Source organism: Neovison vison, chromosome 13 (assembly GCF_020171115.1).
Source record: "Neovison vison isolate M4711 chromosome 13, ASM_NN_V1, whole genome shotgun sequence".
NCBI classification, from domain to species: Eukaryota; Metazoa; Chordata; class Mammalia; order Carnivora; family Mustelidae; genus Neogale; species Neogale vison.
Genome location: NC_058103.1, coordinates 326,119 through 398,207, shown reverse-complemented (window position 1 = coordinate 398,207; position 72,089 = coordinate 326,119). Strand labels below are relative to the sequence as shown.

Below are 72,089 nucleotides of genomic sequence, written 5' to 3'. Positions count from 1 at the left end.
CTTCCTCACCCACGCTGAGAATTTATAACCACTCTCCCATCTTTTTCTTCCACCACTGTTTCTGAGTTGTTGTGTTTATCCTGATAGTATATAAATCTTACACTTGGTGTTCTTTTTTGATGAGGTTCTTCCTTTATTTGCACATATATATATTTTTTCTCTTGTCATATACTTTTATCAGTCTTTTTGTTTGTCTGTTTTTGTTTGTCTACTTCATAAATCCTACCTTGAGACCCATTTGGGCTGAATCTTCTCTTTCATCTTCACTTTATTTCCTGTCTCTCTCTCTCTCTCTCTCTCTTTTTCTTTTTCTTTTCTTTTGTCTCTTGTATGGGTGGGGAATCCTGATTGCTCAGAAGTGTTCCAGGGTGCACCTTTTCAGCACCACATTCGATACATCCAGCTACATCTGTTCAGTCATCTCTCACCAAAATGACTAGAGGGAGGAATGACCAACAGAAGAAAAATACAGAGGATAGACCTTCTGCAACAGAGCTAACAGCTATCAACATAGACAAAATGTCGAAAAGAGAATTCAGGCTAACAATTATCCATGACCAAACAGAATTGATTAGGGCTGAGCTGAAAGCGACCAGACAAAATGTTCACAATGTTAGGGATGAGCTAAAAGCTACCAGGGCTGAGGTTCACAATGCTCTCAATGATATCCAATCTAATCTAAATTCTCTCAAAGCTAGGGTAACTGAGACAGATTATAGAATTAGTGGTCTGAAGGACAAACAGATAGAGAGAAAGGATCAGGAGGAAGCCTGTAACAAACAGCTTAGAAACCGTGAAAACAGAATCAGGGAAATAAATGATGCCATAAAACGTTCCAACGTCAGAATTATTGGAATCTCTGAAGGGGAGGAGAAAGAAAGAAGTCTAGAAGATATAGTGGAACAAGTTCTTCAAGAAAATTTCCCAATCTCGTGAATGGAACCAGCGCTCATGTACTAGAGGCCAAATTGTATCCACCCAAGATTATAGATTCCAAAAAAACATCAAGGCACCTGATAGTCAAATTTAGGAATCATAATTGTAGGTATAATCTCTCTCTTTTTTTTCCAATTTATTTATTTTCAGAAAAACATTATTCATTATTTTTCACCACACCCAGTGCTCCATGCAAGCCGTGCCCTCTATAATACCCACCACCTGGCACACCAACCTCCCACACCCCCGCCACTTCAAACCCCTCAGACTGTTTTTCAGAGTCCATAGTCTTTCATGGTCCACCTCCCCTTCCAATTTACCCAAATTCCCTACTCCTCTCTAACGCCCCTTGTCCTCCATGCTATTTGTTATGCTCCACAAATAAGTGAAACCATATGATAATTGACTCTCTCTGCTTGACTTATTTCACTCAGCATAATCTCTTCCAGTCCCATCCATGTTGCTACAAAAGTTGGGTATTCATCCTTTCTGAGCGAGGCATAATACTCCATAGTGTATATGGACCACATCTTCCTTATCCATTCATCCCTTGAAGGGCATCTTGGTTCTTTCCATAGTTTGGCGACTGTGGCCATTGCTGCTTTAAACATTGGGGTACAGATGGCCCTTCTTTTCACGACATCTGTATCTTTGGGGTAAATACCCAAGAGTGCAATTGCAGGGTCATAGGGAAGCTCTATTTTTAATTTCTTGAGGAATCTCCACACTGTTCTCCAAAGAGGCTGCACCAACTTGCATTCCCACCAACAGTGTAAGAGGCAAGCATTCTTAAGCAAGGTGGTCTTGAGCTTCCAGGTGTTTGAGTTCCTTCTGAACTTTTCCTTGTGATTGAGCTCCAGTTTCAAAGCATTGTGATCTGAGAATATGCAGGGAAACATCTCAGTCTTTTGGTATCGGTTGAGTCCTGATTTGTGACCGAGTATGTGGTCTATTCTGGAGAAGGTTCCATGTGCACTTGAGAAGCATGAGTATTCTGCTGTTTTAGGGTGGAATGTTCTTTATATATCTATGAGGTCCATCTTGTCCAATGTGTCATTCAAGGCTCTTGTTTCTTTATTGATTTTCTGCTTCGATGATCTGTCTAATTCTGAAAGAGGCGTGTTAAGATCTCCTACGATTAGTGTATTCATATCAATATGACTCTTTATCTTGATTAACAGTTTTCTTAAGTAATTGGCTGCTCCCATATTGGGAGCATAGATATTTACAATTTTTAGATCATCTTGGTGGATAGTCCCTTTAAGGATTATGTAGTGTCCTTCTGTATCTCTGACTACAGTCTTTAGTTTGAAGTCTAATTTATCTGATATGAGAATCGCTACCCCCCTTCTTTTGAGGCCCATTGGCATGAAAGATGCTTCTCCACCCCTTCACTGTCAGTCTGCGTGTATCTTTAGGTTCAAAATGGGTCTCTTGTAGACAGCATATGGATGGGTCCTGTCGTTTTATCCAATCTGCAACCCTGTGCCGTTTTATGGGTGCATTTAGGCCATTCACATTGAGAGTGATTATTGATAGATACGTTTTTATTGACATCGAGTTACCTTTGAAGTCTTTCTTTCTGTAGACTGTCTCTATATTTCTGTTCAATGCTATTCTTGGGATTTTTTCCTCTTTTATAGAACCTCCCTTAATATTTCCTGCAGTGTCAGCTTGGTGGTTGCATAGTCTTTTAAGCCTTGCCGGTCTTAACTGTCTAACTGTCTTGTCACAGGAGCTTGATGTTGTATGTAGAAAGTTCTCGTGGTTCTTCTTCAGTGACAGCTATGCTTTTGGGTATGGGGAGGATTGTGGTGACTATAAGAGTGTCCCATCCTCAAGCCTGTACTCTGTGCTTTTACAGTTGGGCTGCACACTCCACACAGCAGGATCAGTGGTGTGTGTGCCTCAGATCTGGCTGGATACTGGGTTCATGCCCACCAAACAGGAGGTTTTGTTAATGAATGTACTCTGGAATATGCTTGGTCCTGCTGGACAATGTGAACACCAACATGTGTGAGGCTGGTTCTGGGACTGAGGACAGGCATGAGAAATCATCCCCTGACTATCTTGTACCTGCAACTGGGAGCCATGGTGACCCCATGACTCAGGAGAGATTATCAGGAGAGAAAATCCTGAGAACTGGGGTGGAAGAGAAGCAGCGCCAAGTTATCTGACTCAGCTGATGCTGCTCCATATCTCCAGGTGGGCGGGGATGTAGAGCGACAGGTGAGTGCGGTCTTTGCTCAAAGAGCTTCCCCAGATTCCAGACAATCACTCTTCACCAGATAGCTTTCTTTCTGTCCATTCATGGGGCTGCATTCTGCTGGTCATCCCCTCTCCCGACACCTTCCCCTTATACCTCAAGCAACACTTTCTCCTTTGATGCTCCCAGAAACCTCATAGATGTTCCTGGAAAATCCAATGAAGAATATAGAGAGGTACTGGTCAATACCGCAAGGACACAGGGAAAAATGAGTGAGGCCCACGATGGACTCTCCAGGATTTGGTCTGGAAAGTGTTGTAGGGTCCTTGTCCTCTACCTGGTATCACCATTGTCCCTGAGTGTCTCTTTCTTCTCCTCAGAAAGATCTGTATTCTGTAGTCCCTCAGTTTTAATCCCTTCCTGTGTCCGTGGTGTGGGTTTTCTTCTGTGAAGAGGGGCACTATTCCCAGAATGAGGCCTTCCCCTCCTGAGGCACCTTTCCCAAAGTCTCCACATCCTAGTCTCATCACATGTTAGGTTTCACATGGTGATGGTAAAGGACACACATGTCGAAATTATATCAGCAACCGAAGGTTCAGTTAGTCATTATGGAAGGCTTCTCCCATCCAGCACCTCAATCTGAGCATTTTCATGGAACCACTGGAAGCTTCTGGTCTCTGTGTGCACACAGCAAACACAAGACCTTCAGAACCAGCTGGTGACATTGGGAACTGGAGAAATTTTACCTGAGATCTTGGGTAAGCTCTCTTCCTACTTCTAATAGTTTTATTAGCATCATGTTCTTAGGTATTTCCATTCCCATTGTCCAGGGACTCTATTTATCCCTTACACCTATTGGCAACTTATTTTCTCTTTTGCTATTTTTTTTAAATTTTAATTTTAACTTTAATTTGTTTTTTTTTATTTTCAGCATAACAGTATTCCTTGTTTTTGCACCACACCCAGTGCTCCATGCAATCCGTGCCCTCTCTAATACCCACCACCTGGTTCCCCCAACCTCCCACCTTCCCGCCACTTCAAACCCCTCAGATTGTTTTTCATAGTCCATAGTCTCTCATGGTTCATCTCCCCTTCCAATTTCCCCCACTCCCTTCTCCTCTCTAACTCCCCATGTCCTCCAAGCTATTTGTTATGCTCCACAAATAAGTGAAACCATATGATAATTGACTCTCTCTACTTGACTTATTTCACTCAACATAATCTCTTGCTGTCTTGCTAATTTTGCCCATTCTAACTGGTGGAAGGTGGTATCTCAATGTGGTTTTGATTTGAATATTCCTGATGGCTATTGATGATGACATTTTTTCATGTGTCTGATAGTCATTTGTATGTCTTCTTTGGAGAAGTGTCTGTCGATGTCTTCTGCCCATTTTTTGACGTATTTATCTGCTTTGTGTGTGTTGAGTTTGAGGAGTTCTTTATATATGTTGGATATCAGTCCTTTGTCTAAGGTCATTTGTGAATATTTTCTCCCATTCTATGGCTTGTCTTTTTGTTTTGTTGACTGTTTCCTTTGAAGTACAGAACTTTTTTTTCCAATTTATTTATTTTTAGAAAAACAGTCTTCATTATTTTTTCACCACACCCAGTGCTCCATGCAATCTGTGCTCTCTATAATACCCACCACCTGGTACCCCAACCTCCCACCCCCCCCACTCAAACCCCTCAGATTGTTTTTCAGAGTCCATAGTCTCTCGTGGTTCACCTCCCTATCCAATTTACCCCAAATCCCTTCTCCTCTCTAACACCCCTTGTCCTCCATGCTATTTGTTATGCTCCACAAATAAGTGAAACCATATGATAATTGACTCTCTCTGCTTGACTTATTTCACTCAGCATAATCTCTTCCAGTCCCGTCCATGTTGCTACAAAAGTTGGGTATTCGTCCTTTCTGATGGAGTCATAGTACTCCATAGTGTATATGGACCACATCTTCCTTATCCATTCGACCATTGAAGAGCATCTTGGTTCTTTCCATAGTTTGGCGACCGTGGCCATTGCTGCTATAAACATTGGGGTACAGATGGCCCTTCTTTTCACGACATCTGTATCTTTGGGGTAAATACCCAGGAGTGCAATGGCAGGGTCATAGGGAAGCTCTATTACAGAACTTTTGATATTGACAATGTTCCAAGTGTTCACATTCACTTTTGTTTCCTTTGCCTTTTTAGACAAGTCCTGAAAGAAGTTGTGGTGGCTGATGTCAAAGACGTTACTGCCTATGTTCTCTTCTATAATTTTGAAAGATTCCTGCCTCACATTGAGGCCTATTATCCATTTCAAGTTTATATTTGTGTGCAGTGAAAGAGAATAGCCAAGTTTCATTCTTCTACATAGCTTTCCAATTTTCCTAGCACCATTTATTGAAGAGATTGTCTTTTTTCCCTTAGATATTTTTTCCTACTTTGTCGAAGATTATTTGATCATAGAGTTGCAGTTCCATTACTCAGGTCTCTGTTCCACTGGTCTATGTGACTGTGTTTGTGCCAGCACCATGCTGTCTTTGTGGCAATAGGTTTGTAGTATATCTTGAAATCAGAAAACGTGATGCCTCCAGTTTGGTTTTTCATTTTCAACATTTCCTTAGCAATTCAGGATGCTTTCTGGTTCCATACAAATTTAGGATTGTTTGTTCCATCACGAAATAATAAAAAAGCATTCCATGCTCATGGATTGGAAGAATAAACATTGTTAAAAGATCTATACTGCCCAGAACAATCTGTACTTTCAGTGCCATCCTGATGAAAATTCAGCCGACATTTTTCAAAACAAGGACTTTCTTTTTTTTTTTTTCCCAATTTATTTATTTTCAGAAAAACAGTATTCATTATTTTTTCACCACACCCAGTGCTCCATGCAAGCTGTGCCCTCTATAATACCCACCACCTGGTACCCCAACCTCCCACCCCCCCGCCACTTCAAACCCCTCAGACTGTTTTTCAGAGTCCATAGTCTCTCATGGTTCACCTCCCCTTCCAATTTACCCAAATTCCCTACTACTCTCTAACGCCCCTTGTCCTCCATGCTATTGGTTATGCTCCACAAAACAAGGACTTTCAATGACACACACTCAGACTGATTACTTATATTATGCTTTAAATTATTTTCATTTAAATTCAGTTCAGTTAACACAGAGTGCATTACTGGTTTCAGAGGTATATTTAGTGATTCATCAGTTGCCTATAAGAGCTAGTGCTCATTCCATGAATTGCCCTCCTTAATGCCCTTTGGCCAGTTACCTCATCCCCCACAGCCACTTTTTTTTTCCAATTTATTTATTTTCAGAAAAACAGTATTCATTATTTTTTCACCACACCCATTGCTCCATGCAAGCTGTGCCCTCTATAATACCCAACACCTGGTACCCCAACCTCCCACCACCCCACCACTTCAAACCCCTCAGATTGTTTTTCAGAGTGCATAGTCTCTCATGGTTCACCTCCCCTTCCAATTTACCCAAAAGCACATACCCTCCCCAATGTCCATAACCCTACCCACCTTCTCCCAAACCCCCTCCCCCCAGCAACCCACAGTTTGTTTCGTGAGATTAAGAGTCACTTATGGTTTGTCTCCCTCCCTATCCCATCTTGTTTCATGGATTCTTCTCCTACCCACTTAAGCCCCCATATTGCATCACCACTTCCTCATATCAGGGAGATCATATGATAGTTGTCTTTCTCCGCTTGACTTATTTCGCTAAGCATGATATGCTCTAGTTCCATCCATGTTGTTGCAAATGGCAAGATTTCGTTTCTTTTGATGGCTGCATAGTATTCCATTGTGTATATATACCACATCTTCTTTATCCATTCATCTGTTGATGGACATCTAGGTTCTTTCCATAGTTTGGCTATTGTGGACATTGTTGCTATAAACATTCGGGTGCACGTGCCCCTTTGGATCACTACGTTTGTATCTTTAGGGTAAATACCCAGTAGTGCAATTGCTGGGTCATAGGGCAGTTCTATTTTCAACATTTTAAGGAACCTCCATGCTGTTTTCCAGAGTGGTTGCACCAGCTTGCATTCTCACCAACAGTGTAGAAGGGTTCCCCTTTCTCCGCATCCTCACCAGCATCTGTCATTTCCTGACTTATTGATTTTAGCCATTCTGACTGGTGTGAGGTGATATCTCATTGTGGTTTTGATTTGTATTTCCCTGATGCCGAGTGATATGGAGCACTTTTTCATGTGTCTGTTGGCCATCTGGATGCCTTCTTTGCAGAAACATCTGTTCATGTCCTCTGCCCATTTCTTGATTGGATTATTTGTTCTTTGGGTGTTGAGTTTGTTAAGTTCTTTATGGATTTTGGACACTAGTCCTTTATCTGATATGTCGTTTGCAAATATCTTCTCCCAATCTGTCAGTTGTCTTTTCATTTTGTTAACTGTTTCCTTTGCTGTGCAAAAGCTTTTGATTTTGATGAAATCCCAAAAGTTCATTTTTGCCTTTGCTTCCCTTGCCTTTGGCGATGTTCCTAGGAAGATGTTGCTGCACCTGGGGTAGAAGAGGTTGCTGCCTGTGTTCTCCTCAAGGATTTTGATAGATTCCTTTCTCACATTGAGGTCCTTAATCCATTTTGAGTCTATTTTTGTCTGTGGTGTAAGGAAATGGTCCAATTTCATTTTTCTGCACGTGGCTGTCCAATTTTCCCAACACCATTTATTAAAGAGGCAGTCTTTTTTCCATTGGACATTCTTTCCTGCTTTGTCAAAGATTAGTTGACCATAGAGTTGAGAGTCTATTTCTGGGCTCTCTATTCTGTTCCATTGGTCTATGTGTCTGTTTTTGTGCCAGTACCATGCTGTCTTGATGATGACAGCTTTGTAATAAAGCTTGAAGTCCGGAATTGTGATGCCACCAACTTTGGCTTTCTTTTTCAATATCCCTTTGGCTATTCAAGGTCTTTTCTGGTTCCATATAAATTTTAAAATTATTTGCTCCATTTCTTTGAAAAAGATGGATGGTACTTTGATAGGAATTGCATTAAATGTGTAGATTGCCTTATATAGCATAGACATTTTCACAATATTTATTCTTCCAATCCAGGAGCATGGAACATTTTCCCATTTCTTTGTGTCTTCCTCAATTTCTTTCATGAGTACTTTATAGTTTTCTGAGTATAGATTCTTAGCCTCTTTGGTTAGCTTTATTCCTAGATATCTTATGGTTTGGGGTGCAATTGTAAATGGGATTGACTCCTTAATTTCTCTTTCTTCTGTCTTGTTGTTGGTGTAGAGAAATGCAACTGATTTCTGTGAATTGATTTTATATCCTGACACCTTACTGAATTCCTGTACAAGTTCTAGCAGTTTTGGAGTGGAGTCTTTTGGGTTTTCCACATAGAGTATCATATCATCTGCGAAGAGTGATAATTTGACTTCTTCTTTGCCGATTTGGATGCCTTTAATTTCCTTTTGTTGTCTGATTGCTGAGGCTAGGACTTCTAGTACTATGTTGAATAACAGTGGTGATAATGGACATCCCTGCTGTGTTCCTGACCTTATCGGAAAAGCTTTCAGCTTTTCTCCATTGAGAATGATATTTGCGGTGGGTTTTTCATAGATGGCTTTGATGATATTGAGGTATGTGCCTTCTATCCCTACACTTTGAAGAGTTTTGATCAGGAAGGGATGCTGTACTTTGTCAAATGCTTTTTCAGCATCTATTGAGAGTATCATATGGTTCTTGTTCTTTCTTTTATTGATGTGTTGTATCACATTGACTGATTTGCGGATGTTGAACCAACCTTGCAGCCCTGGGATTAATCCCACTTGGTCGTGGTGAATAATCCTTTTAATGTGCTGTTGAATCCTATTGGCTAGTATTTTGGTGAGAATTTTTGCATCTGTGTTCATCAAGGATATTGGTCTATAGTTCTCTTTTTTGATGGTATCCTTGTCTGGTTTTGGGATCAAGGTGATGCTGGCCTCATAAAATGAGTTTGGGAGTTTTCCTTACATTTCTATTTTTTGGAACAGTTTCAGGAGAATAGGAATTAGTTCTTCTTTAAATGTTTGGTAGAATTCCCCCAGGAAGCCGTCTGGCCCTGGGCTTTTGTTTGTTTGGAGATTTTTAATGACTGTTTCAATCTCCTTACTGGTTATGGGTCTGTTCAGGCTTTCTATTTATTCCTGGTTCAATTTTGGTAGTTTATGTTTCTAGGAATGCATCCATTTCTTCCAGATTGTCAAATTTGTTGGCGTAGAGTTGCTCATAGTATGTTCTTATAATAGTTTGTATTTCTTTGGTATTAGTCGTGATCTCTCCTCTTTCATTCATGATTTTATTTATTTGGGTCCTTTCTCTTTTCTTTTTGATAAGTCTGGCCAGGGGTTTATCAATTTTATTAATTCTTTCAAAGAACCAGCTCCTAGTTTCGTTGATTTGTTCTCTTGTTTTTTTTGGTTTCTATTTCATTGATTTCTGCTCTGATCTTTATGATTTCTCTTCTCCTGCTGGGCTTAGGGTTTCTTTCTTGTTCTTTCTCCAGCTCCTTTAGGTGTAGGGTTAGGTTGTGTACCTGAGACCTTTCTTGTTTCTTGAGAAAAGCTTGTACCGCTATATATTTTCCTCTCAGGACTGCCTTTGTTGTGTCCCACAGATTTTGAACCATTGTATTTTCATTATCGTTTGTTTCCATGATTTTTTTCAATTCTTCTTTAATTTCCCAGTTGACCCATTCATTCTTTAGAAGGATGCTATTTAGTCTCCATGTATTTGGGTTCTTTCCAAACTTCCTCTTGTGTTTGAGTTCTAGCTTCAGAGCATTGTGGTCTGAAAATATGCAGGGAATGATCCCAATCTTTTGATACTGGTTGAGTCCTGATTTAGGACCGAGGATGTGATCTATTCTGGAGAAAGTTTCATGTGCACTAAAGAAGAATGTGTATTCTGTTGCTTTGGGATGAAATGTTCTGAATATATCTGTGATGTCCATCTCATCCAGTGTATCGTTTAAGGCCTTTATTTCCCTGTTGATCTTTTGCTTGGATGATCTGTCCATTTCAGTGAGGGGAGTGTTAAAGCCCCCTACTATTATTGTATTATTGTTGATGTGTTTCTTTGATTTTGTTATAAATTGGTTTATATAGTTGGCTGCTCCCACATTGGGGGCATAGATAGTTAAAATTGTTAGATCTTCTTGTTGGACAGACCCTTTGAGTATGATATAGTGTCCTTCCTCATCTCTTATTATAGTCTTTGGCTTAAAATCTAATTGATCTGATATAAGGATTGCCACTCCTGCTTTTTTATGATGTCCATTAGCATGGTAAATTCTTTTCCACCCCCTCACTTTAAGTCTAGAGGTGTCTTCGGGTTTAAAATGAGTTTCTTGTAGGCAACATATACATGGGTTTTGTTTTTTTATCCATTCTGATATCCTGTGTCTTTTGATTGGGGCATTTAGCCCATTAACATTCAGGGTAACTATTGAGAGATATGATTTTAGTGCCATTGTATTGCTTGTAAGTTGACTGTTACTGTATATTGTCTCTGTTCCTTTCTGATCTATGACTTGTAGGCTCTCTCTTTGCTTAGAGGACCCCTTTCAGTATTCCCTGTAGAGCTGGTTTGGTGTTTGCAAATTCTTTCAGTTTTTGTTTGTCCTGGAAGCTTTTAATCTCTCCATTTTCAATGATAGCCTAGCTGGATATTGTCGGGGTGTCCGGGACCCCACAAGGCAGGCCGGACGGGATGGCGGCTGGCAATGAGCCAGTGCGGTCAGGCTTTAGAATAAACAAGCTTCATCCGGATGAGGAAGCAATCCTCATTGGACCGGGCGCCTGCATGCTCTCTGCGTGATCTCTGCATGCCCTGTATGCTTTAGTGCAGTGTCCACGCGCCTAACTCATGTACCCTGCTGTGATTGGCTGACCATGAACATATAGCTGGGAGGGGCCAGGAGGACCGGGGAGAGGGTGAGCGGCGGCCGCAGCTGCAGCAGGACGGCGGGCGGCTCCGGTTCGGGGCCACGTGCCAGGAACCTAGCGTGGCAGGCGGGCGCGGCACCCCCTGCCTGGCCGCCTGCACCGGGGGAAAGGCGGCCCACGCGCGACGGGACCAGCAGCATGAGCAGCGGCTACAGCAGCCTGGAGAAAGGAAAGCGCGAGGAGCCGCCACCGCCATCGCCGCCAGCGCCGCCGTGCCAGGGCCAAGGGGACTCGGGCCGCCGCCCCGCCACGCCTCCCGCTTGCCGCTGGCTCCCTGTCCTCGGAGAGCACCCCAGGGCAAGCCCCGTGCCGGCCAGCCGGGAAGAAGCATCCTCCGGAGTGTAAGAAGCTATCATGCAAGAATAAAAGAGCTCTCCTTAACTATGTGTCGTGTCTCTCTGCAGGCAGAGTGAACGCGATAGGATATAGTATTCTTGGCTGCATGTTTTTCTCATTTAGTGCTCTGAAAATATCATTCCAGCTCTTTCTGGCTTGCCAGGTCTCTGTGGATAAGTCAGCTGCCAATCTAATACTTTTACCATTGTATGTTACAGACTTCTTTTCCCGGGCTGCTTTCAGGATTTTCTCTTTGTCACTAAGGCTTGTAAATTTTACTATTAGGTGATGGGGTGTGGGCCTATTCTTATTGATTTTGAGGGGCGTTCTCTGAACCTCCTGAATTTTGAGGCTCGTTTCCTTTGCCATATTGGGGAAATTCTCCCCAATAATTCTCTCCAGTATACCTTCTGCTCCCCTCTCTCTTTCTTCTTCTTCTGGAATCCCAATTATTCTAATGTTGTTTCATTAGAATGGTGTCACTTATCTCTCGAATTCTCCCCTCATGGTCCAGTAGCTGTTTGTCCCTCTTTTGCTCAGCTTCTTTATTCTCTGTCATTTGGTCTTCTATATCGCTGATTCTTTCTTCTGCCTCATTTATCCTAGCAGTGAGAGCCTCCATTTTTGATTGAACTTCATTAATAGCTTTTTTGATTTCAACTTGGTTAGATTTTAGTTCTTTTATTTGTCCAGAAAGGGCTTTTATATCTCTGGAGAGGGTTTCTCTAATATCTTCCATGCCTTTTTCAAGCCTGGCTAGAACCTTGAGAATTGTCATTTTGAACTCTAGATCTGACATATTACCAATGTCTGTATTGATTAGGTCCCTAGCCTTCGGTACTGCCTCTTGTTCTTTTTTTTGTTGTTGTGAATTTTTCCACCTTGTCATTTTGTCCAGGTAAGAGTATATGAAGGAGCAAGTAAAATACTAAAAGGGTGGCAACAATCCCAGGAAAATATGCTTTAACCAAATCAGAAGAGATCCCAAATCGTGAGGGGGGAGAAATCCCCCCAATTGTGAGGCGATCTCCTCTGATTGGGATCTCCTCTGATTGAAATCCCCCCAATCATGGGTGAGCGATCTCCTCTGATTGGGATCTCCTCTGATTGGGATCTCCTCTCATTGGGATCTCTCAATCTCTTCTGATTGGGATCTCTTCTGATTTGGGGATAAAAAGAGGTTCAAAAAGAAAGAAAGAAAAAAAAGAAAAATAAAGAATTAAAAAAAGAGATTGAATTAAAAATTCAATCAAGAATTTAAAAAAGAAGGGCCATCTGTACCCCAATGTTTATAGCAGCAATGGCCACAGTCGCCAAACTATGGAAAGAACCAAGATGCCCTTCAACGGATGAATGGATAAGGAAGATGTGGTCCATATACACTATGGAGTATTATGCCTCCATCAGAAAGGACGAATGCCCAACTTTTGTAGCAACATGGACGGGACTGGAAGAGATTATGCTGAGTGAAATAAGTCAAGCAGAGAGAGCCAATTATCATATGGTTTCACTTATTTGTGGAGCATAACAAATAGCATGGAGGACAAGGGGCGTTAGAGAGGAGTAGGGAATTTGGGTAAATTGGAAGGGGATGTGAACCATGAGAGACTATGGACTCTGAAAAACAGTCTGAGGGGTTTGAAGTGGTGGGGGGGTGGGAGGTTGGGGTACCAGGTGGTGGGTATTATAGAGGGCACAGCTTGCATGGATCACTGGGTGTGGTGAAAAAATAATGAATACTGTTTTTCTGAAAATAAATAAATTGGAAAAAAAAGAATTTAAAAAATAATTAAAAAAAGATTGAAGAGATTGGGATCTCTTCTGATTTGGGGATAATAAGAGGTTCAAAAATAAAGACAAAAAAAAAGAATATAAAAAGAAAATGAATAAAGAAAAGTATAAAAAAGAAAAAAATATATATATTAGATAAACTAGTTAAAAAATGTTAAAAAAGAAAAGGGTAAAAGTTAAAAAAATTTTTAGCAGAAGGAGAGAAAAATAAAAATGAAAAAGAAAAAAATTAAATTAACCGCAAGACTAAAAAATCACAGGGAGAAAGCCATGAGTTCCCTGGTTTGTTTTCTCCTCCTCTGGAATTCTGCTGCTCTCCTTGGTATTGAAACTGTACTCCTTGGTAGGTGAACATGGTCTTGTCTGGATTTCTTGTTGATCTTCTGGGGGAGGGGCTTGTTGTAGTGATTCTCAAGTGTCTTTGCCCCAGGCAGAATTGCACCGCCCTTACCAGGGGCCGGGCTGAGTGATCCGCTCGGCTTTGCTTTCGGGAGCTTTTGTTCCCTGAGCGCTTCCCGTAGAGTTCTGGAGGACAGGAATACAAATGGCGGCTTCCTGGTCTCCAGCCCGGAGGAGCCGAGAGCCAGGGGCCCCGCTCCCCAGTGCGCCCTCAGCGAACAGCTCCTAGTAACTCGCGTCTGCCTAACCTCCGGCCACGCTCTGAGCTCACCGAGCCTGCGACCGGTTCAAGGCAACACCGACATGTGACCTTACTGTTGGCTCTGTCTCTGTAGCCGGCTTTCCCGTTCCAATATCCGCAAGCTCTGCAACACTCAGACACCCCCGATCCTTCTGTGACCCTGCGGGACCTGAGGCCACGCCGACCCCACGTGGGCTCCGCCCCGGTTTAGCCTCTGGAGTGATGTCCCTCAGCGGAACAGTCTTTTAAAAGTCCTGATTTTGTTCTCCGTTGCTCCGCCTCTTGCCAGGAGCCGGCCATTCCCCCGCGGTCTATCTTCCCATCGCTTTGGATTCACTTCTCCGCCAGTTTTACCTTTCAGAAAGTGGTTGTTTTTCTGTTTCTAGAATTGCTGTTCTTCTTCTCTTCCATCTGCCAATGGATTTGCAAGTGTTTGCAATCCTTAGATAAGCTCTCTAGCTGATCTCCTGCTACCTGAAGTAGTCTCAGCCTGCTACTTCTTCGCCATCTTGACTCCTCCTCTCCCCCCACAGCCACTTCTAGTTTAAACAGAAAATTTTTAATATACTTTCAGGATTTGGATTGGGGAATATTTATCTTAGAATTGTAGCTTTATTTATTTATTTATTTTTCTCCCAATTTATTTATTTTCAGAAAAACAGTATTCATTATTTTTTCACCACACCCAGTGCTCCATGCAAGCTGTGCCCTCTATAATACCCACCACCTGGTACCCCAACTTCCCACCCCCCCGCCACTTCAAACCCCTCAGACTGTTTTTCAGAGTCCATAGTCTCTCATGGTTCACCTCCCCTTCCAATTTACCCAAATTCCCTACTCCTCTCTAACGCCCCTTGTCCTCCATGCTATTGGTTATGCTCCACAAATAAGTGAAACCATATGATAATTGACTCTCTCTGCTTGACTGATTTCACTCAGCATAATCTCTTCCAGTCCCGTCCATGTTGCTACAAAAGTTGGATATTCGTCCTTTCTGATGGAGGCATAATACTCCATAGTGTATATGGACCACATCTTCCTTATCCATTCATCCGTTGAAGGGCATCTTGGTTCTTTCCATAGTTTGGCGACTGTGGCCATTGCTGCTATAAACATTGGGGTACAGATGGCCCTTCTTTTCACGACATCTGTGTCTTTGGGGTAAATACCCAGGAGTGCAATTGCAGGGTCATAGGGAAGCTCTATTTTTAATTTCTTGAGGAATCTCCAGACTGTTCTCCAAAGAGGCTGCACCAACTTGCATTCCCACCAACAGTGTAAGAGGGTTCCCCTTTCTCCACATCCTCTCCAACACATGTTGTTTCCTGTTTTGTTAATTTTGGCCATTCTAACTGGTGTAAGGTGATATATCAATGTGGTTTTAATTTGAATCTCCCTGAGGGCTAATGATGATGAGCATTTTTTCATGTGTCTGATAGCCATTTGTATGTCTTGATTGGAGAAGTGTCTGTTCATATCTTCTGCCCATTTTTTGATGTGTTTGTCTGTTTCGTGTGGGTTGAGTTTGAGGAGTTCATTATAGATCCTGGATATCAACCTTTTGTCTGTACTGTAATTTGCAAATATCTTCTCCCATGCCGTGGGTTGCCTCTTTGTTTTTTTTGACTGTTTCCTTTGCTGTGCAGAAGCTTTTGATTTTGATGAAGTCCCAGAAGTTCATTTTCGCTTTTGTTTCCTTTGCCTTTGGAGACGTATCTTGAAAGAAGTTGCTGTGGCTGATATCGAAGAGATTACTGCCTATGTTCTCCTCTAGGATTCTGATGGATTCCTGTCTCACGTTGAGGTCTTTTATCCATTTTGAGTTGATCTTTGTGTACGGTGTAAGAGAATGGTCGAGTTTCATTCTTCTACATATAGCTGTCCAGTTTTCCCAGCACCATTTATTGAAGGGACTGTCTTTTTTCCACTGTATATTTTTTCCTGTTTTGTCGAAGATTAATTGACCATAGAGTTGAGGGTCCATATCAGGGCTCTCTATCTGTTCCACTGGTCTATGTGTCTGTTTTTATGCCAGTACCATGCTGTCTTGGTGATCACAGCTTTGTAATAAAGCTTGAAATCAGGTAAGGTGATGCCGCCAGCTTTATTTTTGTTTTTCAACATTTCCTTAGCGATTCAGGGTCTCTTCTGATTCCATACAAATTTTAGGATTGTTTGCTCCATCTCTTTGAAGAATGCCCGTGGAATTTTGATCGGAATGGCATTAAAACTATAGATTGCTCTAGGCAGTATAGACATTTTAACAATGTTTATTCTTCCGATCCAAGAGCATGGAATGGTCGTCCACCTTTTTGTGTCTTCTTCAATTTCTACATCTGTTCAGTCTTCTCCCACCAAAATGACTAGGAGGAGGAATGCCCAACAGAAGAAAAATACAGAGGATGGACCTTCTGCAACAGAGGTAATGGCTATCAACATAGACAATGTGTCGGAAAGAGAATTCAGGCTAACAATTATCCAGGCAATAGCTAGGTTGGAGAAAGCCATGGATGACCAAACAGAATTGATTAGGGCTGAATTGAAAGCGACCAGACAGGATGTTCACAATGTTAGGGCGGAGCTTAAAGCTACCAGGGAGGAGGTCCACAATGGTCTCAATGAGTTCCAATCCTATCTAAACTCTCTCAAAGCTAGGGTAACTGAGACAGAAGATAGAATTAGTGATCTGGAAGACAAACAGATAGAGAGAAAGGATCAGGAGGAAGCCGGAAACAAACAGCTTAGATCCCACGAAAGCAGAATCAGGGAATTAAATCAAAACTTTTGCACAGCAAAGGAAACAGTCAAAAAAACAAAGTTGTGATATTTCATTCAGAGGAAAATCAATAGTCTTTTACGTCACTATTACAATTTAAATTTTATACTAGATAACTGTACAAATAATAAAATATTGGGAAGTTCATATTATAAAATCTTGAATAAAAATCCCAAGCATATTGTGACTTAAGTTTGTTTTTAATAAGTTATATTGCACAGTAAATTTATCTGTTAAATGTAATTATGTGAACTATTTTGGTTGTAAAATAAATTGTCAGTTATGCAAGTAATTCCAATAAGACTTCTAGAAGTTGCAGAATCTAAAAGTATCTGGATTTATATGTGTAATAATTCATCAGAGATTATCAGTTAATGAGTCATACCAAGGATATTACGGGAAGATGGATATTAATAGTAGACCATGCATGTAGCACATTTTCTGCCAACGCTTGTATATTAGAACAGAAAGAAATGTATATATAGTTTATAAGAAACACAGTCGAGGCCAGCCTGCTGATTATTCACAGAAAAAAACTGAGAGATGAGATTTGGGGAACAATGGAGAATACTGAAAGTCCACAATTGTTCAAGAGAACTCAGGGGTGACACAGGTAAGTGAGAGAGTCTGTGAGGTTCTGCACACCTGGGACTCCTTGTCCAGGTTCATCTGGACCAGTGCACCCAACAAAAGATGACTCACAGGGGGCAGGTACACTAGATTAGTAACTGTTCTTAACACTCCCAAAGTGTCTGAGATACACACACAGACTCCTGTCAACAGACAGCAGACCCCCTAATGAGTTTCCCTCTCCTTGGGGATGGCCATCCCAAGGAGCTTTATGCTGAGGAGAGGAGTGGGCTTGACCCTGCTCCAGCTACAGGCGAACAGATTCACCTCAGAAACAGAAGATGGATTCCATGCAGACCCCCCTCTGATGTTACAAAAATAGAAGGACTCTAAGTGTAAGGGTCATTCCCTTGATTCCTCTGATGTGTGGAGTTCAGTGCTGGTTTCATGGGAAATAAAGACAGCAAACATCCCAGAAGTTATGAAATCTCTAGGGGAAGTCCTGTTCAGTTGATGGGACAAAAACAGGGACATGACAGGAAATGATAGTGTTGTCTCATATAGTAACTGATGCATTATTTTGCTTCTGGATCATGTTTTGAGCCATATATCCCCACTTAGCCCCACTTTAGGGCTCTTCCATCATGGTAGACATTTATTATTGAGTCTCTTTCCATATGGCACTTGGTGAAAATCTGGGAAGAGTTACAGGGCTCCAGATTCATGGGGCTCAGGGACCAGGACATGTTGAGGGAGAAGTCAGAAGGAGAGAGTGAGTTTGGGGGTGGTTTCTGATGGATATTCAAGGGACAGCACAGGGTGGGCAGGGATCTTGGACCTGCCAGCTGGATCTCAGGATTCACATGGACTCCCTGTGTGGAAGCCAGGAAACATGTCTCAAACACAGTCACCAGGGATGCTGTCATGGACTCTCCCCAGAACAGGACCCAGCAGGACAGTGATGGGTTTTCCTCTCTGGATTGTCATCCCACCACTTTCTTGGGGAAATTTGAGAGGCCCTCATAGCAGGTTGGTGGCTTTTCCATCCAGGAAATGGAGCGGTGCCTACAGAGGGGCAGTTCCTGAGCAACTGTGTCTGCCGACATGTATAATGAGCCAGAGGATACACTGGAACCAGGAGGAGAAGAACCGAATTGGGCAGTAATCCTGGGGGAAGCTCATAAACATGGGGGACAGTGTGTGCTCCCTGAGGGCAGAGAACAGGCACTCAGCATGCAGAGAGCCTGGGCTGTGCAGGTGCTTCTCAAGGATGATGGGAATTCCCAGCATGTGGTTTTGTGGAGAACGAAAATGGAACTTAGAAGAGGTTGATGAAGGGAAGTTCCCCCAGAGACTGGTGGGATCTCAGCTATGTGGAGGCAAAATTATATTCTTGTGGTTGGCTGCACAGAGAACACGAGGTATTAGACATGCAAGAAAAAAAATATCCCTGTGGACAGCTGAAAGTCTGGAGAGGAAATCCCTGATCTCAAAAGGAAGCCCCACCCCACTGCACCTGCTCCTGGGCCCGATCTCTTCTGTGGATGCTGAGCACTCTCTGCTGCCCTGAGTGCCCCTGCAGCTCAGCACATCCTGTGTCAACAGGGAGGTTTGTGTCCTGGCTAAAAGTGATGGTCCCTCACTCTGTCACTCACACAGTAATACAGAGCTGTGTCCTCTGCTCTCAGGCTGTTCATCTGCAGATACAGCATGTTCTTGCCATTGTCTCTGGAGATGGTGAAATGGCCCTTCACAGAGTCTGCGTAGCTTGTGCTACTTCCATCACTGCTAATATCTGTGACCCACTTCAGCCCCTTCCCTGGAGCCTGGCAGACCCAGTACATGTAATAGCTACTGAAAGTGAGTCCAGAGGCTGCACAGGAGAGTCTGCAGTGTGTATACTTGGGTTTGTAAGGTGTCCATGAACATATATGGGTGAGATTGACCCCAGGATCTAGGTCAGTGCTCCCCACACAGGATCTGATGCCCCCCACCCCAAATCATCTGCTGGACAGAATGTCAGGCTATGAAGAATGTAGAACACATCCTGTAATGGGGATGGATTGATTTTGCTTATTTTATACTTTACTCTAAATACAGGGAAAATCAGCGTTGTGTAGGTGTATTTTCCTGTCTTTAACATTCACTCTGTCTGCGTCCCTCCAGAATCATCTTTGTTATTACCTATAATAAGTTGGACATGTATATTTGACACAAGATCAATGGCCCACATATGGAGTGTGTGATATATAAACGCAGGTATCACAATCAACATTATTGACAGTAAGTGCATCAATTCTTCCTAAAATTTCCAGCATTCCCCTCTGGAATTCCTTCTTCTCTTTCCCTTGTTCACCCTGTTCCCACATAACTATTGTTCTTTCTCAGGTCACCTTATACTAGCTTTAATTCTGTAGAATTCATAAATGGGTCATTGTACTCTATGTACTTACTCTGTAGGGCTTCTTTGTCCCAGAATCAATCCTTGTGGATACAGTCGTCTTGCTGTTTGTATCAGGAATCACTGGTTTTAATGACTGACAGCTCTGAAGGCAGCAGTTGGAAGCAGCAGCTGGAGGAAGATCTGAACGAGCAGAAAGAAGCCACTTGCTTCAGCCTCATCCACACACCCTCTTGACTCAGGAGTTCTTTGTTCCAAAAAAGAGAAGAACTCCCTTGTTGTTCAGGAACTTTTCTGCTGGCTGTGGAGATGAGAACTAAGGCAGCAAGAGGTGGACCAGAGAAGGTTGAGTTAGAAGTTCAGAAAGACCTGTCCATGGAAGATGTGAGTCACCAGGTGGAAGCACAGCATGGGAGGAACTGTCCTGCTGCAGAAGAAACTGGTGCCCGAACAAATCCAACACTCAGTCACCAGGTTGTGGATGTCATGTCAATTGGCCAGTCTCTGACTATGCCCATAACTCCCACATTCTCCACTCAGCTCCACTGCTAACCTCAGCTGTGAGGCACCGCCTGGGAACAACAGCTGCTCTTCGACTCAAAGCAGAAGACTTCATTCCTTGTCACCAGTGCACAGACAGGACCCATTTCTGCAGCCACACCTGCCCACAGGTAGTTCTTGGAATCAGTAGGACACACACGTGTGGAATCTCCGTTTGTTGAGAATAGTTTTCCTGCATTACTGAGGCTCATTAGGAGGCTCAACACACGTGTGTGTCCTACTGATTCCAAGAACTTACTTACTTTAAGCCATTGTGGACCTTGACTGTGGGTATTAACTGTGACTAGAATGTAGTCTCTGTCAAAACAGTGCAAATTTATTGCCACTCTGCCACCCTCCTGGTTTTCTATTTAATCAGAAAATAAGAACCATTATGCTTTCCTGAAAACATGATCTCTGCTTCAGATTCTGTCCATTTCTTTGTACAAAGTGTATTTAGAACAGAGGAGCGGTGGGGCGCCTGGGCGGCTCAGTGGGTTAAAGCCTCTGCCTTCGGCTCAGGTCATGATCCCAGGGTCCTGGGATCGAGCCCCACATTGGGCTCTCTGCTCAGCAAAGAGCCTGCTTCCCCCTCTCTCTCTGCCTGCCTCTCTGCCTACCTGTGATCTCTGTCTGTCAAATAAATAAATAAATAAAATCTTTAAAAAAAAAAAACAGAGGAGCAAAACTCCAATGGAAATGCCTCAGGATCTGCACAACCAGGAAGAAGACTGTGTTGCCCCAGTAGTTCATGCCATGAACATTATGAAGAGGCCACTGTAGTCTCAGGGGTGATTACAAAGAAAAAAAAAAAGACATGATTTCCAGACCCTGAACATTCTGAAGACCCACAAATGAATACAAAATGCAGATCCTTTATTCTTTACTCAGAAGTCTAGTGTACTGTTCTATAACTGTTTGTGTAATTCATTATTGAATATTCAGTTGGTTCTAACTGCATAAATGGTAGCCCTTTCTGGTCTCTGTGAATACAGAAATTAATAGAAATAGAAGAACTTGCCTTCATGGCACTTACCTTTGAGAAGGAAACACAGACCATAAGCCGGTAACAGTCCTCTCTTTCTCCACACGGTACAGAATTCTCTGACTGACTCTGGTGTGGAGAGTAGTTAGGAGTGGGATAGGGACATGGGAGATTGGAATCTGGAAGGTGAGAAGATTTCTTGCTGGTGTCCAAGTGAAAACTGATAGGAGCTCTGTCCAGGGTGGCAGCAGCGAAGGTGTGAGAAATGGTTGGATTCTGAGTGTGTCTTGAACTTGTAACTGGCAAGACTTGCTGAGGAATTGGCCATGGAGTGGGAGAAAGCATCAGTTAAGGAGAGCACCCAGCTATCAGTTCCAGAGTTTGATGACTCCATCCTTCATCCCATGAGAAGGCCAGTTCCACTCTGGTCCTCGTATCTCTTGTGGATTCCTGGAGGTTTTGTTCACTGTGTCTCATTATTGCTGGCTTTGCTCTTTCTCCTTCTGTCCATGATTTGGTCCCTTCTGTCTGCCTATCCTTTCAAACATTCTCGTCCCCACCCTGCACCTTGTATTAACAGTTCTCTGATTCATCACTATCATTCACGTATTTCCATCTGGTTTTAATGATTAGTACCTGTCCAAAGAATAGACATAGCATGATATATTTTAGTTTGGGGGTCGAATTGTTTCCAGTGTCTGATATTACAATAAGGTTGCTGCTCCCCCTAGATATGTAGTTGAGGAATTCAGAAAACATATTATTTATATGCTTTCCACAAGAACCATGAACCTGAAGAAGATGCAGAGGAATAATTTTGCATCATATGTGGGTTTCTCTGCCCTGTTCAGTTTCTACTTTACATAGCTGCTTTTGAAGCTCAGTTTCAATCATGGGAATATAAATAAAGCATAATTAAAATTAGGGTTAGGGTTGATGCCCATAACTATACTAGGGGCTAACCATGGAGTAGAAATCCAGAGTATCATTGGTAACAATGGATTAAAGACTCAGCATATAATTCAAACCCCTGTCCATTAAGAGTTGGTGAGTCTAATTTTATGTGGCAATGATATCAGCCTGTGGACATAATCTTATTTTTGATGTGGGATCTGTGTCTCTGTGGCAATGAGATGATTCTGGTCAGGGAGACAGGAGAAGGTCTGTTGGGACACTCCTTCTTCTCCAAAGTTACCTTCAGAAGTATCTATCCCTTCTTCCAGTCCCTGTTTGGGTCTGCCTGTCACCTTTGGGAATGCTGCCACTATGTCCACCCATGATGGGGATTACCTGGCATTTGGAAGTGCCATAAAATTGATTTTACATCAAGATACTGGAGGCAGTCTGGCTGTCACTTCCCTCAGATCTTCTGCAGTCTCTCACCTCTTTGGTCTTACCAGGTAATATCAAAGCCTGCTAGTTAAATGTTCTGTTGTAGCACAGTGCAATGTAGAGACAAACTGGTTACAACCTTGGTTCAGTACTTGGAAAGAAACTCAGAAAAAGAGTCAAAATATTTCCTTCCCATGCATCATCAGCAGCAACAAAGTCCTGGGGAACCTGGGAGGTGGTATGTTGTGAAACATCAGTCTTCAGGGGCCCATAGAACACATGTAGATGGACTTAATCCCATGTCCATCCTCCATGGCATGTGCATATGTGCATATGTATGTGTAGTTTCCAACGTTGTGAAGTCATTCCTGAAACAACACCTCCCTTCTTGCAGATGAAAGTCTTCTTGATTTGTGTTTCCATCCTGGGTTATACCAGCTTTTGTATCCAAAGGATGAAGTTCACACCTGTCAGCTGTCATGGTGGGACAATGGTGCACAGTGTGGTTCAGAGTCAGATACCACAATATCATCATATCCACAGTCTCCTGGAAAGGCTGAGAAAAAAAACATCTTTAAAGTAAATTTACACAATCTCTCAGAGATGGATGGACTCTGTTTTCCAAAGATACTCCCACTGGCACTGATGGTTAGTGGTCAATGGATTCAAGAGCACACGCCTGATCTCCCTGTGACATGGGACCTGGTGAGGCAACATATTTAGGAATAGTTCCTCCAATTCTAGTCTCTGCCCTATTGCATTCTGATGTGGGGACATTTAAAAAGGATTCATGGGGGGGGACAAGATGGCGGGGTAGTAGGAAGAGGCATCTTTTCAGCCAGTACCCCAAAGTGAGCTGATTACCTACCAAAGAACTCCGATCACCCATGAAATCAGCCTGAGATCAGAATTATACACGTCTGGATCTCTACAGGGGCAGAAGACGCCAGTGAGCAGGTAAAGCGGAATGGGAACTGCGGACTGATATCGGAAGATAAACAAAAGGGGGAGGGAGCCACCAGTGGCGACCAGTGGGAAAGTAATACCCCAATCCGAGCGAGAGTGCCCTGCGTCTGGGGACCAGCAGTAACTCGGAGACTGATTGAAAGCACTCCAAAAGAGCAAAGGATCGCGGGGGGAAATTGTGGGAATTGGGGCGGCTAGGGACAGGGGCTTAAGTCCCCGGTCCCAGACGGCCTCTCCGGCGCGGAGGCAGAGAGAGTGTGGCGGAGAAACCGCTCCTGGTCCCTAAGCCGCCAGCACACCCCAGACCCCAATGGGTTCCAGCTCCTGTGAGGGGACGGGAGCCGCGCCGGTCTGCAGAACGCGCGCTAGCCCTACCACAAAGCTTGAGATATGCGCGCAGGTCCCTCACTTTCCCCTGAATTACTGAGGCCCGGCGGGCGCTCCTTGACCCGCGCCATTATTTCAAAGCCTAAGCCGCGCGAGGGCGTGAAGATCTTCCCCGGACAGAGGCGCGCAAAAGCCCAGCCTGGGGCTCACGGACCCGCGCCCCGTTCTCAGTGCCCCAGACGCGCACCTGACCCATAGCCGCCTCTGAAAAGAGGTGCGCGCAAGCCGGGCACTCCCAGCCCGGGCCGGCGGCAAAATCTCAGTGTGCGATCACTGCTTGGAACCTCTCTGGCGGTTGGGAGCTCCCAGACAGCCACCACTGCCTTGGCTTTGGGGACGAGCAAAAGATCCTGCACCCCCAGGGTCTGCACCTTGGAACCTGCTCTGCCAGAGGCCAAGGGGGAATTTATTCAGCTTCTGCACCCAGACTGAGGCTTCTCTCTGAGACGGAAATCAGGGTGCGATTTGATTTCTTCTAATACTACAAAAACCATCAAAGGGGGTCAAGGTGAGAGGGACAAAAGTGAACAAGCAAAAAAACCGCCAGAGAACAAAAGCCTGAAAAAAACCAGTTTCCCCAGAGCCCACCCCCTTGAGGGGGGCGGGGGGACTCAACTCAGGAAACATCATTGACTGACAACCCACGTAACAGGCCCCTCCCCCAGAAAACAAACCAAGAAAGAAAGAAAAAAAAAGGACTACAAGAGAACCACCACTACTTCATAGGAAAACTTGTATTGTTCACTCGTTTCCACTATTCCTGTTCATATTTTTTTATTTTTTTATTTTTTATTTTTTTACACATAGGTAATTTTTTTAACCTATTTACCATCACAGGGAGCTGTACAGTACATCAAATTCCATAATACCTTTCTAACCTGAAATTTTTGATACATACACCTATGTTTTTCTTTTGCATTTTTATTTTTTGGAATTCCCTTTTTAAAAAAAATTAGTTTAGTTTAGTCTAGTATATTCCTTTTTATTTTTATCCTCTAATATTCATATAGAGTTAACTTCAAAGTAATCCCCTTTTCCCATTCAATACTACCCCTATAGGTAAACCAATTTTTAATCCCCTTTATCTTAGGAAAGTTGAGTCCTTTAACAAAGACATCAAGATACATCAGGAATAATCAAAACAACCTTCCTCGCACACACTGAGAATTTATAAGAACTCTCCCATCTTCTTCCACCAGTGTTTCTGTGTTTTTTGTGTTTGTCCTGAGAGCATATAAATTTTACACTTGTGGTTCTTTTTGACGAGGTTCTTTCTTTATTTGCATATATATTTTTTTTCTTTTTTTCTCCTGCCGTATAATTGTAACAGTCTTTTTATCTCTTTTTGTTTGTATACTTCATAAATCTTACCTTGGGACCCATCTGGGCTGAACCTTCTCTTTCATCTTCCTTTCTTTCCTGTCTCTCTCTCTCACTTTTTTCTTTTTTGTTTTTTTTTTTTCTTCTTTTCCTCTTTTTCTTTTCTTTTGTCTCTCGTTCGGGTGGGGAATCCTGATTGCTCAGAAGTGTTCCAGGGTGCGCCTTGACTGCACCAGAGTTGATACATCCAGCTACATCTGTTCAGTCTTCTCCCACCAAAATGACTAGGAGGAGGAATACCCAACAGAAGAAAAATACAGAGGATGGACCTTCTGCAACAGAGCTAACGGCTATCAACATAGACAATATGTCGGAAAGAGAATTCAGGCTAACAATTATCCAGGCAATAGCTAGGTTGGAGAAAGCCATGGATGACCAAACAGAATTGATTAGGGCCGAACTGAAAGCGACCAGACAGGATGTTCACAGTGTTAGGGTGGAGCTTAAAGCTACCAGGGAGGAGGTCCACAATGCTCTCAATGAGTTCCAATCTAATCTAAACTCTCTCAAAGCTAGGGTAACTGAGACAGAAGATAGAATTAGTGATCTGGAAGACAAACAGATAGAGAGAAAGGATCAGGAGGAAGCCGGGAACAAACAGCTTAGATCCCACGAAAGCAGAATCAGGGAAATAAATGATGCCATGAAGCGTTCCAACGTCAGAATTATTGGAATCCCTGAAGGGGAAGAGAAAGAAAGATGTCTAGAAGATATCATGGAACAAGTCCTTCATGAAAACTTTCCGAATCTCGCGAATGAAACCAGCGTTCATGTACTAGAGGCTGAACGGTCTCCACCCAAGATTATATTCCAAAAAAACACCACGACACCTGATAGTCAAATTGAGGAATTATAATTGTAGGTATAATCTCGTGAAAGCCGCCAGGGCAAAGAGGCTCCTTACTTACAGAGGGAATCCCATCAGAATAACGTCAGACCTGTCCACAGAGACCTGGCAAGCCAGAAGAGGCTGGCAAGATATATTCAGGGCACTAAATGAGAAGAACATGCAGCCAAGAATACTTTATCCAGCAAGACTGACATTCAAAATGGATGGAGAGATAAAGAGTTTCCAAGACCGGCAAGGCTTAAAAGACTATGCAACCACCAAGCCGACACTGCAGGAAATATTAAGGAGGGTTCTATAAAAGAGGAAAAATCCCAAGAATAGCATTGAACAGAAATATAGAGACAGTCTACAGAAAGAAAGACTTCAAAGGTAACTCGATGTCAATAAAAACGTATCTATCAATAATCACTCTCAATGTGAATGGCCTAAATGCACCCATAAAACGGCACAGGGTTGCAGATTGGATAAAACGACAGGACCCATCCATATGCTGTCTACAAGAGTCCCATTTTGAACCTAAAGATACACGCAGACTGACAGTGAAGGGGTGGAGAAGCATCTTTCATGCCAATGGGCCTCAAAAGAAGGCTGGGGTAGCAATTCTCATATCAGATAAATTAGACTTCAAACTAAAGACTGTAGTCAGAGATACAGAAGGACACTGCATAATCCTTAAAGGGACTATCCACCAAGATGATCTAACAATTGTAAATATCTATGCTCCCAATATGGGAGCAGCCAATTACTTAAGTAAACTGTTAATCAAGATAAAGAGTCATATTGATATGAATACACTAATCATAGGAGATCTTAACACGCCTCTCTCAGAATTAGACAGATCATCGAAGCAGAAAATCAATAAAGAAACAAGAGCATTGAATGACACATTGGACCAGATGGACCTCATAGATATATACAGAACATTCCACCCTAAAACAATAGAATACTCATTCTTCTCAAGTGCACATGGAACCTTCTCCAGAATAGACCACATACTGTGTCACAAATCAGGACTCAACCGATAACAAAAGACTGAGATGATTCCCTGCATATTCTCAGATCACAATGCTTTGAAACTGGAACTCAATCACAAGGAAAAGTTCCGAAGGAACTCAAACACCTGGAAGCTAAAGACCACCTTGCATAAGAATGCTTGGATCAACCAGGAGATCAAAGAAGAACTGAAACAATTCATGGAAACCAAGGAGAATGAAGACACTTCGGTCCAAAACCTATGGGATACAGCAAAGGCGGTCCTAAGGGGAAAATATATAGCCATCCTAGCCTCGCTCAAAAGAATTGAAAAATCCAGAACACACCGGCTGTCTCTACGCCTTAAAGAACTGGAGGATCACCAACAAATCAAACAAACTCCACACATAAGAAGGGAAATCATCAAGATTAGAGCTGAGATCAATGAGGGAGAAACCAGAGATACAGTTGAACGTATCAATGAAACTAGAAGCTGGTTTTTTGAAAGAATCAATAAGATCGATAAGCCACTGGCTACACTAATCCGAAAGAAAAGAGAGAAATCCCAAATTCATAAAATTATGAATGAAAAGGGAGAGATCATAACTAACACCAAGGAAGTAGAAACAATCATCAGAAGTTATTACGAACAGTTATATGCCAATAAGCTTAGCAACCTAGATGAAATGGATGCATTCCTGGAAAAATATAAACTACCAAAATTGAACCAGGAAGAAATCGACAACCTGAATAGACCGATATCTAATAACGAGATTGAAGCAGTGATCAAAAATCTCCCAAAAAACAAGAGCCCAGGACCTGACGGATTCCCTGGGGAATTCTACCAAACTTTCCAAGAAGAAATAACACCTATTCTCCTGAAGATGTTTCAAAAAATTGAAGCAGAAGGAAAACTTCCAGACTCTTTCTATGAAGCCAGCATTACCCTGATCCCCAAACCAGGCAAGGACCCTACCAAAAAGGAGAATTTCAGACCAATATCACTGATGAATATGGATGCTAAGATTCTCAACAAGATCCTAGCCAACAGGATCCAACAGCCCATTAAAAAGATTATCCACCATGATCAGGTGGGATTCATCCCTGGGCTACAAGGATGGTTCAACATTTGCAAATGAATCAATGTGATACAACAAATTAATATGAGAAGAGAGAAGAACCACATGGTCCTCTCAATTGATGCAGAAAAAGCATTTGACAAAATCCGCATCTGTTCCTGATTAAAACGCTTCAAAGTATAGGGATAGAGGGAACATTCCTGAACCTCATGCAATCAATCTATGAAAGACCCACAGCAAATATCATCCTCAATGGGAAAAATCTTGCAGCCTTCCCATTGAGATCAGGAACAAGACAAGGATGCCCACTTTCAACACTATTGTTCAACATAGTATTAGAAGTCCTAGCAACAGCAATCAGACAACAGAGAGAAATAAAAGGTATCCAAATTGGTAATGAAGAAGTCAAACTCTCTCTCTTCGCAGATGACATGATTCTTTATATGGAAAACCCAAAAGACCCCACCCCCAAACTACTAGAACTCATACAGCAATTCAGCAACGTGGCAGGATACAAAGTCAATGTGCAGAAATCAGTGACTTTATTATACACTAACAATGAAAATACAGAAAGGGAAATTAGAGAATCGATTCCATTTACTATAACACCAAGAACCATAAGATACCTGGGAATAAACCAAACTAAAGAGGTAAAGGATCTGTACTTGAGGAACTACAGAACACTCATGAAAGAAATAGAAGACACAAATAGATGGAAGACCATTCCATGCTCTTGGATCGGAAGAATAAACATTGTTAAAATGTCTATACTGCCTAGAGCAATCTATACTTTTAACGCCATTCCGATCAAAATTCCACCGGCATTCTTCAAAGAGCTGGAGCAAATAATCCTAAAATTTGTATGGAATCAGAAGAGACCCTGAATCACTAAGGAAATGTTGAAAAACACAAATAAAGCTGGCGGCATCACCTTACCTGATTTCAAGCTTTATTACAAAGCTGTGATCACCAAGACAGCATGGTACTGGCATAAAAACAGACACATAGACCAGTGGAACAGATAGAGAGCCCAGATATGGACCCTCAACTCTATGGTCAATTAATCTTTGACAAAACAGGAAAAAATATACAGTGGAAAAAAGACAGTCCCTTCAATAAATGGTGCTGGGAAAACTGGACAGCTATATGTAGAAGAATGAAACTCGACCATTCTCTTACACCGTACACAAAGATCAACTCAAAATGGATAAAAGACCTCAACGTGAGACAGGAATCCATCAGAATCTTAGAGGAGAACATAGGCAGAAATCTCTTTGATATCAGCCACAGCAACTTCTTTCAAGATACGTCTCCAAAGGCAAAGGAAACAAAAGCGAAAATAAACTTCTGGGACTTCATCAAAATCAAAAGCTTCTGCACAGCAAAGGAAACAGTCAAAAAAAACAAAGGCAACCCACGGAATGGGAGAAGATATTTGCAAATGACAGTACAGACAAAAGGTTGATATCCAGGATCTATAATGAACTCCTCAAACTCAACCCACATGAAACAGAAAAACACATCAAAAAATGGGCAGAAGATATGAACAGACACTTCTCCAATCAAGACATACAAATGGCTATCAGACACATGAAAAAATGCTCATCATCTTTAGCCCTCATCGAGATTCAAATTAAAACCACATTGAGATATCACCTTACACCAGTTAGAATGGCCAAAATTAACAAAACGGGAAACAACATGTGTTGGAGAGGATGTGGAGAAAGGGGAACCCTCTTACACTGTTGGTGGGAATGCAAGTTGGTGCAGCCTCTTTGGAGAACAGTGTGGAGATTCCTCAAGAAATTAAAAATAGAGCTTCCCTATGACCCTGCAATTGCACTCCTGGGTGTTCACCCCAAAGACACAGATGTCATGAAAAGAAGGGCCATCTGTACCCCAATGTTTATAGCAGCAATGGCCACAGTCGCCAAACTATGGAAAGAACCAAGATGCCCTTCAACGGATGAATGGATAAGGAAGATGTGGTCCATATACACTATGGAGTATTATGCCTCCATCAGAAAGGATGAATACCCACTTTTGTAGCAATATGGATGGGACTGGAAGAGATTATGCTGAGTGAAATAAGTCAAGCAGAGAGAGTCCATTATCATATGGTTTCACTTTTTGTGGAGCATAACAAATAGCATGGAGGAAAAGGGGCGTTAGAGAGGAGTAGGGAATTTGGGTAAATTGGAAGGGGAAGTGAACCATGAGAGACTATGTACTCTGAAAAACAATCTGAGGGGTTTGAAGTGGCTGGGGGGGTGGGAGGTTGGGGTACCAGGTGGTGGGTATTATAGAGGGCACGGCTTGCATGGATCACTGGGTGTGGTGAAAAAATAATGAATACTGTTTTTTCTGAAAATAAATAAATAAATAATATAAAAAAAATGGATTCATGGATCATATCCCTCCTAAACTAACAAAGTAAATCTGCCTGTGCACTATGAGTTTTGATGGATTCCTTTGAGTTTCATTTTTAAATTTAAAAAAAAAATTTCAGTGTTCCAAGTCCTTTGAAATTCAATTAGTAAATTCAACCTAATGGGAGAGCAGTAAATAAATAAATAAATAAATGCTACCCTTCAACTTCTTAGAAGGATTTACAGGGAGTTTTTTTTTTTTAAGATTTTATGTATTTATTTTTTTTCCAATTTATTTATTTTCAGAAAAACAGTATTCATTATTTTTTCACCACACCCAGTGCTCCATGCAAGCCGTGCCCTCTATAGTACCCACCACCTGGTACCCCTACCTCCCAACCCCCCCACCACTTCAAACCCCTCAGACTGTTTTAATGAGAGACTATGGACACTGAAATACTGGGAGTTTTGACAACAAACGCAGCAGGGAAATTCAATTCCAATTCAATTTCATGTCACAGCTCTGATCTATCTCTGTTTTTGTTTTCTCAGCTCAGACCTGTTGACCTTGCTAAATGAGTACAGGACCTTTGTTCTGACAGATTTGGTGACTTGAGCGCCTACATAACTTAGAGTGCCCTTTCCCTGTCACCTCACATGGGACCATGAGGCAAGGGTCATTCCCAGTCCTGGTGTGTAAAGGCCCTAATACCATCATGAGATTGCTGTCTCCTGACCTAAGTGCTTCCCTGAGACCCCTCTTCCTCATCATCATCCCATTACATTGTCGTTAGGATTCCCTGTGATGGTAGAGGTCACACACAGTGAGCTGACAGCAACAACTAAAGGATCAGTTAGTTATTCCCTGCAGGTGGAAGGCCCCTCCAATCCAGCATCTCAACCTGAGGATTCTCATGGATATAGTAGAAGCTTCTGGTCTATGTGTGCACACAGGGAACACAAGACCTTCAGAACCACCTGGTGACCTTGGGGAGTGGACACCTCCCCCTGCAGACACTGGGTAGAAAACAGTCTACTTCTATCATTATCTTTTTACTGTGGTGCTTCTATGGATTATTCTAATTTTCCAAGGATTCATACTATTTTATACTTAGAATGGTTAGTTTCCTCTTTTCTTCTTTTAGTTTCACACATGTTTAATGGAATTAGTGCCTTCTAGGTCCTTGACCTTCTTTCCTCTCTCTTTTCTTTCTGCCTCACAGATGAAAAATCTAATAAGAAATCACCTATTCTCCCTCCTTTCATGTAGATGGGAGTCTGACTCCACAAAAGCCCCTCTCATGAACAAGACCCCATCCCCACCACTGACCCACAGTACAAAAGTCCTTCACTGTCCTTCACTGACTCCTTCTATGGATTTATGTCTTGCTGAGATACAGCCCTTATCTCGAAAGACATGACCGTGAAGGTGATGATGGTTTTATACTCTTGTGTGAGTGTGTGTGTGTGTGTGTGTGTGTGTACACATGTGTGTGTGATCTTTGACTCTACATCCACACCATGTCCTGGTGGGAGTCCATCAGTTTCCCACGGTGCTATTAACATTGCTGTGAACATGGTTCAAAACAGTGAACCCCACCTGAGATATTTCATTTCTTGCTTTGGTTTGTTGATACCCTTGTAGCCTCCTGTCCGGCATTCATGTTATGCCACTTTTGGCAACCTTACACTTTGAGCTGGATGTTCCTATCATGCACAGTGTGTTCTGCTGGGTGATGTGCATGGAGACATTCATAATTCATTCCAGTTTAGGGCCAGGAACAAACAAGAGCAAGTGACACTAACTTCTGCACTTGTTACTATAGTAGTTCTTCAACTTTTCTTTTTTTATGTCTGAGAATGAATAGGTAAGCACATAACCATGTGTCCAGAGAGGTTCCCTGGGGGAAACAACTATAAAGAGAGAGGAAGCACCAAACTCTGAGAGGAAACCTGCTCATAACCACCATCTGTATCTGCTCCTGGGGCTAAAAATAGAATTGATGAGTAGCGTTCACCCCATGGTGGTCCATATCCCTTCCTACTGTGAGGTTTGTGTCTAGGATCACACTGATGTCCCATCACTGTATCTCTTGCACAGTAATACACAGTTGTGTCCTCGGCTCTCAGACTGTTCATCTGCAAATAGAGCGTGCTCTTGCCATTGTCTCTGGAGATGGTGAATCAACCCTTCACAGAGTCTGTATAGTGTGTGTAACTATCACCACTGCTAATAAATGCAACCCACTGCAAACCCTTCCCTGGAGGCTGTTGGACCCAGTACATGTCATTATTACTGAAGGTGAATCCAGAGGCTGCAAAAGAGAGGCTCAGGGACCCCCCCAGACTTCACCAGGTCTCCCCCAGACTCCACCAGCTGCACCTCACACTGGACACCTGCAGACACAAGACATCCTCATCAGGACACTGTCACACAGCTAGTGTTTCTCTCATTCATATCCACTCTCACACTCAAGGTCTCTTATTTTCTGTAAATTACCTTTTAAAAGAGTAATAAGGATAATCCAGCCAATCGCAAACTCCACGGTGAGTTTTCTCTATTCTATCCTGATTAGAATATCTAATGGAAACATCTGGAAATATGGTGCCTGGGGCTCCTCTCCCAGATGCAGGGATAGGTTTGGGCTGTTTTAATCAGCAGAGTGAAGGCTCTATTTTCATGCCCTCTGAGTATATATTCAGCTTGGAGTATGTGAACAGGAAGGACAGTTCCCAGAGCAAGTGTGATTGCATTTTAGATTTTCCCTAAAAATAGAGAGAATTAGTGTTTGTGCAGTTCTATTTTTAAGTCTCTAACATTTCACTATCTCTACGTTCCTCCCAAATCATCTCTGGGACTATCTGTAATAGCTGTGATGTGTGTACTTGACACAGGATGAAATGCACGTGTGTGGACTGTGTGATATGGTAAACCCTGCTGTCAGAATCAGCAATATCCAGAATGTCAAAATCAATTCTCCCTAAACCTTCCTGTACTTCCCTTAGAATTCCTCCTTCCTCTTTCCTTCTTCACCCTGTCCCCACCTAGCAATTGATCTTCCTTATGGTCCTTTAGACTAGCATTCATTTTCTACAGTATGTAATTGTGTTATATATAGTTTCATTTTAAGGGTTTCTGTTGCTGAACCAAATACTTGACATTACCACCATGGTTCTGTGTGTACCATGAACTGTAGCTGTCCCCCAGAAAAACATACTGCTTAAAATATAACCCATGAGAAATTTTACTAGCCTTTAAGCATGCTTAGATGCAGCTTTAAGGAAAACATATATTGGAGTGGGTCATACATTGCCTGCTACATTTTTCCATTATGTCCCCTACCCTAGAGAGTAATTGCAGTTAGTCAAACAATCCTTTTCTTTGGGCTTGGTCACTAAAGGTCATGTATTATGTGACCAGACATATTTCTCCTTTCTTCTGACTTACCTACAAGACTTATGGTCAATGTGTAACCTATTCCATCTTCTTTTTTGGTTGTTACCTACTTTCTAATAAATATGAGACTGAGGAGTTGTTCAAGGCGACAGTCATTTCTACTGTTGCTCCCTGGTACTATTCTCTTGCAGCTGACTTGCTTGTGACTCATTCTTCTCCTATGCACCATCAGGGAGCTGCAATAAACTATTCTTTTAATGATGGGCAACATTTCAAAGATAACATAGAGCACAATGTGTCCATTTTTAAGCTGGTGATTGGGCTTGGGATCGTTCCTAGGTTTTTTTTTTTTTTTCCCAATTTATTTATTTTCAGAAAAACAGTATTCATTATTTTTTCACCACACCCAGTGCTCCATGCAAGCTGTGCCCTCTATAATACCCACCACCTGGTACCCCAACCTCCCACCCCCCCGCCACTTCAAACCCCTCAGACTGTTTTTCAGAGTCCATAGTCTCTCATGGTTCACCTCCCCTTCCAATTTACCCAAATTCCCTACTCCTCTCTAACGCCCCTTGTCCTCCATGCTATTGGTTATGCTCCACAAATGAGTGAAACCATATGATAATTGACTCTCTCTGCTTGACTGATTTCACTCAGCATAATCTCTTCCAGTCCCGTCCATGTTGCTACAAAAGTTGGATATTCGTCCTTTCTGATGGAGGCATAATACTCCATAGTGTATATGGACCACATCTTCCTTATCCATTCATCCGTTGAAGGGCATCTTGGTTCTTTCCATAGTTTGGCGACTGTGGCCATTGCTGCTATAAACATTGGGGTACAGATGGCCCTTCATTTCACGACATCTGTATCTTTGGGGTAAATACCCAGGAGTGCAATTGCAGGGTCGTAGGGAAGCTCTATTTTTAATTTCTTGAGGAATCTCCACACTGTTCTCCAAAGAGGCTGCACCAACTTGCATTCCCACCAACAGTGTAAGACGGTTCCCCTTTCTCCACATCCTCTCCAACACATGTTGTTTCCTGTTTTGTTAATTTTGGCCATTCTAACTGGTGTAAGGTGATATCTCAATGTGGTTTTAATTTGAATCTCCCTGAGGGCTAATGATGATGAGCATTTTTTCATGTGTCTGATAGCCATTTGTATGTCTTTATTGGAGAAGTGTCTGTTCATATCTTCTGCCCATTTTTTGATGTGTTTGTCTGTTTTGTGTGGGTTGAGTTTGAGGAGTTCATTATAGATCCTGGATATCAACCTTTTGTTTGTACTGTCATTTGCAAATATCTTCTCCCATTCCGTGGGTTGCCTCTTTGTTTTTTTGACTGTTTCCTTTGCTGTGCAGAAGCTTTTGATTTTGATGAAGTCCCAGAAGTTTATTTTCGCTTTTGTTTCCTTTGCCTTTGGAGACGTATCTTGAAAGAAGTTGCTGTGGCTGATATCGAAGAGATTACTGCCTATGTTTTCCTCTAAGATTCTGATAGATTCCTGTCTCACGTTGAGGTCTTTTATCCATTTTGAGTTGATCTTTGTGTACGGTGTAAGAGAATGGTCGAGTTTCATTCTTCTACATATGGCTGTCCAGTTTTCCCAGCACCATTTATTGAAGAGATTGTCTTTTTTCCACTGTATATTTTTTCCTGTTTTGTCGAAGATTAATTGACCATAGAGTTGAGGGTCCATATCAGGGCTCTCTACTCTGTTCCACTGGTCTATGTGTCTGTTTTTATGCCAGTACCATGCTGTCTTGGTGATCACAGCTTTGTAATAAAGCTTGAAATCAGGTAAGGTGATGCCGCCAGCTTTATTTTTGTTTTTCAACATTTCCTTAGCGATTCGGGGTCTCTTCTGATTCCATACAAATTTTAGGATTATTTGCTCCAGCTCTTTGAAGAATGCCGGTGGAATTTTGATCGGAATGGCATTAAAAGTATAGATTGCTCTAGGCAGTATAGACATTTTAACAATGTTTATTCTTCCGATCCAAGAGCATGGAATGGTCTTCCATCTTTTTGTGTCTTCTTCAATTTCTTTCATGAGTGTTCTATAGTTCCTCAAGTATAGATCTTTTACCTCTTTAGTTAGGTTTATTCCCAGGTATCTTATGGTTCTTGGTGCTATAGTAAATGGAATCGATTCTCTAATTTCCCTTTCTGTATTTTCCTTGTTAGTGTATAAAAAAGCCACTGATTTCTGCACATTGACTTTGTATCCTGCCACGCTGCTGAATTGCTGTATGAGCTCTACACCTTAAAGAACTGGAGGATCAACAACAAATCAAACCAACTCCACACATAAGAAGGGAAATCATCAAGATTAGAGCTGAGATCAATGAGGGAGAAACCAGAGATACAGTAGAACGTATCAATGAAACTAGAAGCTGGTTTTTTGAAAGAATCAATAAGATCGATAAGCCACTGGCTACACTAATCCAAAAGAAAAGAGAGAAATCCCAAATTCATAAAATTATGAATGAAAAGGGAGAGATCACAACTAACACCAAGGAAGTAGAAACAATCATCAGAAGTTATTACGAACAGTTATATGCCAATAAGCTTAGCAACCTAGATGAAATGGATGCATTCCTGGAAAAATATAAACTACCAAAATTGAACCAGGAAGAAATCGACAACCTGAATAGACCGATATCTAATAACGAGATTGAAGCAGTGATCAAAAATCTCCCAAAAAACAAGAGCCCAGGACCTGACGGATTCCCTGGGGAATTCTACCAAACCTTCCAAGAAGAAATAACACCTATTCTCCTGAAGCTGTTTCAAAAAATTGAAGCAGAAGGAAAACTTCCAGACTCTTTCTATGAAGCCAGCATTACCCTGATCCCCAAACCAGGCAAGGACCATACCAAAAAGGAGAATTTCAGACCAATATCACTGATGAATATGGATGCTAAGATTCTCAACAAGATCCTAGCCAACAGGATCCAACAACACATTAAAAAGATTATCCACCATGATCAGGTGGGATTCATCCCTGGGCTACAAGGATGGTTCAACATTCGTAAATCAATCAATGTGATACAACAAATTAATATGAGAAGAGAGAAGAACCACATGGTCCTCTCAATTGATGCAGAAAAAGCATTTGACAAAATCCAACATCCGTTCCTGATTAAAACGCTTCAAAGTATAGGGATAGAGGGAACATTCCTGAACCTCATCCAATCTATCTATGAAAGACCCACAGCAAATATCATCCTCAATGGGAAAAAGCTTGCAGCCTTCCCGTTGAGATCAGGAACAAGACAAGGATGCCCACTTTCACCACTCTTATTCAACATAGTATTAGAAGTCCTAGCAACAGCAATCAGACAACAGAGAGAAATAAAAGGTATCCAAATTGGTAGTGAAGAAGTCAAACTCTCTCTCTTCGCAGATGACATGATTCTTTATATGGAAAACCCAAAAGACTCCACCCCCAAACTACTAGAACTCATACAGCAGTTCCTAGGTTTTTGTATTATGATAAGTCATGCCTCAGATTGGAGCTACAAAAGCTAAGAAAATAAATAGGACAATCTGTAGATCACCAAATTTTAATAAGTCTATCCAATAATTGTGGTCATGAGACAAATAATGAACTTCAACTCTGGGGAGAGACAAGTGCTTAGGGGGGATCGTGAACCACCATCTTAGCGTATTGTGGTCACAGACTGCTGATGGCAAATAAACTGTCACAAGATTTAGCTAGACTATGTAATGGCTTTCTTTTTTTCCAATTTATTTATTTTCAGAAAAACAGTATTCATTATTTTTTTCACCACACCCAGTGCTCCATGCAAGCCGTGCTTGCTATAATACCCACCACCTGGTTCCCCAACCTCCCACCCCCCCCGCCACGTCAAACCCCTCAGATTGTTTTTCAGAGTCCATAGTCTCTCATGGTTCACCTCCCCTTCCAATTTACCCAAAAGCACATACCGACCCCAATGTCCATAACCCTACCCACCTTCTCCCAACCCCCTCCCCCCAGCAACCCACAGTTTGTTTCGTGAGATTAAGAGTCACTTATGATTTGTCTCCCTCCCTATCCCATCTTGTTTCATGGATTCTTCTCCTACCCACTTAAGCCCCCATGTTGCATCACCACTTCCTCATATCAGGGAGATCATATGATAGTTGTCTTTCTCCGCTTGACTTATTTCGCTAAGCATGATATGCTCTAGTTCCATCCATGTTGTCGCAAATGGCAAGCTTTCGTTTCTTTTGATGGCTGCATAGTATTCCATTGTGTATATATGCCACATCTTCTTTATCCATTCATCTGTTGATGGACATCTAGGTTCTTTCCATAGTTTGGCTATTGTGGACATTGCTGCTATAAACATTCGGGTGCACATGCCCCTTTGGATCACTACGTTTGTATCTTTAGGGTAAATACCCAGTAGTGCAATTGCTGGGTCATAGGGCAGTTCTATTTTCAACATTTTAAGGAACCTCCATGCTGTTTTCCAGAGTGGTTGCACCAGCTTGCATTCCCACCAACAGTGTAGAAGGGTTCCCCTTTCTCCGCATCCTCGCCAGCATCTATCATTTCCTGACTTGTTAATTTTAGCCATTCTGACTGGTGTGAGGTGATATCTCATTGCGGTTTTGATTTGTATTTCCCTGATGCCGAGTGATATGGAGCACTTTTTCATGTGTCTGTTGGCCATCTGCATGTCTTCTTTGCAGAAACGTCTGTTCATGTCCTCTGCCCATTTCTTGATTGGATTATTTGTTCTTTGCGTGTTGAGTTTGTTAAGTTCTTTATGGATTTTGGACACTAGTCCTTTATCTGATATGTCGTTTGCAAATATCTTCTCCCATTCTGTCAGTTGTCTTTTGATTTTGTTAACAGTTTCCTTTGCTGTGCAAGAGCTTTTGATCTTGATGAAATCCCAATAGCTCATTTTTGCCTTTGCTTTCCTTGCCTTTATTCACCACGACCAAGTGGGATTTATCCCAGGGCTGCAAGGTTGGTTCAACATCCACAAATCAGTCAATGTGGTACAACACATCAATAAAAGAAAGAACAAGAACCATATGATACTCTCAATAGAGGCTGAAAAAGCATTTGACAAAGTACAGCATCCCTTCCTGATCAAAACTCTTCAAAGTGTAGGGATAGAGGGCACATACCTCAATATCATCATAGCCATCTATGAAAAACCCACCGCAAATATCATTCTCAATGGAGAAAAACTGAAAGCTTTTCCACTAAGGTCAGGAACACGGCAGGGATGTCCATTATCACCACTGCTATTCAACACAGTACTAGAAGTCCTAGCCTCAGCAATCAGACAACAAAAGGAAATTAAAGGCATCCAAATCAGCAAAGAAGAAGTCAAATTATCACTCTTCGCAGATGATATGATACTCTATGTGGAAAACCCAAAAGACTCCACTCCAAAACTGCTAGAACTTGTACAGGAATTCAGTATAGTGTCAGGATATAAGATCAATGCACAGTAATCAGTTGCATTTCTCTACACCAACAACAAGACAGAAGAAAGAGAAATTAAGGAGTCAATCCCATTTACAATTGCACCCAAAACCATAAGATACCTAGGAATAAACCTAACCAAAGAGGCAAAGAATCTATACTCAGAAAACTATAAAGTACTCATGAAAGAAATTGAGGAAGACACAAAGAAATGGAAAAAAGGTTCCATGCTCCTGGATTGGAAGAATGATTATTGTGAAAATGTCTATGCTACCTAAAGCAATCTACACATTTAATGCTATTCCTATCAAAGTACATCCATATTTTTCAAAGAAATGGAACAAATAATTTTAAAATTTATATGGAACCAGAAAAGACCTTGAATAGCCAAAGGAATATTGAAAAAGAAAGCCAAAGTTGGTGGCATCACAATTCCGGACTTCAAGCTCTATTACAAAGCTGTCATCATCAAGACAGCATGGCACTGGCACAAAAACAGACACATAGACCAATGGAACAGAATAGAGAGCCCAGAAATAGACCCTCAACTCTATGGTCAACTAATCTTTGACAAAGCAGGAAAGAATGTCCAATGGAAAAAAGACAGCCTCTTTAATAAACGGTGTTGGGAAAATTGGACAGCCACGTGCAAAAAAATGAAATTGGACCATTTCCTTACACCACACACAAAAATAGACTCAAAATGGATTAAGGACCTCAATGTGAGAAAGGAATCCATCAAAATCCTTGAGGAGAACACAGGCAGTAACCTCTTCGACCTCAGCTGCAGCAACATCTTCCTAGGAACATGTAATGGGTTTCTTGACATTGAGTGTGCTGTAGTGAGATATACTGTGAAGTTCTCAAGGACCACATCACTAATACATGCTTTTTTGTGTGCGATGGGGACAAATCCCCAAACACCTCCCAGTGGTTTGGCAGAATTGGAGGAAGATGACTCAGAGCAGGAATGCATGGAGACCCATGAGCCCTGTGTCCACCACAGAAATAAGACTTTATCTGTATGGAAAAACCTCAAAAGCGGCATCCTGGGGTCACAGGTGGAACCTCGTAGGGTCCTGGAGAGGAACTGGTGTCACCATGGGTGCTCAGTTGAGGACCAAACATGTTTTTTACCTTGAATGAAAGCCCTAGTCTTCAGGGGAGGGTAGTAAAACAAAGCTGAGGACACCCAGGGACAAGTGGAGTTGTGGGAGGGAACCAAGGGGAAGAACAGAAATGACTGTGTACCCGGAGACAGGCAAGAATACATGGACTTGGATCTCCTGTGGAGGTGCAGGGCATGTTCAAGCTTTTCCCAGGCCTGGATTCCTAGTGAACACTGGAAGCTAAGGTGGGGTCATCAAGTCAGAGCATCCTTGTGGTCCCAACCCTTCCACCACATTAACAATTGTCACCTGGAAAGAGCAGAAGTAGATTCTATATGGGAGAGCTCAAAGAGATCACAGTGCCAGTCAGGGAACCGAAATGGGATTTCTGGAGGAATCTGGACTCTCGTTTGGCCACAGCAGAAACACATTTCACCGCTACTACCCAGACAACTCCAGCTTGGCAATGGAGCCAGGAAGAGAGTCACACCCAATACAGCAAAGGCCTTTCAAAGAGAGGACATGATCATCTACAGGTGGAAACAAAACCATAAAACATAATAACAATCTAATACCAAGTGCCCTATGCAACTTCAGCATTTATGAAACCCCAGCACAAACTGGGAGCTCCACACTGTTGGGGAGCCTCTTTGTACTACTCTTTCCTCCATCCTTTCATGGTTCAAGTCCTGCATGTACAAGTTTGGGGAGAGCAGCTACGTGTACAAATCCTGTTGAAATTTGTCAACGCTGGTTATTCCACTGCATCTGGTAAGTCAGAGCTGCTCCACTGCTCCACTGACTCATGTATCATGAATGGACTTCACCCCTTTGAAGCAGCTTCACCACCAGGTGCGTTCATGTGTAGAGTAGCTAGTAGGATGGCAGGGCTGTTACATTTGTCATTGCTGCAATCAGTGTCACCTCTCTGTAGTTTTCTGGGTGAACCCTTGTCTCTGAGTGCCACATTTACACATGAACACCTTCTCTGGTTCTGCAATGACAATTCACACCTCTGTAACAGGGGTGGGTCAAACCCTTTAACCTGTGTACTCATCACTGCACTGAGTGATTTAAAAACCTCTCTGTGAAAGCCCTTATCACTGTGTCTTCATGAACAGAGCCATGGTTACAGCATCTTGTCTCCTGGCTCCCTGTAGATTGTTAGTGTATATTTAATAATAAATAATAAATAAAGTACCACATGATGAGTGGGGAGTGGATTGGAGACCGTGAAATGTTGGAATTTCCTATTATGATGACATATCTAGACCCTGTGCTAGGTCCTGGAAGACTGGGCTTACCTGCTGTGGGACTGCAGAGGGGAGGCGACCATCTTGACCTCCAGGTCCACAGGGGAGTCTCATACTCACTAGGTGTTCTCTGGGACCTTAATCTGCACAGACAGAGGTGAGTGTACACTCTGATTCCAGGGTGTCTGTGAACCTGCATGGAGAGCAGCTGACATCACGGCTCACAGAGAAGGAAATGTAACAGTTATTCTTATGTTTATGTTGGTGTGGGTGGTTTTCTAGGGGGTGCTCATCCCCAGGAACCAAACAACATGCATGTGTGGCTAATGGGAGTCTGTGATTTTTGTGCACATTTTCACAATGTCTGGTTTGAGCCTAGGACCATATTCCATGGTTAGTGCAGGAACCCATTAAAAAAAGGAGGTTGGGGTACCAGGTGGTGGGTATTATAGAGGGCACGGCTTGCATGGAGCACTGGGTGTGGTGAAAAAATAATGAATACTGTTTTTCTGAAAATAAATAAATTGGAAAAAAAATGTGAACCCTAGGGGAAAAAAAAAAAGGATTCCATACTAATAAAATGAGTAAATTTCAACAGGTAGTTGATGGCTTGCAGTAACGAACATGGTCAGTGGAATCTACCCTCTCAGTCTGAGGGAGAATCACAGTACAACACCACTCTGTAAGGAGATGCTCAGACTCAAATCCCATAGAATTATCATGTCCACATCTTCTGGAAAGTTTGGAAAAATCACATCCTTCAGTGAAGTTTCACACTCTCTCCAAAACTGTGATTCCCCTGTTTAAAGGTTCTTCTTCCGTGTGTGCACTGTGTCTTTTTCACAGAATCCTAGGATAGTCAATTGGATAGTTCTACATTCAGGAGGGAATATGTGAGAAATCTATCCTTGTCCCTATTGGAGGACCTTGTCATGTACTTTTCAGAACAAACACAGCAGAGAAACTCTAGAGCATCCGTGCTTAGGTTTACGTGTCACTTATGTCTTTGTCTGTTTAAGCTGCTATAACAATGTACATGAACTGGTTTGTTTTAAACAACAGACACTGATTTTCTACAGTTCTGGATTCTGGGAAGTCCCAGGTCAGGGACAGACAGATTTGGTGTCTGGAGAGCACCCACATCCTAAGCTGTCCTTTCACGGTCACCTCACATGGGTTCAGAGTTCAGGGAGGATTCCCAATATTGGTGTATAAGGACATCAATATCATAATGAGTCTGCACCCTCCTGATATAAGGTCTCACCTAGTTTCCCCATCATATTGGCATCTAGGTTTCTACCTAGAGATAGTAAGGTCACACACAATGAGCTGATGTCAGCAATCGAAGGATCAATTAGCTATTTCCTGCAGGTGGAAGGTCCCTTCCATCCTGTAGGTCTACTTAAAGATTCTCATGGATCCGGCAGAAACTGGTGTTTACATTCACATAGTGAACACATAATCTTCAGAACCATATGGTGACCTTATGGAGTGGACAGCTTCCACCTGAGAGACTGGATAAGACCTCTGTCCACTTCTACTTTGATTGTATAACTTGGGCTGCTTCCCTATGAAATTCTTCTCATTTTCCAAGGATTTGGCCCATTGTCTACTTAGAACAGCAATCTCTCTAGTTTATTCTCCTAGTTTTCATCCTCGTTTAGTGGAGTCAGTCATCACAAAGTATCCTTTGATTATTGCCTGCAAGCTCCTTGACCTTCATTCCTCACTCTTCTCCTCCCACCTCACATATGGGAAATCCAACAAAAACCCCCTGAGTTCTCCCTCCTTTGATGAAAGTGGGAGATTGGCTCTACAGAAGGGCCTCCAATGAGCATGACCCCATCTATGCCACTGACCCACATCACACACAGTGAAACAGTGTCCTTCCCTGACTCATGAAGAATTTATGGCTTGCTGATAGGCCTTCCTTGTTTTCAGAAGACATAATGGTGAAGGTGGTGAAGGTTTTATGTTCTCGTGCCTGTGCCATCTCTGTGTGTCTCTTTGTGGTCTTCAGACTCCACATCCACACCATGTCCTGGTGGGCTTCTCTCTGCTTTGCCAGTGTGTCAATAATATTGATGCTGTGAGAATGATTCTAGACAATGACACACAGGGATCTTACTTCCCTTCTTTGGATTGTTGATGCCTCTGTAGCCTCATATCCTGCATGCACTTTAGGCTGTTACTAGCAAGCTTGAATGTTTAGCTGGGTGCTCCCTTGATGCATAGTGATTGTACCTGGAATTCTGAAAATAGTCAGATGATGTGCATGGAGATGCTTGAAAATCATTGATATTTAGGGGGACAGGAACAAGCAAGTGCAAGTGACACAGACTTTTGTTCTTGTTAATACAGTTGTTCTCCAACTTTTATTTTTTTAAGTCAGAGAGGGAAGATGTAAGCATGGAATCACATGCCCAGGGATTCTCCCTGGGGGAAACGTTGTAAATAGAGAGGAAACACCGGACCCTGACAGGAAACCTGCCCATAACCTCCATCTGCAGCTGCTTCTGGTGCTTAAAACAAAAAGGGTGAGTAGTGTGCATCCCCTGGTGTGATCGGATCCCATCCTACCATGAGGTTTGTGTCTGGGCTCACATTGGAGTCCCTTCACAGTGCCTTTTGCACAGAAATACACGGCCGTGTCCTCGGTTCTCAGGCTGTTCATCTGCAGATACAGCGTGTTCTTTGCATTGTCTCTGGAGATGGTGAATCGGCCCTTCACAGAGTCTGTGTAGCTTGTGCTACCTCCACCAGCATCAATATTTGAGACCAACTCTAGCCCCTTTCCCGGTGCCTGGCGGACCCAGCTCATTCCATAGCCACTGAAGGTGAAACCAGAGGCTGCACAGGAGAGTCTCAGAGAACCCCCAGTCTTCACCAGGTCTCCCCCAGACTCCACCAACTGCATCTCACACTGGGCACCTGCAGGCACAAGACATCCTAGTCAGGAAATTGTCAAATACCACCATTCTCATACTCAATGTCTCTTGTTATCCATGAATTACCTTTTAAAACTGCAACAAGGAAAACCCAGCTGAGCACGAACTCCATAGTGAGTTTTCTGTGTTCTGTCCTTATCAGTGAATGGAACACCTGAGAATACCAGGGCTGGGGCTCCTCTCCCAGCTGCATGATCTGGCCATGGCTGGTTTAATTATCAGAGGGAGGGTCTTATTTGCATGACCTCTCACTATAAAGGAAATTTGGCAAGTAGCATCCTCAAGACGTCAGACACTCCAAGTAGGTGTGAGGATCCTGGCAGAATTTTATAGACATGATATCTTCCACAACATTGTTCTTTCTCATTATGCAATTTTGATATTGTCATTACATAGCAACCATTATATTTTTTTATTTCCACTTACATCCTCCAATCATGTGAGAAAGGTGCCAATTAATCACCATTTATACAGGTGGATCATTACACACTGGATAACAGGTGGGCTTTGAATATCCAAGAGCACACAACAGGTGAGAGTGAGCCTGTGTCTGGGCCTGTGCTCCCCACCACGGGACCTGCCATTTCCCCTGCACCATCTCCAGGTCAGGGTTGGCCATATGTAGTGAAGTTTGCAGTCTTCCTTAGATTCATGATTCCCAAATAGATGGGTCAATACCACCTTTTTCTGTCTCAGAAACATGGAGACACTGAGAATCCTAGACAGAGCATCAAAGAGATGATGGAAACACTGCAGGTTTTCAACAACCAAAAGGATAATTTACAATTGATCTTTCTATACTCATCCATGAAAGTCTCAATAAAAATAAAATGGTAGAATAATTAGTAAGCAATAAAACTCAGAATCACTGAGAAAATAATGGATGCTGTTATTTAGGGAAATTCATCTATAAAATGGAGATGATTGTGGTTCTTTTTTTAAAATTTTATTTGTTTATTTGACAGAGAGCTTGAGAGAGAGCACAAGTAAGCAGAGCAGCAAGGAGAGGGGGAGAGAGAAAAGCAGGCTCTCTGCTGAGCAGGGAGCCCAATGCGGGGCACGATCCCAGGACCCTGGAATCAATGACCCGAGCCGAAGGCAACCGCTTAACCAACTGAGCCACCCAGGTGCCCCGATGATTGTGTTTCTAATCTCAAAATTATTGTCAACATCATACAGTTAAAGTTTTCCAAATACTTCGCACTTTGCAAATTTTTGAATTTTCATATGATGATTGATTCCAAGAAAGGAAGACACTTCTGTGTTTCAACAACTTTTCCAAATTATTTACTGTGTTTGTGTCAGGAAAAAGTTCGCAGAGCATGGAGCTGAAAACTCTTGAGAGAAGACAGCCTTCAACCAATCATTGCCCTGGATCATGGGCTCCATGGTTGCTGAGAACCCCTGGTGTTTGGGAGGACCCCTAGATGGTCCTACTACACCAGTTGATTAGGGCATCAATTTCCTTGATGCTTTTGTATATTCAGCTTGTATGTTTCTTCCTATTTCAGTCTCGGTAGTTTGTAACTTTCAAGGAAGGCGTCCATTTTTCCAGGATGTTTGAATTGTTGACATTAGGTTGCTGGTAATAATTTCTCTTATTTATTTATTTTTTACTTACTTATTTGATTGTTTTTCCCACAATTTATTTATTTTCAGAAAAACAGTATTCATTATTTTTTCACCGCACCCAGTGCTCCATGCAAGCTGTGCCCTCTATAATACCCACCACCTGGTACCCCAACCTCCCACCCCCCCACCACTTCAAACCCCTCAGACTGTTTTTCAGAGTCCATAGTCTCTCATGGTTCAACTCGCCTTCCAATTTACCCAAATTCCCTACTCCTCTCTAACGCCCCTTGTCCTCCATGCTATTGGTTATGCTCCACAAATAAATGAAACCATATGATAATTGACTCTCTCTGCTTGACTTATTTCACTCAGCATAATCTCTTCCAGTCCCGTCCATGTTGCTACAAAAGTTGGATATTCGTCCTTTCTGATGGAGGCATAATACTCCATAGTGTATATGGACCACATCTTCCTTATCCATTCATCCGTTGAAGGGCATGTTGGTTCTTTCCATAGTTTGGCGACAGTATAGATATTTTAACAATGTTTATTCTTCCGATCCAAGAGCATGGAATGGTCTTCCATCTTTTTGTGTCTTCTTCAATTTCTTTCATGAGTGTTCTATAGTTCCTCAAGTACAGATCCTTTACCTCGTTAGTTAGGTTTATTCCAAGGTATTTTATGGTTCTTGGTGCTATAGTAAATGGAATCGATTCTCTAATTTCCCTTTCTGTATTTTCATTGTTAGTGTATAAGAAAGCCACTGATTTCTGCACAACAACCTGAATGGACCGATATTTAATAACGAGATTGAATCAGTGATCAAAAACCTCCCAAAAAACAAGAGCCCAGGACCTGACGGATTCCCTGGGGAATTCTACCAAACCTTCCAAGAAGAAATAACACCTATTCTCCTGAGGCTGTTTCAAAAAATTGAAGCAGAAGGAAAACTTCCAGACTCTTTCTATGAAGCCAGCATTACCCTGATCGCCAAACCAGGCAAGGACCCTACCAAAAAGGAGAATTTCAGACCAATATCACTGATGAATATGGATGCTAAGATTCTCAACAAGATCCTAGCCAACAGGATCCAACAGCCCATTAAAAAGATTATCCACCATGATCAGGTGGGATTCATCCCTGGGCTACAAGGATGGTTCAACATTCGTAAATCAATCAATGTGATACAACAAATTAATATGAGAAGAGAGAAGAACCACATGGTCCTCTCAATTGATGCAGAAAAAGCATTTGACAAAATCCAGCATCCGTTCCTGATTAAAACGCTTCAAAGTATAGGGATAGAGGGAACATTCCTGAACCTCATCAAATCTATGAAAGACCCACAGCAAATATCATCCTCAATGGGAAAAAGCTTGCAGCCTTCCCATTGAGATCAGGAACAAGACATGGATGCCCACTTTCACCCCTCTTGTTCAACATAGTATTAGAAGTCCTAGCAACAGCAATCAGACAACAGAGAGAAATAAAAGGTATCCAAATTGGTAATGAAGAAGTCAAACTCTCTCCGCAGATGACATGATTCTTTATATGGAAAACCCAAAAGACTCCACCCCCAAACTACTAGAACTCATACAGCAATTCAGCAACGTGGCAGGACACAAAGTCAATGTGCAGAAATATCCAAGCATTCTTAAGCAAGGTGGTCTTTAGCTTCCAGGTGTTTGAGTTCCTTCCAATCTTTCCCTTGTGGTTGAGCTCCAGTTTCAAACCATTGTGATCTGAGAATATCGAGGAATTGTCTCAATCTTTTGGTATCAGTTGAGTCATTATTTGTGACCCAATATGTGGTCTATTCTGGAGAAGTTTCCATGTGCACTCGAGAAGAATGAGTATTCTGTTGTTTTAGGGAGGAATGATCTGAATATATCTATGAGGTCCTTCTTGTCCAATGTGTCATTCAATGCTCTTATTTCTTTATTGATTTTCTACTTCGATGATCTATTACTGAGAGTTTTAAGATGCCTTACTATTAATGTATTCATATCAATATGACTCTTTCTCTTCATTAGAAGTTGTCTGTTGTCGGCTATTCCCAATATTGGGACATAAATACTTAAAATTGTTAGATCTTCTTGGTGAATAGACCCTTTTTTCCCCAATTTATTAATTTCAGAAAAACATTATTCATTATTTTTTCACCACACCCAGTGCTCCATGCAAGCCGTGCCCTCTATAATACCCACCACCTGGTACCCCAACCTCCCACCCCCCCGCCACTTCAAACCCCTCAAACTGTTTTTCAGAGTCCATAGTCTCTCATGGTTCACCTCCCCTTCCAATTTACCCAAATTCCTTACTCCTCTCTAATGCCCCTTTTCCTCCATGCTATTTGTTAATCTCCACAAATAAGTGAAACCATATGATAATTGACTCTCTCTGCTAGACTTATTTCACTCAGCATAATCTCTTCCATTCCCGTCTATGTTGCTACAAAAGTTGGGTATTCATCCTTTCTGATGGAGGCATAATACTCCATAGTGTATATGGACCACATCTTCCTTATCCATTCATCCGTTGAAGGGCATCTTGGTTCTTTCCATAGTTTGGCAACTGTGGCCTTTGCTGCTATAAACATTGGGGTACAGATGGCCCTTCTTTTCACGACATCTGTGTCTTTGGGGTAAATACCCAGGAGTGCAATTGCAGGGTCATAGGGAAGCTCTATTTTTAATTTCTTGAGGAATATCCACACTGTTCTCCAAAGAGGCTGCACCATCTTGCATTCCCACCAACAGTGTAAGAGGGTTCCCCTTTCTCCACATCCTCTCCAACACATGTTGTTTCCCGTTTTGTTAATTTTGGCCATTCTAACTGGTGTAAGGTGATATCTCAATGTGGTTTTAATTTGAATCTCCCTGAGGGCTAATGATGATGAGCATTTTTTCATGTGTCTGATAGCCATTTGTATGTCTTGATTGGAGAAGTGTCTGTTCATATCTTCTGCCCATTTTTTGATGTGTTTGTCTGTTTCGTGTGTGTTGAGTTTGAGGAATAGACCCTTTAAGAATGATCTAATGTCCTTCTGTATCTCTGACTACAGTCTTTAGTTTAAAATCTAATTTATATCATATGAGAATTGCTACCTCAGCTTTCTTTTGAGGCCCATTGGCATGAAAGATCCTTCTCCATCCCTTCACTTTCAGTCTCTCCTTAGGTTCAAAATGGGTCTCTTGTAGACAACATATGGATGTGTCCTGTCGTTTTATCCAATCTTCAACCCTGTGCTGTTTTATGGGTACATTTAAGCCATTCATATTGAGAGTGATAATTGATAGATATGTTTTTATTGACATCATGTTACCTTTGAAGTCTTTGTTTCTGTACATTGTCTCCATATATGCCTGTTCAATGATATTCTTTGAATTTTTCCTCTTTTATAGAATACCCCTTAATATTTCCTGCAGTGTCAGCTTGGTGGTCACATACTCTTTTAAGCATTGCTGGTCTTAGAAACTCTTTCTCTCTCCATCCATTTTGAATGTCAGTCTTGATGGATAAAGTATTCTTGGTGGCATGTTCTTCTCATTTATTGCCCTGAATACGTATTGTTAGCCCTCTCTGGTTTGCCAGATTTCTGTGGACTGGTCTGACATTATTCTGATGGGTTTTCCTCTGTACATAAGGGATTTCTTTGCCTTAGCTTCTTTCAAGAGCTCCTGTCTACAATTGTGATTCATCATTTTCACTATCAGGTGCCTCAAGGTCTTTGTAGATTGTATGATCTTGGGGGCAGACCTTTCTACCACTAGTAGAGGAACCCTTGTTCCATTCGTGAGAGTGGGAAAATTTTCATGGAGAATTTGTTCCACTATATATTCTAGTCTTCTTTCTTTCTCCTCCCCCTCAGGGTTTCCAATAATTCTGATGTTGGAACATTTCATGGCATCAGTTATTTTTTAAAATTTATTTTTATTTATTTTCAGCATAACAGTATTCATTATTTTTGCACCACATCCAGTGCTCCATGCAATCTGTGCCCTCTCTAATACCCACCACCTTGTTCCCCCAACGTCCCACCCACCGCCATTTCAAACCCCTCAGATTGCTTTTCAGAGTCCATAGTCTCTCATGGTTCACTTCCCCTTTTAATTTCCCCCAACTCCCTTCTCCTCTCTAATTCCCCTTGTCCTCCATGCTATTTGTTATGCTCCACAATAAGTGAAACCATATGATACTTGACTTTCTCTGCTTGACTTATTTCACTCAGCATAATGGCTATCAGATACATGAAAAAATGTTCATCATCACTAGCCATCAGGGACATTCAAATTAAAACCACATTGAGATATCACCTTACACCAGTTAGAATGGCCAAAATTAACAAAACAGGAAACAGCATGTGTTGGAGAGGATGTGGAGAAAGGGGAACCCTCTTACATTGTTGGTGGGAATGCAAGTTGGTGCAGCCTCTTTGGAGAACAGTGTGGAGATTCCTCAAGAAATTAAAAATAGAGCTTCCCTATGACCCTGCAATTGCACTCCTGGGTATTTACGCCAAAGATACAGATGTAGTGAAAAGAAGGACCATCTGCACCCCAATGTTCATAGCAGCAATGACCATAGTCACCAAACTGTGGAAAGAACCAAGATGCCCTTCAACTTACAAATGGATGAAGAAGACGTGGTCTTCTTACTCCATATAAACTATGGAGTATTATGCCTCCATCAGAAAGGATGGATACCCAACTCTTGTAGCAACATGGACAGACCTGAAAGAGATTTTGCTGAGTGAAATAACTCAAGCAGAGAGAGTCAATCATCAGTTATTTTTAAAATTCTGTTTTCGTGGCTTCTAAGCAGTTTGTTCCAGGCTTCCTCCTGATTTTTTTTTTCTCTATCTGTTTGTCCTCCAGATCACTACTTCTATCTTCTGCCTCAGTTACTGTAGCTTTTAGAGAATTTAGATTAGATTGGAACTCATTGAGAACATTGTTAACATAAACCCTGGTGGCTTTCACTTCTGCTCTAATCAATTCCTTTTTGTCATCCATTGCTTTCTCCAACCTAGCTATTGCCTGGATAACTGTTAGCCTGTGTTCCCTTTCTGACATACTGTCTGTGTCCATATCCAGTAGCTCCAATGCAGTAGGCCCAGCCTCTGAATTTTTCTCCTGTTGGACACTGCACATTGAAAGAGCAACTGAACCATAAAACAACTGGATCAGAGCAGAGAGAAAAATAATTTGGGATATTCTCAAATAAAGCACCATATTTCAAGCTTGAGCTTCAGCATATACAGAAGAAGGAATTTATCACAACCTCTTTGCTACAAGAAAACTTGGGATGCAGGGGTTAGGATGGCAGAGGAGAAGGGGTCCCTAGGCTTGGATTCCTGGAACACAGGTAGGTAGTCTTCAAGTCATTCTGAGTAGCTGAGATGTCAATCAGAGGTCTAAGAGATCAAAACCTGCAGGTCTTCAAATAGAAAATCGACCTCCTTTTGGAATGTAGGACATACATAGAGTTATCGTGGGACAGATAGAGCTGTGTGGGTGACATCAGGGATGGAGCCTGCTTCTGGAAGATTTCACAATGTATTGTAGCAGCAGAGCACAAAATATGAACTTTTAGAAGTTTGCTTCTGTGGGGATGTGGCTGGCATAAATGTGCTGATTTGGCAAAGTGGGGCAGAATTCCAGTGTCTGAGGTCTGCTGATGTACAAGAAGGATGTGTGGCACCATTGTGATGCACAGATGCTAAGCAAAGAGCCTGGAAACTGGTTGAACAGTGAGTCTAAGTGCAGTCTTTCTGCTCTGACTTGCCATAAACAGTGAACCACAATCTGGTCATGTGATCTCTTTCCTGAGACCTGTGGGCAAATGGAATAAGGTATGATACTCTCCCCTGGAGGAATAGCATGGGTCCACATCATGGGAGTTCCTAATTTTGAAGTTTTGAAACTCAATCATTTGCTTGAGATGCAACAGGTCAGACACAGGTAAGGTGAACATGGGTTTCAGATGGAAATATTGGAGAGAAAGGGGTCGGTTGCTCTTTGGCTCGGGCTCACTGAAGAGTGGGGTGTATGTGAAATTTCAACCTCTGACTAGAGAGAAGATGCCCCCCATCAGTGCCATCAGGAAGCCAAACAGTGGCACCTAGTGGAGGGCAAAACTGCTTACAGCAAGCCCTGTCCTCTGCTCCCAAGATGTGCATTTCCATGATGGCAAACCCCTGAGAATAACCACAACAGGCACCTCGGCCAGAAGATCCACAGAACAATTCCATATCAGCAAGTTTAATGATCATAGAGTGTAGCACACTTTCAGTTCCTGGGGAAGTAGGCTTAGATTTCTTTCTTTTTATTCTTAAGTTTATTTTTTAATTTTTATTTTCAATAATTTTCTGATTCATCTTTTTTATTTTTATATTACTCCCTCCCTATATTTTTTATTTTAATTTTTAATTTTTAATAAACATATATTTTTAAATTTTTAATTTTTTATAAACATATAATATATTTTTATCCCCAGGGTTACAGGTCTGTGAATCGCCAGGTTTACACACTTCACAACACTCATCATAGCACATACCCTCCCCAATGTCCATAACCCCACCCCCCTTCGCCTAACCCCCCTCCCCCAGCAACCCTCAGTATGTTTTGTGAGATTAAGAGTCACTTATGGTTTATCCCCCTCCCAATCCCATCTTGTTTCATTTATTCTTCTCCTAACCCCTTAACCTCCCATGTTGCTTTACCACTTCCTCATATCAGGGAGATATGAGGTTGTCTTTCCCCACTTGACTTATTTCGCTAAGCATGATACACTCTAGTTCCATCCACGTTGTCATAAATGGCTAAATTTCATTTCTTTGATGGCTGCATAGTGTTCCATTGTGCATATATACCACATCTTCTTGATCCATTCATCTGTTGATGGACATCTAGGTTCTTTCCATAGTTTGGTTATTGTAGACATTGCTGCTATAAACATTTGGGTGCACGTGCCCCTTCGGATCATTACGTTTTTATCTTTAGGGTAAATACCCAGTAGTGCAATTGCTGGGTCATAGAGTATTTCTATTTTCAACTTTTTGAGGAACTTCCATGCTGTTTTCCAGAGTGGTTGCACCAGATTTCATTCCCACCAACAGTGTAGGAGGGTTCCCCTTTCTCCACATCCTTGCCAGCATCTATCATTTCCTGACTTGTTAATTTTAATCTGACTGGTGTGAGGTGATATCTCATTGTGGTTTTGATTTGTATTTCCCTGGTGCCGAGTGATATGGAGCAATTTTTCATGTGTCTGTTGGCCATCTGGGAAAAGTCTGTTCATGTCCTCTGCCCATTTCTTGATTGGGTTATTTGTTCTTTGGGTGTTGAGTTTGCTAAGTTCTTTATAGATTTTGGACACCAGCCTTTTATCTGATATGTCATTTGCAAATATCTTCTCCCATTCTGTCAGTTGTCTTTGGTTTTGTTAAATGTTTCCTTTGCTGTGCAAAAGCTTTTGATCTTGATGAAAACCCAATAGTTCATTTTGGCCCTTGCTTCCCTTGCCTTTGGCGATGTTCCTAGGAAGATGCTGCTGCGGCTGAGGTCGAAGAGGTTACTGCCTGTATTCTCCTCAAGGATTTTGATGGATTCCTTTCTCACATTGAGGTCCTTCATCCATTTTGAGTCTATTTTTGTGTGTGGTGTAAGGAAATGGTCCAATTTCATTTTTCTGCATGTGGCTGTCCAATTTTCACAACACCATTTATTGAAGAGGCTGTCTTTTTTCCATTGGACATTCTCTCCTGCTTTGTCAAAGATTAGTTGACCATAAATTTGAGGGTCTATTTCTGGGCTTTCCATTCTGTTCCATTGATCTATGTGTCTGTTTTTGTGCCAGTACCATGCTGTCTTAATGAGGACAGCTTTGTAATAGAGCTTGAAGTCCGGAATTGTGATGCAACTGACTTTGGCTTTCTTTTTCAATATTCCTTTGGCTATTTGAGGTCTTTTCTGGTTCCATATAAATTCAAGGATTATTTGTTCCATTTCTTTGAGAAAGATGGATGGTAATTTGATAGAAATTGCATTAAATGTGTAGATTGCTTTATATAGCATAGACATTTTCACAATATTTATTCTTCCAATCCAGAAGCATGGAACATTTTTCCATTTCTTTGTGTCTTCCTCAATTTCTTTCATGAGAACTTTATAGTTTTCTGAGTATAGATTCTTTGCCTCTTTGGTTAGGTTTATTCCTAGGTATCTTATGGTTTGGGGTGCAATTGTAAATGGGATTGACTCCTTAATTTCTCTTTCTTCTGTCTTGTTGTTGGTGTAGAGAAATGCAACTGATTTCTGTGCATTGATTTTATATCCTGACACTTTACTGAATTCCTATACAAGTTCTAGCAGTTTTGAAGTGGAGTCTTTTGGGTTTTCCACATATAGTATCATATCATCTGTGAAGAGTGATAATTTGATTTATTCTTTGCCAATTTGGATGCCTTTAATTTGTTTTCTGTTGTCTGCTGAGGCTAGGACTTCTAGTACTGTGTTGAATAGCAGTGGTGATAATGGACCTCCCTGCCGTGTTCCTGACCTTAGCAGAAAAGCTTTCAGTTTTTCTCCATTGAGAATGATATTTGTGGTGGGTTTTTCATAAATGGCTTTGATAATATTGAGGTATGTGCCCTGTATCTCTACACTTTGAAGAGTTTTGGTCAGGAAGGGATGCTGTACTTTGTCAAATGCTTTTTCAGCATCTATTGAGAGTATCATATGGTTCTTGTTCTTTCTTTTATTGATATGTTGTATAATATTGATTGATTTGCAGATGTGAATCAACCTGGCAGCCCTGGAATAAATTCCACTTGGTCGTGGAGGATAATCTTTTTAATGTACTGTTGAATCCTATTGGATAGTATTTTGGTGAGAATTTTCGCATCTCTGTTCATCAGGGATATTGGTCTGTAGTTCTCTTTTTTGATGGGATCCATGTCTGGTTTTGGGATCAAGGTGATGCTGGCCTCATAAATTGAGTTTGGAAGTTTTCCTTCCATTTCTATTTTTTAGAACAGTTTCAGAAGAATAGGAATTAGTTCTTCTTTATCACTGATGAATATGGATGCTAAGATTCTCAACAAGATCCCAGCCAAGAGGATCCAACAGAACATTAAAAGATTTTCCACCATGATCAGGTAGGATTCATCCCTGGGGTACAAGGATGGTTCAACATTCACAAATCAATCAATGTGATACAACAAATTAATATGAGAAGAGAGAAGAACCACATGGTCCTCTCAATTGATGCAGAAAAATCATTTGACAAAATCCAGCATCTGTTCCTGATTAAAATACTTCAAAGTATACGGATACAGGGAACATTCCTGAACCTCATCCAATCTATCTATGAAAGACCCACAGCAAATATCATCCTCAATGAGAAAAAGCTTGCAGCCTTCCCGTTGAGACCAGGAACAAGACAAGGATGCCCACTTTCACCACTCTTGCTCAACATAGTATTAGAAGTCTTAGCAATAGCAATCAGAAAACAAAGAGAAATAAAAGGTATCCAAATTGACAATGAAGAAGTCAAACTCTCTCTATTCACAGATGACATGATTCTTTATATGGAAAAGCCAAAAGACTCCACTCCCAAACTACTAGAACTCATACAGCAATTCAGCAATGTGGCAGGATAGTTCTTCTAAATGTTTGGTAGAATTCCCCTGGGAAGCCGTCTGGCCCTGGGCTTTTGTTTTTTGGAGATTTTTGATGACTGTTTCAATCTCCTTACTGGTTATGGGTCTGTTCGGGCTTTCTATTTCTTCCCAGTTCAGTTGTGGTAATTTATATATCTGTAGGAATGCATCCATTTCTTCCAGATTGTCAAATTTGTTGGCATAGAGTTGCTCATAGTATGTTCTTATAATAGTCTGTATTTCTTTGGTGTTAGTTGTGATCTCTCCTCTTTCATTCATGATTTTATTTATTTGGGTCCTTTCTCTTTTAATTTTTTAATTTTTTTCAATTTATTTATTTTCATAAAAACATTATTCATAATTTTTTCACCACACCCAGTGCTCCATGCAAGCCGTGCCCTCTGTAATACCCACCACCTGGTACCCCAACCTGCCACCCCCCCGCCACTTCAAACCCCTCAGATTGTTTTTCATAGTCCATATGCTCTCATGGTTCACCTCCCCTTCCAATTTACCCAAATTCCCTACTCCTCTCTAATGCCCCTTGTCCTCCATGCTATTTGTTATGCTCCACAAATAAGTGAAACCATATGATAATTGACTCTCTCTGCTTGACTTATTTCACTCAGCATAATCTTTTCCAGTCCCGTCCATGTTGCTACAAAAGTTGGGTATTCATCCTTTCTGATGGAGGCATAATACTCCATAGTGTATATGGACCACATCTTCCTTATCCATTCGTCCATTGAAGAGCATCTTGGTTCTTTTCATAGTTTGGCGAATGTGGCCATTGCTGCTATAAACATTGGGGTACAGATGGCCCTTCTTTTCACGACATCTGTGTCTTTGGGGTAAATACCCAGGAGTGCAATTGCAGGGTCATAGGGAAGCTCTATTTTTAATTTCTTGAGGAATCTCCACACTGTTCTCCAAAGAGGCTGCACCAACTTGCATTCCCACCAACAGTGGAAGAGGGTTCCCCTTTCTCCACATCCTCTCCAACACATGTTTTTCCTGTTCTGTTAATTTTGGCCATTCTAACTGGTGTAAGGTGATGTCTCAATGTGGTTTTAATTTGAATCTCCCTGAGGGCCAATCTTTTGATACCAGTTGAGACCTGGTTTAGGACCGAGGATGTGAACTATTCTGGAGAATGTTCCATGTGCACTAGAGAAGAATGTGTATTCTGTTGCTTTGGGATGAAATGTTCTGAATATATCTGTGATGTCCATCTGGTCCAGTGTGTCATTTAAGGCCTTTATTTCCTTGTTGAGCTTTTGCTTGGATGATCTGTCCATTTCAGTGAGGGGAGTGTTAAAGTCCCCTACTATTATTGTATTATTGTTGATGTGTTTCTTTGGTTTTGTTATTAATTGGTTTGTATAGTTACCTGCTCCCACGTTGGGGGCATAGATATTTAAAATTGTTAGATCTTCTTGTTGGACAGACCCTTTGAGTATGATATAGTGTCCTTCCTCATCTCTTATTATAGTCTTTGGCTTAAAATCTAATTGATCTGATATAAAGATTGGTAGTCCTGCTTTTTTCTGAGGTCAATTAGCATGGTAAATTGTTTTCCACCCCCTCACTTTAAATCTGGAGGTGTGTTCGGGCTTAAAATGAGTTTCTTGTAGGCAACATATGGATGGGTTTTATTTTTTTTATCCATTCTGATACCCTGTGTCTTTTGATTGGGTCATTAACCCATTAACATTCAGAGTAACTATTGAGGGATATGAATTTAGTTCCATTGTATTGCCTGTAAGGTGACTGTTTCTGTATATTGTCTCTGTTCCTTTCTGATCTACCACTTTTGGGCTCTCTCTTTATTTAGAGGACCCTTTCAATATTTCCTGTAGAGCTGGTTTGGTGTCTTCAAATTCTTTCAGTTTTTGTTTGTCCTGGAAGTTTTTAATCTCTCCTTCTATTTTCAGTGATAGCCTAGCTGGACATAGTATTCTTGGCTGCATGTTTATCTCGGTTAGTGCTCTGAATATATCATGCCAGCTGTTTCTGTCCTGCCATGTCTCTGTGGATAGGTCTGCTGTCAATCTAATATTTTCACCATTGTATGTTACAGACTTCTTTTCCCGGGCTGCTTTCAGGATTTTCTATTTATCACTAAGACTTGTAAATTTTACTATTAGGTGATGGGGTGTGGATCTATTCCTATTGATTTTTTTTTTTTTTTACTATTTAATAACATTTAATTTCAATGTTGAAAGACCCTACAAGAAAAGTGACACATGGATGCCTGGGTGGCTCAGATGGTTGAGCTTCTGCTTTCAGCTTAAGTCATGATTTCTGGGTCTTGGGGTTGAGTACCATGTCAGGCTCCCCAGTCAGAGGAGAGTCTGCTTCTATGTCTGCCTCTCCCAGCTGCTTATGCTCTCTCTCTCTCTCTCAAATGAATAAATAAAATCTTAAGAAAAAGAAAAAAAAATTTTGAGGGGTGTTCTCTGCATCTCCTGAATTTTGATGTTTGTTCCCTTTGCCATATTGGGGAAATTCTCCCCAATAATTCTCTCCAGTATACCTTCTGGTCCCCTATCTCTTTCTTCTTCTTCTGGAATCCCAATTATTCTAATGTTGTTTCATCTTATGGTGTCACTTATCTCTCGAATTCTCCCCTTGTGATGGAGTAACTGTTTGTCCCTCTTTTGCTCAGATTCTTTACTCTCTGTCATTTGGTCTTCTATATCATTAATTCTTTCTTCTGCCTCATTTTTCCTAGCAGTGAGAGCCTCCATTTTTTATTGCACCTCATTAATAGCTTTTTTAATTTCAACTTGATTAGATTTTAGTTCTTTTATTTCTCCAAAAGGGCTTTTATATCTCCTGAGAGGGTTTCTCTAATATCTTCCATGCCTTTTTTGAGCCCAGCTAGGACCTTGAGAATTGTCATTCTGAACTCTAGATCTGACATATTACCAATGTCTGTATTGATTAGGTCCCTAGCCTTCGGTACTGCCTCTTGTTCTTTTTTTTTGTGGTGAATTTTTCCGCCTTGTCATTTTGTCCAGATAAGAGTATATGAAGGAGCAAGTAAAATCAGAAGAGATCCCAAATCATGAAGAAGGGGGAGAAAGGTGATAAAAAGAGGTTCAGAAAGAAAAAAAAAAAGAAAAGAAACAATTAAAAAAGAAAACGAATAAAGAAAAAGTAATATATATATATTATATATATAATATATATATGATAAACTAGTTAAAAAAGAAAAGGGTAATATTATATATATATTATATATATATATATATATATATATATGATAAACTAGTTAAAAAAGAAAAGGGTAAATGTTAAAAATAATTTAGCAGAAAAAGAGAAAAACAATTGAAAAAGAAAAAAAATCAATTAACTGCAAGACTAAAAAATCATAGGGAGAAAGGCATGGGTTCAGTGCTTTGCTTTCTCCTCCTCTGGAATTCTGCTGCTCTCCTTGGTATTAAAACTGCGCTCCTTGGTTGGTGAACTTGGTCTTGGCTGGATTTATTGTTGAATTTCTGGGGGAGGGGCCTGTTGTATTGATTCTCAAGTGTCTTTGCCCCAGGTGGAATTGCACCGCCCTTTCCAGGGGTCGGGCTGAGTTATCCTCTCGGGTTTGCTTTCAGGAGCTTGTGTTCCCTGAGCGCTTTCCGTATAGTTCCAGAGGACAGGAATAAAAATGGCGGCCTCCTGGTCTCTGGCCTGGAGGAGCCAAGAGCCCAGGGTCCCACTCCTCAGTGCGGCCTCAGAGAACAGCGCCCAGTAATTCCCATCTGCCTGACCTCCTTAACATGAGCTCACCGAGCCTGTGACCGGTTCAAGGTAACCCCAAGCTGTGAGCTCTCTGTTGGTTCTTTCTCTGTAGCCAGCTTACCCGTTCTAATACCTGTAAGCTCTGCGACACTCAGACACCCCAATTCTTCTGTGATCCTGCGGGACCTGAAGCCACGCTGACCCCTCGTGGGCTTCACCCCGGTTTAGCCTCTGGAACAATGTCCCTCAGTGGAACAGACTTTTAAAAGTCCTGATTTTGTGCTCCATTGCTCTGCCGCTGGCCAGGAGCCTGTCCCTCCCCATGGGGTCTATCTTCCTGTCACTTTGGATTCACTTCTTCGCCAGTGCTACCTTTCAGAAAGTGGTTGTTTTTCTGTTTCTAGAATTGCTGTTCTTCTTTTCAATCTGCTGCCTCCCTATATTTTTTAGGTTTAATTTTTATAAATACACATACTTATTTTTTCTATTTTTTCATTTTTCATTTATATATATTTTATTTATTTGTGATCTATATTTGATTTAAGAAGCATTCATTATGACAAATCCTCAATTTATATAACTTAATTTTCCCCTTATCTTATTTTATTTTCCAGACAAAAAAATGAAGGGATGAACAGACACTTCTCCAAAGAAGATATACAAATGGCTAGAAGACACATGAAAAAATGTTCATCATCACTGGCCATCAGGGAGATGCAAATCAAAACCACATTGAGATGCCACCTTACACCAGGTAGAATGGCCAAAATTAACAAGACAGTAAACAGTATGTGTTGGAAAAGATGTAGAGAAAGGGGAACTCTCTTACACTGTTGGTTGAAATGCAAGGTTTTGCAGCCTTTTGGAAAACTGTCATAGAGTATCTTTAGCTTTCTTGTTCCTGTCACCTCCTCAGCCCAGCATAGATGATCCTCCCACAGCATTTCTGACACGAGCAGGATGTGGGTTCTCACTTCGTGTCTCTTGCACAGTAATATATGGCTGTGTCCTCAGAGTTCAGGTTGCTGATCTGTAGATAGGATGTGCTGACAGAGATGTCCGTGGAGAAAATAAATCGAATGGAGAAGACTTGAGCATGCCTTGAATTCCCAGTGTTCATGTTGGATCATCCCAGGTACTGCAGGCTCTTTCCTGGTGCTTGTTGCACCCAGTTCATTCCGTAGCTGGTGAAGATGTACCAAGATGCCTTTCAGGAGACCTTCACAGATTCCCCAGGCTTCCTTACCTCAGCCTCAGACTGCACCATCTGCACCTGGGAGTGGACATCTGTAGAGAGGGGATAGGAGGGGATGAAGTCATGCTGACTGACCCTGGTCCCCTCCTCTGCCAAAGGAATGGGGGAATCCCCTACCTGTAGCTAATACCACCAGGAAGAAGATTCTCCAGCTCCAGTCCATGGTGAAGTGCTGTGCTCTCATGGTTTCTACGAAGGATTCTGTGCAGGTGTTGGGTAATTTTCTCAGGGCACAGACGTGTATATTTAACCTAGTACACCTTGGCTCATTTGCATATTCACAAGCAGAATATTTCATATCAGGAAATGGCTCATTCAAAGACACATCAGAGGAGAAACACATTCCTGGGATGCTGCGGTCCCACATCTGATCCTCTGTGTGAGGATATACACCCTTGCCACATCCCTGATTCTGTTACCAGAGCTCTTTCTACTGAGAATGAGCTCATGTACAGAGCTGTGGAGGCCACTGGGTAAGGCAGTTTCCTTAGGAGAATAAGCAAGTACTTCTCTTGGAAGAAGGGGACCAGGAAGGGCAAGCCTGGTGTGTCAGTCCCTGTGGACCAGTGTCTGTGATGCCCTGTTCACCTCCCTTCTCATGTGGAGAAGTAGGGTCTGGGTAGAGAAACACCTGAATCTGAGTCAGGTCACTGGGATGATGTGTCTAATAGACTCAAATGCACATATTATAATGAAATACTAGTAAACCTAACATAACTCTGTGTATAAAAATTACATATTCCTACAGAGTCTCTTCTAATCAGGTAATGTGTTCAAATGTAAACATCAAGAAGTCATCCCTCTATTTAAGATAAAAAGTCATGATCATCAAACAAAATTAATTAATAAACAATGTCTCATTTAACAGTAAATGATTAAAACATTTACTTGGAAGCCATGAACAAGGTTGACAAGGCTCCATGATATCCTGTATCAACATTTTCATGGATAAAGAAGATGTGGTATATATACACAATGGAATTTACTTTTCCATAAAAAAATTGCAGAGATGTGGATGGAACTAGAAAGTATTATACTAGAGTGAAATAAGTCGACCAGGGGGAGACAATTATCATATAATTTCACTCATATGTGGAATTTAAGAAACAATACAGGATCATAGGGGAAGGTAGGGAAAATAAAATAAGATGAAATCAGAAAGTGAGACAAACCATGAGAGTCCCTTAAGTCTAGGAAACAAACTGAGGGTTGCTAGAGGGGAGGGGCTGGTGCGTGGGGTAAGTGGGTGATGGACATGAAACATGATTTGTGATGTAATGAGCTCTAGGTGTTATATTCAATCAATGAGTAACTGAACTTTACTCCAAAACTAATGATACACTGTATGCTAATTAAGTGAATTTAAATTAAATTGAAAAAACCTTTTAATTTGGAGGAGCAAAGTAACAAGTATTAAATATGTAACAACAAACCAAATCCCCATTATGCACGTGTAACATGAGGAATCTGGTTTCTGGTCAGATCTGTCAAAGCCTGGAAGTCTTTACTCTGCCCATACGCTGAACAACTGAAAGTCACCAGCTCTTCTCAGACCCACCAGAGATGTTGTGATAGGATATCTTTGTCTGATCAAGTGGCTATGACAAATACCACTGCCTAGGTAGGGTATAAACTATAATAATGAATTCCGTCAGAGTTATGAAAGATGGAAGTTCAAGGTCAAGTAATGCAGCCCATCCAGCCCCCCTCACTCAGTCAGTGCTGGGAGAGGGTCAGTCCCAGTGATCTCCAGAATGTTGTGGACAGTAGGTCCAGGCTTCTCTTTAGAGGCTCATTATGCTCTCAGGGTCTTGATGAGTAGTTCCTGGGTTATGCTGAGGTCAACCCATAACCACCCCCTCATCAAGTATTTCCACATCCTTCCTGATTTCTCTGGAACAAGATCTCTCCTTCCTTCCAGTAGGAACAGGCTGGGAATTTTCCAAAATTTTCAGTTCTGCTTCATACTGATTAATGATTATGTCTTCATATCATTTGTTCTTCCTAAGCTTTACCATAAGAATTCAAGAGAAACCTTCTGATGCTTTAAGACTTTGCTCAGAAATTCCCTCAGCCTCTTATCAAGTGGGACCTCTACCAAGTTCTTCCTTTCAGAACTCAATGCAATCAAGCTCACTACCTGACTACAGCATAGGTCACCTCCTCTCCATTTCTCAAAGGGTCATTGCTCACCTTGGGTGTGACATCATCAGAGTGGCCTGTACTGTTCATGTCTAACCAGATACAGTTCACAAATACTTAAGATATTCTCTAGGAATCTTGGGGCTTTCACTAGGTCTCTTCTTTCCTTCTGGGGTCTCCCATGAATCACCCTTTATTACCACTTCCTGACTATGTAGGCTTCTTCTTCACACATCGCAGAAATCTACCAGCCTTACCCATTACTCAGATCCAAACCTCTTCTATGATTTAGGTATTTTTTACAGCAGTACCACATTTCTAAGGATGGTATAACAGAGAGCATAAACAGCATAGAAATCAATTTCTCAGAGTCTGAAAAACAATCTGAGGGTTTTGAAGGGGCAGGGGGTGGGAGGTTGGGGGAGCCAGGTGGTGGGTATTATGGAGGGCACGTATTGCATGGAGCACTAGGTGTGATGCATAAACAATGACTTCTGTTACGCTGAAAATAAATAAATAAAAAAATCAACACAAACATAAAGAAATCAATTTCTCACATTTCTGGAGCCTTCAAAGTGCAAGATCAAGGAATTGACATATTTATTGTGTAGTGAATGCCTCCATCTGGATTGTAGGTAATGTCTTTAAACTTCATCATCATATGGTAAGTGGAAGTTTCATTATGTGAAACTTAAGGTCCACATTATGAATCTTCCATTTATAAATGTGGGATAAATGTGGGCCATAACAGCTCTGATTCCATTCATAACCTAACAATCTCCCAGAAGCCCTTACCCCTTTGCCATCTAATTGGACATTATATTACAACACTTGAATTTGCAGGAGACACATATATTTAGATCATAGTGCAGGGAAAACTGTGACCCCAAAATTGAGTTTACAAATGCGCATGTGCAGGGAATCACAACTTACAAGGGAAGAAGCCATCTACAGATATATCCACAGGACCCACAAGAAAGTAGGAAAGTTGAATTGTAGATGGTGAACTGAAGAAGGCTCAGTGTGGAGATGTCTGAGTTGAGTCTCTTGTGGAATTGGTGACAACCTTGGGGGTGTCCTACAAGTTTGTGTTTTAGGTCCAGAAGCCCCAACTCATTTCCCCAGGAAAGAAAAAATGAACATTTGTTGTGCTTCTGAGGTGGGGAAAGATCCCCTTGAGAAACTTGGCAGATAAATCAAGACCTGGGGGGCAGTAAATGTCAAAATCCAGTCCATTCTAGATTTCTGGGTGGGGTAAGGGAAGCACACCCTTCTCTCCCCTCCCCTTCCCTTAGGCTTTCCTTGTCACCTCAGTGAGGCCTAATGTGAGATACTCTTGTGAGTATGAAATCAAAAGTCTCAGGTCAGAGATAGAAAAACCAACCATAGAGTACAAATACCTGCCTATACCCACAGATTATTCACCTACCATTGGACTCTTCTATAATAATAACAGAAGAAAATGCAAAGAGAGCTAGAAAACTAGAAGTTATTTTTGAATTATATATGGAAATCCAGGTCCAAATGAGACAAAAGCTGGAACATAAGAGGAAATGTCAGTGTTTTCTCATTAGTAGTTGATATATTATTTTTCTTCTGAATCATATTTTATGCTATAAGTCCCATTTCAGACTTATTTTAGGGGTCTGTCATCATGGTAGACATTCATTATTGAGCCTCACTCTACAACTGGCACCTGGTGGAGATCAGGAAAGAGTCACAGGCCTCCAGCCCCATTGGGCTCAGGGTCCAGGACCAGTTGAGGGAGAAGTAACAGCAGGGTAGAGTGAGGTCATTGTGACTTTCTGTGGGATACTTGAAGGATAGCACCAGATGGGCAAGAAAGCAGGCTCTGTCATCCAGATCCGAGAATTCATGTGGGTTTCCTGTGTGGAAGCCAGGAAACACATTTCAGACACAGCCCCCAAGGCTGCTCTCATAGACTCCCCCCAGAGCAGGACTCAACAGGACGTGATGGTTTTTTCTCTCTGGCTTGTCATCCTGCCTGTTTCATTGTGGAAATCATAGAGCGTATCCCATGAGGTGGACTGTTTTTCCACCCAAGAGATGGAGCGGTGCTTAAAGAGGGGCAGTTCCTGATCACCAGTGCCCACCCACATGGATAATGAGCCAGAGGATAAACTGTAGGTAGGAGGACAAGGACCCAGTTCAGGTAGATGTCCTGGTGGTATTTTCTAATGATGTGGAGGCAGTGTGGGCCAGCCGAGGGCAGAGAACAGGCACAAAGCTTTCAGAAAGCCTGGACTGTGCGGGTGCTTCTCAGGGATGATGAGAATTCCTGCAGGTCCTTTTGTGGAGAAAGAAAAACAGGATATGGATGAGGTTAATTAAGGAAATTTCCCGAGGGACTGGGGAGATCTAGTCTACACGTAGACACTGTTATCTCATTCTGGTTGACTACAAGGAGAATAAGAGAAATTAGAGATCAAAAAAATAATGAATAGGGCACCTGGGTGGCTCAGTGGGTTGAGCCACTGCCTTCAGCTCAGGTCATGATCTCAGGGTCCTGGGATCGAGTCCTGCATCGGGCTCTCTGCTCAGCAGGGAGCCTGCTTCCCTTCCTTTCTCTCTGCCTGCCTCTCTGCCTACTTGTGATCTCTCTCTGTCAAATAAATAAAATCTTTAAAAAAAAAGAAAAAAATAATGAAAAAAATATATATATTCATGGCCCATGAATGGCCATGAATGAATAATGAATATATATATATATATATATATATATATATATATATATATATATATATCCCTGAGTGAATATAGAGAGGCTAGAAGGGAAACCCCCTATCTCAAAGGAATACCCCCCGCCCCACTGCACCTGCTCCTGGGTCTGACTTGTGTCTGTGGATCTTGAGTGCATCTTGCTGATGTGAGCATAACCTGGTGTCCTGAGCACCTCAAGAGCCCTGAACTATCTGATCTTTCTGTCCTAAGCACTCCCTTGTGCTCCAAGAGCTCCCTAGTTCCCTGAGAGCTCCCTAGTGTTTTTTTCCAATTTATTTATTTTCAGAAAAACAGTATTCATTATTTTTTCACCACACCCAGTGCTCCATGCAAGCTGTGCCCTCTATAATACCCACCACCTGGTCCCCCAACCTCCCACCCCCCCGCCACTTCAAACCCCTCAGACTGTTTTTCAGAGTCCATAGTCCTAGTGTTTTGAATAACTCCTGGTGACTTGAGCACCTGTTGGGAACCTGAGCTCCCTCTTATGTCCAGAGGGCCTCCTTGTGCCTCGAGCACCCCTGCAGCCCAGCTACTCCTGTGTCCCTACAGGAAAGTTTGTGTCTGGACTCACCCCAAGGGTGTACACACTGGGTACACACATTAGAGTAATACTCGGTGGTGTCCTCAGCACTCAGGCTCTTCCATCTGCAGAATCAGCATGTTCTTGCCATTGTCTCAGGAGATGGTGAATTGGTCTTCACAGTGTCTTCATAGTATATGTAACTACCACCACTCATAAAGGCTGAGACTGACTGCAGCCCCTTCCCTAGAGCCTGGCAGACACAACTCATGCCATAGTCCCTGAAAGTTAATCCAGAGGCTTTGCAGGATAGTCTCAGGGACCCCCCCAGGCGTCACCAGGTCTCCACCAGACTCCACCAGCTGCATCTCACACTGGACACCTGTAGACACAAGACATCCTGGACAGGGAACTGTCCTTCACTCACTGTTTTTCTTACTCATATCCACTTTCTTCATCAATGTCTCTTGTTCTCTGTAAATTACCTTTTAAAAGAGTAACAAGGAAAATCCAGTCAAGAAAAAGCTCCATCATGAGCTGTCTGTGTTCTGTCCTGAATACTGAATAGAAAACTCGGGAATCCCGAGACTGGGGTTCCCATCTCAACTACAGTCTTGGGGCTGGGCTGGTTTAATCAGCAGATGGTGGACCCTATTAGCATGTCCCTTGACTATATAGCCAGCATGGTATCTGTACTGACAGAGAGGACAGTAACCAGAGCAGGTGTGACTGTTTTTCATTTGGTGATACTGACAGGATTTGGGAAAAGATGAAGTTTAATTTTATGATTTTCATTGTATACACTTGGTTTCCATTTACTAGTTTGTTTTTACATAGTCACACATATTGCGGTGTAGGTATCATATATCCACTTAAAGTGACATGATCCTACACCCAGAATTATGGAGGGTTTGTGAGGTCCAAGAACACTTTGGGGGTGAGAATGAGCCCTGGTATTTGGACCAGTGCTCCTCTCATAGGATTTACTACCCCCCCGAGCCACCTGCAGGACAGAATGCACAGCCTCATGGGGAACGTGGGATCCTGCCTGTAGTGAGGACAAGATGACTTTGTTCTAGAATTTATCTGAAATAAAGAATCAGGGTGCATGCAGGTGGTCCTTCAAGTCTCTAAGGTTTCACTGTCACTGGGTTCATCCCAAAGCATCTCTGGAATTATTTGTAATAGTTTTAATGACTGTGATCAATCAGGATAAACCGCACAGAGGCAAAGAGTGTGAGATGAGAAACACAGGTGTCAGAATCAACACTATCCAGAGCAAGCAAATCCATTTTCCACAAAATTTCCTGTATTTTCTTTGCAATTCTTCCTTCCTCATTTCTTTTTCACTCTGTCCCCACATTACTATTGATCTTCATGTTACCTCACACTAGCTTTAATTTTCTAGATTATATCATTTTGTAATTGTATGAAATATACCTTTATTTCTATGACTTCTATTGCTGAGCCTAATACTTGACAATACCCCGATATTTATTATAATTTTTAAATGATGGGCAGCTTTCCAAAGATGATATAGAGCACAATATGTCCACTCTTAAGCCGCTGATTGGGCTTGGAATTGTTCCCATGCTTCTGTATTTTATTTTTATGTATGTATGTATATATGTATGTATGTATGTATGTATGTATGTGTATGTATTTATTTATTTATGTATTTATTTTAGTTACCATACAGTACATCATTAGTTTTTATGTAGTGTTTCTGTATTTCAATAAACTCACTACTCAGATTGGAGTTGCAAGAGCTAAAGAAATAAACAGAACAAACTTCAAATCAATAAATTTGTGTCAATTGATGTTCTAATTGTGGTCATGAGACAAACAATAAACTTAAACTCTCAGGAATGACAAGTACTCACAGGGGCTAAGTACCAGCATCTTGGCATATTGTGAATGCAGATCCTTGATGACAAATAAACTATCACAAGGTTTACATAGAATATTTAATGGATTTCTTGTGATCATGTGAGCTAATGATATAGTGTGAGGTTCTCCAGGACCATATCATTAAATCAATCCTGTCCTCATGCACTCCTATCCTGCAGAATGGTTACAAACCATAAAAATCCTCCCCACACCCCGGTGCTGGCAGGATGGGAGGAAGATGACTCAGAGCAGGAATGCATGGAGATCCACGCATCCTGTGTCCACCACAGAAATAAAGAAACCCTCAGAAGCATGCCTATAGGATCTGGGAGAGGAACAGATGTCACAGTCTCAGTTCTGTTGAGGACCACACACACTTTTCACATGGAATGAAAGACTTAGTCTTTAGGGAAATGTAGGGAAACGGGAAGCTGAGGACACCCAGGGAACACTGAAGCTGTGGGAGGAGACAACCGAGAAGAACAGAATGACTGTGTACCCAGAGACTGGCAAGAATGCATGAATTTGGTCCACTGATGGAGGAGGGGCAGTGACACATGCAGGCCTCCCCCTACCCAGTTACCTGGGAACACTTGAAGCTAAGGCTACATCATCAAGTCGAGTTCTTGTAGTCTGAAGCCTTTCACCACACTAAAGACTGTCACCTGAGTAAAGCAGAGGAGTGTACTGGAGAGTGGAAGTAGATCCTACATGGGGGAGCTTAAGGAGATCACAGCGCTGATCCAGGAATAGAAACAGAAGATCTCTGGAGGAATCTAAACTCTTGTGTGGCTACAGCAGAGACACGTTTCACTGCTTCTACCCAAGCAGCCTGTTTTCCAGTGGAGCCAGGAGGAGAGTCACATGCTCCACAGCATAGGCCTAGCCAAGAGAGCGTGTGATCATCTACAGGAAGCATAAAACATAACAATATAATACCAAGTGCCCTGTGCATAGTAAACATTCTTGAAACCCCACCATAATTCCAGGGGCTCCGTACTGTTAGGGAATCTCTCTGTTCCATCCGCCCCTCTATTCTCTTGAGGTTCAAGTACTGGATGTGCAAGTTTGGCAACAGCAGCTCCATGTACAAATCATGTGGACATTTTTCAAAGCTGGGTCACTACAATGCATTGGGTAATTCAGAGCTGCTCCACTCATCATGAGTGGATTTAACTTCCCTGAAACACCTTCACTGCCAGGTATTTTCATGTGTAAAGGACAGAAGAGGATGGCAGAGCTGTCAGATTTTGTCATCAGTCCAATCAGTGTCACTTCCCCGGGAACTTCCTTGTTGAACCCTCACCTCTCAGTGACACATTTACACAAGTAACGCCTTCTCTAGTCCTGCAATGACACTTCACACCTGTGTGACAGGGCCGGGTCACTCCCTTTATAACCTGTGTCCTCAACACTGCACTCAGTGATTTAGATCAGTGCTCTGTGAAGACTCTTCTCTCGTTGTCTTCATGAACAGGGCTGTGGATGCAGGATCTTGTCCCCTGGCTTCCTTGTAGGTTGTTAATATGAATTAAATAATAAATACACTACCTGCCTGATAGAGAGATTGAAGATCATGAGAAGTTGGCAGATCCAGTTATGAAGACACATCTGGAACCTGTCTTAGGGCCTGGTAGATTGGGCTGACCAACCTGGGGACTGCAGAGGGGAAGAGACACCCACAGCATCCACTTCCATGGGAGTCTCAAACTCATAAGGTATTCTCTGGGCCCGTAATCTGCACAGACAGAGGTGAGTGTCCACCCTGGTTCCAGGGTGTGTGTGGTCCTGGATAGAGAGCAGCTGGCATGGCTTCTCAGAGGGAAGGCAATAAACAGGAGTGTTTATATTTATGTGGGTGTGGGTAGGTTGTTATGGGGTTATCATCCCCAGGAACAAAACAACGGGCATGTGGGGTATCAGGTGTCTGTGACGTGGATATGGCCAATGACAACTTTGGCTGGATACTAGGGTGTGTTACCAAGTTAGTTCAGAGACCCATTAAGAAAAGGATTGCATCAAAATCTGAGAGGAGCACAAAGGCAGTAGTCTCTTAGATCAACTGCAGCAACTTCTTGCAAGATGGGTCTCTAAGGGGGAGGAGTCAAGATGGCGGCGAAGTAGCAGGCTGAGGCTATATCAGGTAGCAAGACATCAGCGAGATAGCTTATCTAAACATTGTAGACACCTAAAAATCCAATGGGAGATTGAAGAGAAGAAGAACAGCAATTCTAGAAGCAGAGAGTCAACCACTTTCTGAAAAGTAGGACTGGCAGAGAAGTGAATCCAAAGCAATGGGAAGATAGACTATGGGGGGAAAGGCCAGTTCCTGGCAAGCGGCAGAGCAACAGAGCACAAAATTAGGACTTTTAAAAGTCTGTTCTACTGAGGGACATTGCTCCAGAGGCTAAACCAAGGTGAGGCCCACACTGGGTGAGCGTGTCCCCACATCCCACAGGGTCACAGGAGGATCGGGGGTGTCTGAGTGTCACAGAGCTCGCAGGTATTAGAATGGGGAAGCCGGCTACAGAGACAGAGCCAAGGAGTGAGCTCTCAGCTTGGGGTAACCTTGAACCAGTCGCAGGCTCGGTGAGCTCAGAGTGTGGCCAGAGGCCAGGGAGACGGGAGTTATTGGGAGCTATTCTCGAGGGTGCACTGAGGAGTGGGGCCCAGAGCTCTCGGTTCCTCTGGGCCAGAGACTGGGAGGCCGCCATTTTCATTTCTGTTCTCCAGAACTCTACAGAAAGCATTCAGGGAACAAAAGTTCCCGAAAGTGAACCCGAGTGGATTACTCAGCCCAGCCCCTAGTAAGGGCAGTGCAATTCCGCCTGGAGAAAAGACACTTGAGAATCACTACAACAGGCCCCTTCCCCAGAAGATCAACAAGAAATCCAGTCAGGACCAAGTTCAATGACCAAGGAGTGTAGGTTCAATAGCAAGGAGAACAGCGGAATTCAAGAGGAGGAGAAAGCAAAGCACTGAACTCATGGCTTTCTCCCCATGATTCATTAGTCTTGCAGTTAATTTAATTTATTGGTTTTTTTTTTCAATTTTTTTTCTTCTGCTGCTAAAGTTTTTTTTTTAATTCTATCCTTTTCTTTTGTAACGTTTTTAACTGGTTTATCTAATATATATATTTTTTTTTCTTTTTTATATTTTTTTCTTTATTCGTTTTCTTTTTTTAATTGTTTCTTTTTTTTTTTCTGAACCTCTTTTTATCTCCTTTCTCTCCCCTCACGGTTTGGGGTCTCTTCTGATTTGGTTAAAGTGTATTTTCCTGGGGTCCCTCCCACCCTTTTAGGATTTTACTTGCTACTTCATATACTCTTTTTTTTCCAATTTATTTATTTTCAGAAAAACAGTATTCATTATTTTTTCACCACACCCAGTGCTCCATGCAAGCCGTGCCCTCTATAATACCCACCACCTGGTACCCCAACCTCCCACCCCCCGCCACTTCAAACCCCTCAGACTGTTTTTCAGAGTCCATAGTCTCTCATGGTTCATCTCCCCTTCCAATTTACCCAAATTCCCTACTCCTCTCTAACGCACCTTGTCCTCCATGCTATTGGTTATGCTCCACAAATAAGTGAAACCATATGATAATTGACTCTCTCTGCTTGACTTATTTCACTCAGCATAATCTCTTCCAGTCCCGTCCATGTTGCTACAAAAGTTGGGTATTCATCCTTTCTGATGGAGGCATAATACTCCATAGTGTATATGGACCACATCTTCCTTATCCATTCATCCGTTGAAGGGCATCTTGGTTCTTTCCATAGTTTGGCGACTGTGGCCATTGCTGCTATTAAACATTGGGGTACAGATGGCCCTTCTTTTCATGACATCTGTATCTTTGGGGTAAATACCCAGGAGAGCAATGGCAGGGTCGTAGGGAGGCTCTATTTTTAATTTCTTGAGG

At 42.0% G+C, this 72,089-nt stretch overlaps 1 pseudogene; it reads right to left on the bottom strand.

Moving 5' to 3' along the window:
• Positions 1-44,293: 44,293 nt before the first annotated feature.
• On the bottom strand, positions 44,294-44,814 carry LOC122894036 (annotated as a pseudogene).
• Positions 44,815-72,089: the final 27,275 nt, after the last annotated feature.